Source organism: Crinia signifera, chromosome 5 (assembly GCF_055691185.1).
Source record: "Crinia signifera chromosome 5, ASM5569118v1, whole genome shotgun sequence".
Taxonomy (NCBI): Eukaryota; Metazoa; Chordata; class Amphibia; order Anura; family Myobatrachidae; genus Crinia; species Crinia signifera.
Window position 1 is genome coordinate 26882714 of NC_139221.1, and position 60948 is coordinate 26943661.

The following is a 60948-nucleotide window of genomic DNA, read 5'->3' on the forward strand; positions in this document are numbered from 1 at the left end:
ATTATTTGTTCAGTTCAGCATAGGGATGGACTGGACATCAAATCGTTCACCCTCGATGGGCCATTGGTACTTTATGCCAGCAGCAGGGAACCATTGATGGTAATTCATGAAAAGTTTGAACCATCGGTGGGTGGCCCCAGTAAAGAAGGCTGGAGCTAAGCGGCATGTGACTGGGGTGATAACCATTGCCACATCACCATCGGAACTCAGCCATCGACACCATTGATGCTAAACATCGGTTGTTGGTGTCCATCCCTTGTTGAGCATATGGTAAATTATGCAGTATCCCCTGTCCTGAGTAGGTGGAGTCAACAAATGCTTTAATGACGTGGTTCCCAAACTCTGTCCTCAAGGCACCCTAACAAGCCAGGTTAAGGATATCCATGATTAAGCACAGGTCCCTTAATTAGTACCTTAGTAAGCATGAGTATATGCACAAGCATGGATATCCTTAAAACCTGAACTGCTAATATGCCTTGAGGCAGGGCCGGCGCTACCCACTCAGCAGCTCCTGCAAAGCAGGGAGGCGCCATGCTGAAAAGGCGCTGTCTCCCTCCCTGCACTGCTAACGCTGCCTCAGGCCTCACTGTCACTGCCTCCTGCATGCCGCCCGCAGCGCCTGTCTGTCTGAAAGGGCGCAAAATTTATGGTTTGCAGGAGGGCGCCGGACACCCTAGCACCGGCCCTGCCTTGAGGTCCTGAAGACAAGGTTGCCTACCCTCCCAGAATGGCCGGGAGGCTCCCAAAAATTGGGTTTCCCTCCTGGCCTCCCAAAAAGGTGGGCAACCCTCCTGGATACCAGCATCTCCCCCACAGCAGCGTTAATTTCCCACAATTTGCAGCTTTTCAGGGGAGGGGATGGGCTAAAGATGCAAATCTCGTCATTTAGCGCAGCCCCCTTCTTGTAGACACGCGAATTGCAGGATTTGCGGTACTGGGGGGGCGGGGCTTGATGACATCTACCTCAGGCCCCGCCCCCTGAAGTGCGGCTGATAGTCTCCTCTCCGCGCTTCTCCCGGAGAAGAGACTTTAAAAGTAGGCGACCCTGCTTGTAGATGGTAGTAATGATAATAATAGAGGTGCGTAGTACCCCTATCTGCTTGCACACATAATGGGGCTGATACCTCTTTTCCCCCATAATGAACCGTCATATATCTACCCCACTGTGAATTCGGGGAGGAATTTTACAAAAGAAGAATAAAAAAAAGGAGCTTCTAGAAATAAAAGATAAATCTACTAAATAAATAAAACAGAATTATGCATAGTAAAATAAAACTCTAGTTGGAATTATAGTTCACATCTAGGGCCTGATTCAACTTTGTTAGCACAGCTTAAAAGCACACAACTGGGCAAAACCATGTTGCACTGCAGGTGGGGTAGATGTTACATGTGCAGAGAGTTAGATTTGGGTGCGGTGTGTTCAAACTGACATTCAAATTGTGGTGTAAAAATATGCTGCCAGTATTTACCCTGCACAGAAACAAAATAACTCATGCAAATCTTACGTTCTCTGCACATGTTCCATCTGCCCCATCTGCAGTGCAGCATGGTTTTGCCCAGTTGTGTGCATTTTTTTGCATTTCCAAGTTTATAATACAGGACATTATGACTCACGGTCGGTCGTAGCACAGAACGGAGTCCAGAGTTTGTTCCCCCTCCTTCAGTTCTTTGCCGCCTACTAGATAGATGGTGTTTTCTGACTCTCCGAAACCAAAGAGGCACCTTGCGGATGGGACCGGCGGCATTCCCAACCAGTCAGAGTCCAGGTGGTCAAACTGCAACATCAGAGACCGGGTATAAGAATACTGTCCTATTATCTAATATTGCCGCCATTATTTGCAGTGACGCAAGCTGTCCCCTCACAAGAGCTTACAATCTACAAGATTATACATGCTAGAGATCATGACTGGGGAAAGTTTCAAATTTACAAGTGCATAATATTGAAACATTGACTTGGCTTTTAATCATGGGAGAAGGCTTCAGCTCATTGCTAAGTTAAACAATACAATTAATCAAAGAAATATACATTTATCTATAATAATGTATTATCAGACATTATAAATGTAAGATAAAGTTTGGAAGCTATCACAAACATAGCAAGAAATAGCTTTGGGACACGGGTACAGTCTTTAGGGGGCTACCTGTTGCCCACCACTGGTCTGGATCCATTATATAGACCAGTAATACAGTAATAATGAAAAAACAAAGAGAGGTGATCAGTGCGCTACTATCTGCAGCTTGTACTAGGATTTGTCAGGTCCTCAGAAAATATAGGAAAAAAAGGGGGGATGTGTACCAGCTCTGGCTGAAAGAAATATAAGTATAGGCAAAAATTTGCAGAACGGTATCCTGTACAATATAGAATTTATTATAAAATAGAATTTTGCCTATACTTATATTTCTTTCAGCCAGCGCTGGTACACATCCCCCCTTTTTTTCATACAGTAATAATGTACAGCTACTGAAATAATCATATTGCACAGAGGCTGGTCCAATGCTCCTGTCATTATTTTATATGGCCCACAATCGTTCCGTAGCTCCGTACAAAGATGTAACATGGCATATAAATAGGGTTTTTCCATCGTGGACCCGGGTCAGTGGTGGTGTAAAAGGGTTAGCCTGTGTCCCTTTACACAGGACTTCTACCCAGGTCCTGACCAGGGTAGAACATAGGCAGGACCTGGGCAGTGGGCAGTGTAAACGGGTACACCGGGTGTCCCATTTACAGCAATGGGGGAAGCCCAACCTCCGGACCACAGCGTCCTGCAGTCAGTATGGAGGTTGGGCAGAGGGTGCACACAGCCTCCGCTGCTGTACTGTGCAGACCGCAGCGGGGGCAGGGAGGAGGTGAATTGATGCCTGTGTGCGGCATCCATTCACCTCTGGGGCTGGGGGCATCTTACCTTGGAGCTGGGCTTGCCCCCAAGCGCAGGGCCCGGTGTGGTGGTCGTCTCCAAGCGAGGCCCCTGTTTACACTACTGGTCAGCACCGCAGTGTAAACGGTGCAAATCATGGATCCGACCTGGCTTGGAACCATATTCCAAATACCGAGATGGATCCGGAATTTGGGTGTAAAAGTTAAAAACTTTACAAATACACCTGCAAGTAACTGCATAGCAGTAATCCGCAGAGGGAGGAGGGCCCTGATCACAAGAGCTTACACTCTACAGGCGCTATAGATGGACACATACAGGAAGGTAGAGGAGACAGTTGTTGGTAGTGGAGTAATGTGGGCAGGATGAAGTTCGACCACTAAAGGTCCACAGGGGTTAGGTCAACACCAGCATTCGGTCAACAATGGTAAAGTCGACAGTCAAAAAGTCAACATTTTTTCATGGAGGGAAAATGGAATAGTGTGCCGAGTGCAGCGGTCACCGGTACGGCGTCATCTCTACTTACATCGACATAGACATGGAAAAACGTGAAAAAATTGTGTCTGCCTGACTGTCGGCCTTCCCATTGTTCACCTAATGCTTGTGTCGACCTTAGCCATGTCGACCTTAGCCATGTCGACCTATCTCATGTGTCAACCTAAGCCCTGTCAACCTTTAGTGATTGATCTAATGTATGTCGACCTTTATACTGTCGTCCCTATGACCCATACCTGGCAGGAGGGAGCGTGTGTGGTAATGAGGCTGGAGATGTAGGGAGGGGGGAGGGATTGAGGACTTTGAAGGTAAGTGAGAGGAGATGGCATATGGGAAAAGGGAGTAGAGGTGGAGCCAGTGGTGTGACTAGTAGAGGTGGAGCCAGTGGTGTGACTAGAAGGGGTGGAGCCAGTGGTGTGACTAGAAGGGGTGGAGCCAGTGGTATGACTAGTAGGGGTGGAGCCAGTGGTGTGACTAGTAGAGGTGGAGCCAGTGGTGTGACTAGAAGGGGTGGAGCCAGTGGTATGACTAGTAGGGGTGGAGCCAGTGGTGTGACTAGAAGGGGTGGAGCCAGTGGTGTGACTGGCAGAGGTGGAGCCAGTGGCGTGACTGGTAGAGGTGGAGCCAGTGGTGTGACTAGTAGAGGTGGAGCCAGTGGTGTGACTAGAAGGGGTGGAGCCAGTGGTGTGACTAGTAGGGGTGGAGCCAGTGGTGTGACTAGAAGGGGTGGAGCCAGTGGTGTGACTAGTAGAGGTGGAGCCAGTGGCGTGACTAGTAGAGGTAGAGCCAGTGGTGTGACTAGAAGGGGTGGAGCCAGTGGTGTGAATAAAAGGGGTGGAGCCAGTGGTGTGAATAAAAGGGGTGGAGCCAGTGGTGTGACTAGTAGAGGTGGAGCCAGTGGTGTGACTAGTAGAGGTGGAGCCAGTGGTGTGACTAGTAGGGGTGGAGCCAGTGGTGTGACTAGAAGGGGTGGAGACAGTGGTGTGACTAGTAGGGGTGGAGCCAGTGATGTGACTAGTAGAGGTGGAGCTAGTGGTGTGACTAGTAGAGGTGGAGCCAGTGGTGTGACTAGTAGGGGTGGAGCCAGTGGTGTGACTAGAAGGGGTAAAGACAGTGGTGTGACTAGTAGTGGTGGAGCCAGTGGTGTGACTAGAAGGGGTGGAGCCAGTGGTGTGACTAGTAGGGGTGGAGCCAGTGGTGTGATTAGTAGGGGTGGAGCACTGAAGGGGAAAACTAGGTAGAGAGATTGAGGCGAGGCGCGATGCATAAGATCAGTAGGGTGATGAGAAGTATACTACAGGATTCATGGTATGGGTGTTGATGATGATGATGGTAGCATGATTGGGGGTTTGAGTGTAGAATATTACAGAGATGGGAATGTCAGAATTGGGAGAAGGACTGTGTGTAGGAGAACAGCAGTGGGCAGGGGATCATCAGCCATTAGTGTATGGGTTATATTGGAGGCTGCAGGGGCTGATAAGCTTATTTGTACTGTAGATGAGAAGAAGACCAAAGACAGAGCCTTCTGGGAGGGTTGTGATGGAGGGGGGCTTTGCGGGTGTTGGGGGCGGAGCTATGCTCTGTGTACCGGCATTTTGAAAAAAAAAAGCAAAGCATTGTTTTACTGTTCCATCGATGGAGGGAAACCATCTTGTCCTCCCTCAGTCACAGGTGAAAGAGCAGTGATGCTGTCATTGGGAAAATATTAATTTCCCAGTTCCACAACCTGACAGGTAGATCAGGGTTGCCGACCCTCCCAGAATTTCCGGGAGTCTCCCGAAAATCGGGACCCCCTCCCGGCCCCCCGGAAGGGTGGGCAACCCTCCCGGATTCAGGGGGGACCCCCGCTGTCCCCCGGATCGCGGCATTAAAATGCCGCAATCCTCGGGTCACAGAGGAGGGGGCGGAGCTAAAACGGCACATTTGCGTCATTTTAGCCCCGCCCCCTCCACTGAGATCCGTGAATTCGGTGTTTTACCATCATGGGGCGGGGCTTAGTGATGTCACTCGTAAGCCCCGCCCCCTGAGCGGCTGCTGAAACTCTCCTCTCAGGGCTTCTCCCGGAGAGGAGAATAAAAAAGTCGGCAACCCTGCGGTAGATGCTGAATGAACCCTTTGAATTTTGAAATGTGGTAAAGAGCCTATGACGTGTGAGCACTGTGACCCCCCCCCCCCCCCCCCACACGGACATACCCCTCTCCTGTGTACAGAAGTGATGAGCAGACACATCCTGTGTTTGGGGGACTGATTGCCTTTCCCGCTGGGTCTCCTAGCTAACCCAGCATTTGCCCCTCAATTCCAACAAACCTCCTAACTCTAACATATGACATTTTGGCCATTATTCTGGTTCACTCACAAAGGCAAATTCCTTCTTAAATGGACAAAACAATGCTGCACTGCAGGGTGCAGATGTAACATGTGCAGAGAGATTTAGATTTGGGCAGGGCCGGATTTAGGGGTCAGGCCGCCCCTAGGCACCAAGTTTTTGGCCGCCCCCTGGAGCCGGAGGGAGGACCCCTTTGGGTTTTTTAAAATAGGTCACAGTGGAGGGAGGGAGATCAAGAAGGCTGCTCGATGGATAAGTTACCTACTCTTGTTCAGGCACCGGCAGCCAGGACACCGCGCTCCTCCTCCGCAGCAGTCACGGGCGGGCAGGGACAGGGCTGAGTCTCGACACCCGGGTGGCAGCAGCAGAATCAGCGGCAATAGCGGTGAGAGTTGGAGCCGGATCACGCACCCGTCCCTGACAGGCTGAGGGAGGGAGCTGCAGTCAATAGTGCGCACAGGTGGACACTTGGGGAGCGGATGACAGCGGGAGTGTGCGTGCATGCAGGAGAAGGGTTGCGGCTAGCACACACTCTCGCTGTCATCCGCTCCCCGAGTGTCCACTTGTGCGCACTATGGACTGCAGCTCCCTCCCTCAGCCTGTCAGGGTGCGTGTACAGCAGCCATTGTGCCGCGCATGGTGCCGCCAGCGAGCTCTGACTTGTCCAGCTTCTGCTCCCTGGACATATCAGTCAGGCTGCCGCCAGCTCCTCTCCTGTCTGCAGCAGCCCGGGAACCGGCGCAGCTCTTGGTCCAGGAGCAAGCAGCACCTCAGCCGCTGACACTGAGATGCTGTACCCCGGCAGGATATTGCTGCTGTGGGATGAGCTGTGCGGTGCGGTGCTCCGTGCAGCTGCACAGCTCGTCCCCCCTGTAAAAATGGCAATGCTGGCTGCCGCCCTAAACATGTGCCGCCCCTAGGCCCGTGCCTCACGGGCCTAGTGGCAAATCCGGCCCTGGATTTGGGTGAGTTATTTTGTTTCTGTGCAGGGAAAATACTGACTGCTTTAGTTTTACACTGCAATATACATCTCAGTTTGAAGAAAAAAAAACTCCCAATTCTAACTCTCTCTGCACATGTTACATCTGCCCCACCTGCAGCGCACATGGTTTTGCCCATTTGAGAAGGAATTTGCCTTTGCGAGTGAACCAGAATAAGGGCCATTGTCTGTGTTATTAACGTGTTTCTTCAGCTGTCTTTCCTGGGATTAGATAGTGATGCACAGCGTTCCCCAGAACATACTAGCATGGATTTGCACATAGACACCTATGGATTAGTAACTGAGCTTCGGGCGGGAGGTAGAAAGCACAGGGGATCTGTTATCGTTATTATATAAATATAATAAATTAAATGATTACATAAAAACATTTAAATGCCGCTTCTCACAACCTCTATGCTATCCTCCTGTTTCCCATTGCAGGTATTGAAATCAGGCATGATCGCTGGGCTGCGAATGACCACGCATTCACACTTTACATATATTATACGTTTCTAGTTACGCCACTGCTACCTTGCTATCAGGTCTGAATTAGGCCCAGAGTCTGTACATGGGCCTTTCCTCTCTTGAACCCAGTGGCATAACTAGCTTTTGGGCGCCCCCCCCGCCGTTAAAGAGAGGGCGCCCACCCAGCCCACCCACGCACCCCGCAGCACCAACCCCCGCCTCGCCGCCCATGCAAACCCCCCATCCCCCGCAGTCTTACCTACGCTCAGTACGCGCTGGTCCCGGCTCCCTTCTTCTGCTATGAGGACCACCACAAAATGTCCGCCCCCATGCAGCAGACAGTTTCACAGAACAGTCTGCTAAATGGGGGCGGACATTTTGTTGTGGTCCTCATAGCAGAAGAAGGGAGCCGGGACCAGCGCGTACTGAAGACACTGACAGGTAAAGCATACCTCCCAACTTCTGAGCTGACGAAATAGGGACACTTGTCCGAAAAGGGGGTGGGGCGTATGCAAATGAGGGCACGGCTTATGCTAATTAGCCGCTACCTCATTTTCTTACAGCGTCTATTCTATTAGATTGGGGGGTCTCCCAACTGCCACCCCCCGCAGCGGGACAATGCCTGCCGCGGGTGGGACAGCGGGACAGGACCCGAAAATCGGGACTGTCCCGCTGTAATCGTGACAGTTGGGAGGTATGGGTAAAGACTGCGGGGGATGGCGGCGGGGTGTAACTATAGCACTGCAGCCCCCGGCGCCCGCACATGTACAGCGCCCCCCCGCGGTCGCGGGGGCTGCGGTGCTATAGTTACGCCCCTGCTTGAACCTCCCCTGATAATTGGTTCCATTTAAATTTATCTGCAAGTCTTCAGCCCCATACACATGGAGTGACAGGTGAGCCGATGATGAGCGACTTGCTTAAGCACAGATTGCTCGGCACACATCGCTGGACACCCGCGATGCACCAGCGATGTGTGCTGAGCGATTTTGCTAGTGTACAATGGTGACCAGCTCCCCTAAATACAGGTATTGGGGCCCCAGCTGCTGCACCAACTGCTTCCTATTGGCAGTAACCTTATAGGACAGGCTTAAACAACCTGCAGCAGTCCAGGTGTAAAATCTATAAGCCCCAGCAATTCATGGCAGCTATCAGACATCTGGCAGGGCATGCTGGGACTTTTATTTGCGCTAGACCTGGAGAGCCACAGGTTGTCCGGGCTAGCTGTGGATATCAATGTGGATGTATTATAAAAGGGACATAGATAAATGGGCCAATTCAGACCTGCTCAATGGGATGTGTGTGTGCAGGTCTGAATGGGCCCCATAAGTTCCACCTAACCAGCTCCTAACTGTCATGTTAGTCTCTGTTTGAAAAATGGCAGTTATCAACTAGTTGGTTGCTACGTTATCTCCGTCCGCTTTATCTCCAGCCATGGCTTAGTAAATAGACCACAGAATTAGTGCCTCAATCAATTTGATTTAACAAATTGGTGTTAAACCATGGATATCCTTGAAACATGGACTGTAAGGGATTGTTGTTATGGGCAACCATTCAGATTCTACTTTTTAGCAGCTTCTACAATATAGATAGAATATGATTGGTTGCCGTTAGCAACATCCCATATTCAATAGAACTCCCATTTACTAAATAAATCCCTTAGGTGCCTTGAGGTACGGGGTTGAGAGTACGAAAAAAATTCTTACAGCAGTGGTTCTCCGTTCCAGTCCTCAAGTACCCCCAACAGATCATGTTTTCTGGATTTATTTTATTGTGCACGGGTGAGATAATCTATTGGCTAAGGTAAGTATCCAATATTATGGGTAATTATCCTATCCTTTTTCACAGATATAAATCCTGAAAACATGACCAGTTAAGGGTACTTGCATACTAGAAATGAGGGCCATTGCCTTATAACAGTGGATCCCAACTTGGGGTACTTGTACCCATGGGGGTACGCTGTAGTCCGGATGGAGGTACTTGAAAATAATATTGGTAATGGCGGAAGAAGTCTCCCTCCCGATTGCTGACGATACCCCCGTCGCGGTAACCTGGTGATCGGGTTTTTACTGGTTTAGTTTATCCCGCCCACTGACTATTATACTTGTGTGCCAGATAGATACCTCTGTAAAACATGCACTGTAATGGGTAAATTTACTGATAGGCGTTCTATTGAACATTGGATTTTGCTCATAGCAACCAATCAGATTCTACTTATTTAGAAACTTCTGTAAAATAATAGATAGACTCTGGTTGCTATGGGCAACATCCCATCTTCAATACAATGACATACCTCCCAAATGTCCCAATTTTTACCAGACAGTCCTGTTTTTTGGGGACTGTCCCGCATCCCACCCGTGGCTGGCAGTGTTCCGCAGTGGGGGGGGGGGGGGGGGGGAGGAGAGAGTTGGGAGACCCCACTGACACACGTAACAGAGAAGCAGAGAATAAATGCTGTGCACAAGCACATTGTCTATTCACTGCGAGAGAGGGGCTGGGGGCATGGCCAGCAGCTCACAGAGCGTTCCCCCATCAGTGAAAATGGGGCGTTGCCTTGAGGCAGTGCTGCAAATGTAGGCCATGCCCACTTACAGTAATGCCACACCCCCTATTTTCAGATGCGCGCATGTGTCCCGCCTTGGCTGACTGTAAAGTTGTGAAGTACGGAACTCCCAAATATACCCCTAAGAGTCCCAGAGGACCACCCTTGAGAAACATCATACTGCACCCTTTTTTCACATGTTATAGGAAAAGCTTATCTTGTGGTTACCTGCAGGAAATATGAGCTCAAAGGGTCGTCCTTAATCTCCTCATTGTAGTAAAGTCCACCAGCCACAAAAATCTGGTTTTCCTTAGTTGCCAAGCTGACGTGATTTTTGGGGATCTGCGCTGATAGTGATGCAAAGAAGCACTCATTTCCGATTGGGTCATAGGCCACTGCCCCCGTGTCACTTATCATAAAGATGAGATCTTTCAAGAACATCCCAAACCTCAGCGTGTCATTCAAAATTCCAGGTAGAGCATCTTCCTCATCTTCTTCCACATCCCCATTAACTACTTTCTCCCCATCTTTACCCTCTTCCGCCTGCCCGGAACTTTTCTTTTTAATGATCGGTAGTTTACCCCCATGTGCTTCCTTGACCATATGAAGCTTTTTTAAGAGTTCAGCGTTAGATTTAACCAGCTCGTGTTTCTCCACCTTGCTTTTGATGTAGTCTTGTGGTATAAGGCGGAATCGGATACTTTCAAAGATGACTGGGAGGGCTTCGATGCGTTTCTCCTTGTCCTTTTCTGCCCATTTCATCACCACCTGAAACACCTCCTCTTCCTTCTCGATGTTAAGGGCATCGCTAGAAATGATGGCAATGAGTTCATCAGGAGACAGTTGGTTGAATTCCTCATCTCTGACGATGAGGTTGAAGCGATCGCACAAGAACTCCCGCGCGGAGACCGCCAGGCGAGGACAGTCCAACATGAGGCCCAGTCGGAAAATAGCCAGACAGTTACTTAGACACAACTTCTTCTGGAGGAAAGACACGCACACAGTAAATATGGACGGGATCTGGAACATGTTGGCCACAGCAAATATATCCTGCACGTTTTTCTCTGTAATCTCAATCTCAGAGGTGTATATGTAATGAAGGATCTTCTCCAAGACATCGGGATCCACTTCTTCCAGGTCGATTTCCCTTTTCTTGCTCTCCTCTAAGTCGGACAGGAACATGGCTCGGAAGTAGGGACTGCAAGCAGCCAGCACAAGCCTATGGCACGGGAATTCCTTGTCTTTGATCCTTAGAACGCAGTCTACAAACTTGTCGTGGTCCAACATATCTTTCAGTCCATCTTGAAGTAGGGTTTGCTGGTAGAGTCGTAGCTCTTCGGCCTGTTGCACAGGGAGCGTCATTTTGGAGCACAAATCTTCCTCTTCTCCTTAGCCCACAGACTTAGGGCAAATATGCCTTCCTTGGAAATGTGAACAAGTCTCGGAGTCAGACTTAGTTACTTACAACCGGACACTCGACCCAGCGTTGCTGTTACAGCTGACTTTCCTCGTCAGCTGCTCGCTATATATATAGCAACAACATTACAAAGACTGGATGTAATGTGATCTCTTATTGGTGTGACACATTGGACAACTAGAAGTGACAGCTGTCTCCACAAACCTAGAGCACCAGTCGTAGACCGTCCAAGCATGACTCATCAGTAGGGGGCTCCAGTCTTTACTTGGTTCCTCATTACCAGGAAGGGTTGTGACAACCTTTGATGCTAAAGTGATTCACACAATTATATCTAATTCATGAGTCAAAGGCTGCAAAGGTCTCCACACTCAGCTCTGTAACGGAACCTCGTTCTTCGAGAATTCTCTAGAGCCATCCTTGAAGTTCTGTCTTCTATCAACAATCTACCTTTGCATGTAGCCTTAAGTAGAACAAGAGATTTAAATATAAGATACAACGATATTAAAGGGGCCGATTCAGGATCGTTCGTATTGATCCAAATTCGATCCCAGCCCCGATGGTCAGGGTTTGCGCATGCACATTTCTGTGCATGTGTAAACCCCGACAGCGAACCGCTCCGGCACGTTGCACACTCGCCGGGCGGGGGCGGACACAGGGCCGGACCTGGGGAACACAGACATACCCATAAATACTCTGGGTGTTCCCCTGGGTTATCGAATGATTTCTCATGCTAGTTTGCTCGTACAAATTCCCTCGCATGTTACTGAGGGGATTTGGCGGCTGGGGGGGGTGGTGTTTGGATGGGCGGGGTTTAGCCACTTCCTAAACAGCGAAGGACAGCTGCTTAGTATGCAATACTGAATTCCCCCTAAATCAGAGGTGCCAATTTATGTTTTTTTTTCTGGTGGGTGCTCAATGAGTGAAAAACTGCTGTAGGAAAGGGGGGGGGGGGGGGGTGCAGCCAGGGTCCCGGGATGGTTGTTATGGGAAAGGGGGCTGCTGCCTACCTGTCTTTGCTGCCGTGCTGGTGGTCCATCCCAGCTGTGTGTGTGCCCAATGGGCAGCTGGGGCTGGCTGGCGGGACTGCAGCAGTCCAACCCTGCCTGCCATATCTGCACAGGCTGTTCTCTGTGTGGGGGCAGTCCGCATAGCTGCGTGACATTATGGCACATCGCACGTCGGACCTGCAATACACCTCTAGGAATGAGGCCTCCTGGTGTGAGGGGTAGGGACAGATTTTCTGGGGCCTAGTAATGGTACCCGCTGGTACCATTACATGGACTGTATGATACAAATTTTGGGGCTGAGGTTGAATACTGTGCACCTGATGCGCATTTCTGCAAACACACGCACGTCACAGTGGTGCGCGGTTCTCTTTGGCCGGTAAATGGGGGTTTCTGGATGGCAACTGGACGCCAACAATTGGGTACCCAAGCTCAAGCGTAGAAGCTGGAACTTGGCCCTAATCCTTCTAGTTCCCTAGGCAGCTGCCCGTATGTACTAAAGACGAATAATAAGATTTTTTTTTTTATTACTATATCATATAATAAATACATACAAATAATTCAGTTTACTTACAAGTAGCATGAAACACAGATGTAGGTTACACTATACAGCCTGGGGCTGACATTCTGCTGCAGCTTCACCAGGGGTGTTTCCAGAGAGACTAAATTGCGCATGCGCAGATTGCGGGTAAAATGCAGCCGTGGCCATTTCTCCAGCGATTTCTGCAACACTGGACTCCGGAGGGTAAGTATTTAAAAAATGGGTGCAGTGTGGCCCCCCATGGGACTCAGGGCACCCATCATTGGTATGCCACTGAGCTTCACAGAACATGAAAGTGCGATGGAGTATTTTATTCCTGCTTACAAACAGACCATTCAGCTTCAGACCCTGATCTCACGCCCGAAAACTCGTGTTCACCTAAGCCGCTGCCCCGCTACAGTGATATCCTGCCTTGCAAATGAATGTGCTCGCTGTGCTAAAGGATGTGTACGGCTACAAATCTATTCGCAGCGAATATGTACAACACCCATGGTTAAGGTCCATACACACTGAGCGATTTTTGCCCTTCTGAGTAATGTTCCCGGGGGGTGGCCGACGTTCCCGGGGGTGGCCACCGGCGCATGCGTATGGTAAACAATGCACATGCACGAGGGAAAATAGCACCAGAAAATGCGTTTGCAAAGTAGCCGCAGTTTGACTGAGATGTTCAACAATAACTGCGTCAATCAGGGATATGGCGAGATGGAGAGCAAGCTCTGTATCTGCAGGATGAGGGCAGGAATAGCTGGGTCTTGTTTTCTACAAGTATCAGCTGACCATGACTGCTGGGACCAAATGCATTTTATCTACTGTTAACCCTTTATTACCTTATACTCCCTGCCCTGGTGAAATTGGCATCAGTGGGGAGCATAGAGCACTTCCCTACTTTTACTTTCTCTTCTCCAGGAGAAGCCCAGAGAGGAAATGTATTACATCACATCTGAGGGCGAGGCTGGACTGCCATGTCATCAGGCCACGCCCCTAAGATGAGTCTAAAGCAGAGGTTCCCAACCTGTGCTACGCTGCAGACCGGTTGGGGGTACTTTAAAATGGGTTGAGATCGTTTGGTCTACAGAAAGTTGGTCGACAAGCATTAGGCCGACACTGTTAGGTCGACTTGGGGAAAGGTTGACATAGTTCAAGGTCAACATGGGTCTAGGTCAACATGGGTCAATAGGTCGACACAAGCAACAGGTCAAACGTGTCTAGGTCGACAGTCAAAAGGTCGACATGGGGTTTTACACTGTTTTTTTTTTACCCGAATGTCGACACAGTCGACACGGACACAGTTTCCAATGCACCGCATCCCCTCGTGCCCCTACACTCGTGATGCTTTGGGCACGATGCCTCGCTGTGCTCAGCACACTATTTTATTCTCCCACCACGCCCTAGTGGATGGTAGGGCATGAAATAATGGGTACTTATGTAATATCTGGGCTCCCGTTTTTCTTATGAGACCGCGTCCCCTCGCAGGGCTCGCTGCGCTCGCCACACTATATAAAATCAACTCCATGCGTAGTTGGATAGAAGGGGTATGAAAAAATGGGGTGCATTTAACATGGGAGCCCAGATAATACATAAGTACCAAATAATGCCTGTCGGCTCAAAAAACAGTGAAAAACCCCATGTCGACCTTTTGACTGTCGACCTAATGCTTGTGTTGACCTAATGACCTGTTGACCTAAACCCATGTCGACCTAGAATCATGTCGACCTAGAACCATGTCAATCTAACGCTGGCAACCCAATGCTTGTCAACCAACTTGCTGTAGACCCAATGACCGTATCCCCTTGAAAAAAATATCGGTAACGGCGGAAGAAGAAGTGTCCCGATGGCGGAAGAAGTCTACCATTGCCGTGGAGACGAACCACGTCGCACCATTTCCGATTCCGTCTGCAGCGTCATCAGTGTCTCCTTGTGCTTAGCCTGACTAGCAATCCACTTGGAGCTCCCCACACTGCCCTCAGCGATCATCTACTCCACGCAGACACGGGTGGAGGAATCAGCTGTATTAATCCTGCAGGCGTTAGCTCAGCCAGCGGGCAGACACAGAGGGACCCAATTCCTGACCGCAAACTACTCCTCCACCACTCCCTAATATAAGGACATGCATTAGGGCGGAGTGAATAAGTTGAAAGTGAGATATTCAAAATCGGCTACTGCGGAAAAGTTGTGACTTGACCTGAATAAAAAACGTGCAAAAGCGTTTTGCTTCTGTTCCAGCAAGATACCTAAAGTTTCGCATTTTTAGATGAAAAAAAAAACGTATGAAGAAGCTCCGATCTAGTTAAAATGATGTCAGGACATCTTAGAGTGGTTCATTAGAACTTTAGAATAGTAAAAAACAGTACGAGCTTGTCCTAGTGTAAAGTTACTGACTGGCGGTAGAAAAAAAATCCCTGATAACTGACCAGTTTTCATTGTGAATATTGAGGATTATTCTGGTTCACTCGAAAAGGCAAAATCACTCTCTAACGGACAAAACCATATGCACTGCAGGTGGGGCTAATATAACGTGCAGAGATAGTTAGATTTGGGTTTTTTATTGTTACTGTGCAGGGTAAATACTGGCTACTTTATTTTTACACTGCAATATAGATATCAGTTTGAAGTACACTCCCCACCCAAATCTAACTCTCTCTGCACATGTTTCATCAGCCCCACCTGCAGTGCACATGGGGGGTTATTCTAGTCCATTCTTTCTGACAAAATCCTTCTTAGATGGACAAAACCATGTGCACTGCGGGTGGGGCAGATGTAACATGTGCAGAGAGAATTAGATTTGGGTGGGGTTTTTCTTCAAAGTGAGATTTATATTGAAGTGTAAAATCATGCAGTCAGTATTTTCCCTGCACAGAAACAAAATAACTCACCCAAATCTAATTCTCTCTGCACATGTTACATCTGCCCCACCTGCAGTGCACATGGTTTTGTCCATCTAAGAAGGATTTTGTCAGAAAGAATGAACTAGAATAAACCCCATGGTTTTGTCCATTAAAGAGTGATTGTGCCTTTGCGAGTGAACCAGAATAACTCCCATTGTGTGTTTTCACCTGGAAGTGTTTTTTGTTTTGGAAAAGATGCTCTGTAATACCCCTTTTAGACATATTACCCAAGATTTTGAAGACGGTTAAATCCTTGGTTTTTCAAAATTCCAGGTCAATTGCAGGTGTGCAGGGGCTGGGATTTTAGTTAACAAAAACCGGGTTAGACCCTTTTAGACATACACTAGTCCCAGGATTATGCACGTGAAAAATCCCAGGATTTTTGTGTATGTCTGAAAGGGGTATTATTGAAGTGACAAAGAGAAAAAACTTGGGGCAAAATATTAGGGTAAATCTGTTTTGTTTGCCCTTAATAGAAGAGTGCACCTCTGTGCCTTCTAATGTCCAACTCTTTACTGAATGTTACAGTACGTTCAGTAAACAATGCATTACGCTCTGTTATATAGGTACAGTATTTACATACTTCTGTTTATTGTCTTTAATTGTGGCAGTTTATTTTAAACATGAATTGGTCTGAAAAACTGTTTTGCATCCCCTATGCTGGGAACTTGATTGGGCTGCATTAGAGCATATAATTATGCAAAATATTAGCCAATATATTAACAGTTAAATACGTTTAAGTGCATTATGCTGTAATAAACAAATAAATCTCATGTTAAGAAAAATAAAATCAAGAACATTGATTCAAAAATAACAGGTTTCAAAGATGTTGCACAAACAGTATTGTCTTCTTGTTGTTTTTTTATGTTGTGTTTTGAGTTCGGTTTTATACAAACCACTTGTGATTGATATCAACTATTATTAGACTGTTAAATTGGGTCAGTAAGCACACAAAAAGGAAATAAAGTATTGCTGATCAATCCTGCCTAGGAACTAACACAGTGATTGGCATATACTGTATATACTACTGGACACCACTGATAGAATGAATAAGTCTCAATAGCACTTCCAGTAGACTTTGTTATTATTTTCAATACAGACAATATATCTGATTTTGGAATTCTGGCTGGGCAGTTGCTGTGTCAAATTTTTGCATAGCATGTGGGTGTGGTATGACTTGCCGACATTGACCATGTTGACATTCCGTATGTCTTCATGGATATGTCGACATGATGAACTGTCAACAAACCATCCCTGGTTGAATAGTGGTCTCTTACCATTTCTCATTTGCAACCCAGCTTCTCAGTAGACCTGTAATACCCTTGCATTCCAATGAGTATCTCTCCCCCGGTGCCAAATTGCCCACCTTTCTCTTCTGGCACATGCTTTCAGCATAGGGGATGCAAAACTGTTTTTCAGACAAATTCATGTTTAAAATAAACTGCCACAATGAAGACAATAAAGAGAAGTGTTTAAAATACTGTACCTAAATAACAGAATGTAATGCATTGTTACTGATCTTACTGTAGCAGTCAGTAGAGTTGGACATTAGAAGACACATAGGTGCACTATTCTATTAAGGGCAAACAAAAGCGATTTACCCTGATTTTTTGCCCCAAGTTTTTTTTCTTGGTCACTTCAAATACAGAGCATCCTCTTCCAAAAAAAACAACAACCACTTTCGGGTGAAAACACACAATATTCACAATTATGACCATGAAAATGGGTCAGTTATCAGGGATTTTTTTTCTACCGCCAAACCAAAGTCAGTAACTTTGCACTAAGACAAGCTCAGTACTCTTTTTTTTTACTTTGCTAAAGTATATTAATGAACCACTCTAAGACGTCCTGACATAATTTTAATTAGATCGAAGCTTCTTCTTACGTTTTATTATTTTCGGTACTTGTGTAGTTTCACGGCGCCTGCATGGCGCCGTGCTACTTCCGGGTGTACGCTCGCCACGAAATATGTCCAAAAAAGTAACTTAACTCCATGCCAGCATGGATAGTTCATACCTCCACTATCCATGTTGGCATGGAGTTGATTTTAAATAGTGTGGCAAGCGTAGCGAGCCACCGAGCCCGCAGCGTGGGCGAGCGAAGCGAGCCCCGCAAGGGGACTCAGACGCACGGCGCCATGCTGGCACCGTGAAACTACACAAGTACCTTATTTTCATCTAAAAAGCGAAACTTTAGGTGTCTTGCCGGAACAGAAGATATTAACACAGAGCAAAACGCTTTTGCACGTTTCTTATTCAGGTCAAGTCACAACTTTTTTGCCGATTTTGAATATCTCACTTTCAACTTTTTCACTCCGCCCTTTGCATATCACTCACTTCCATTCCACTCGTTATTACTGTGGATATTTCAAATTCAGAGAAGGGGGTTCTCATAAATAAAACTCTTAATCAACCGGTATGGGAGAGAAAAAAAGGTAGGGATTGCTGGTCCAAAGGATGTTAATCCCCCCCTCCTCCACACTATCTTTTCCTGCCCGCTTTCCTGCTCGGTCCTGCACTGTTGCTCTGTGCCCCTAAGCTGCAGCTTCATTGATAAGCAGCAGTTGTTTCAGGGTTCAGAGGGAGTGGTCCTTGAAAATGTTGCTGCCTTTTTCTAGGAGTGCCAGGGTGTCTTCCCCCACAGATTGAATGCCGTTACTGAATGAACTCGTTACTGATCTCAGGGTTACTGTGATGGTCGATGTTCTCTCAAGTGATCCGGTGCTCAGTCCTTGTAGGCAGCAGCGGATCACACACAGGCATTCAGAAGGAGCGCCTACTTACACAAGCCACCTCCTGAAACATTAGCATATTAACACACAGCAGCTGCGTTCAAAGACCCTGCTCACTGTGCCACCTCCCAATCACCCCAGGTGTGGTATGGCAGCCCAACAGCGGGGATCCCGATAGTCAGTATCCCAACATTGGAATCCTGACTGCCGGTGCTCCGACAGGGAGGCGAGAGCAAGGAAGCCCCTTGTAGGCTTGCTGCGCTCGCCATGCTGTGGTCTCGGTGGCTTGCTTTGCTCGCCACAGATTCTATTCTCCCTCTATGGGGTTCGTGGACCCCCACAAGGGAGAATAGCCCCTGTCAGTCGGGATCCCCCTGTCGGAGCACCGGCAGTCAGGATTCCAATGTCTGGATACTGACCACCGGGATCCACCCTGTAGGGCAGTCATCTGGCACCCATCACCCCCACTGTGTGTCCATGAAGACTTCTTGCCATTTTGGGTCTCGGTGAAAGAGTGGAAAAACCTACGGTGACAGAGGGTCTGCATTATTCCTGCCATGGTGCCTCTGGCCTTTTACATAAGTCTCCCAGCAATTCTGGAAACATTGAGGCCATCTATAATCTTGTTTATAAAAAGCAAGAACTGTACAAGTTATATAACGTTACATAGTGTTCCATTATTTCCTTTCACTTGTCCACAAATGTGCTCTGGTTTGTCCCAATTGTTCCCCAAACTTAATCTCTCCTGACTTTACAGTACCAGCAACTACTCATCGGTGATCTAGTAGCTAAATATACATCTCCCTCAGCCTGGTGGTATGTTCAGCTGTCCTCTATACTTAGACATGAGTCCAGAACTACACATAATGCTCAAGTTACATGTACCAGTCTGACACACCCAGACTCACAATACATTACACACACACACAGACACTGTCACTGGAAGCTGCGGGAAGCCTACGGCGGAGATCCTGTGCATTGTATCTGGTGCCTGGGATACTGATTCATATATACTATACTATTTGGGCAGTACGGATGGTGTAATGGTTAGCAGTGGCGTAAGTTTGTCCCAGCTGCCCGGAGGCGAGACACACACACTCACAAACAACCTTATTTGTTCTGAAATGTATATTTATATCACTATATATATATATCTAGATATAGATATAGAGACAGAGAGGACACGTACATTTCAGAACTCAATCACAGAAACAATATTGATGGCTTTCAATTAGCTGATTTAAACTTACAGGGGAGGAGTGGTGCCCCCTTGGGAGCAGGAGCCCGGCGGCAGATGACTCCATTGCCTCCCAGAGTTCTGCCTCTGATGGTTAGCATTACTTCCTCACAGCACTGAGGTCATGGGTTCCATTCCCAGCATGGCCCTAACTGTGCAGAGTTTGTATATTCTTCCCATGCTTGCGTGGGTTTCCGCCGGGTGCTCTGGTTTCCTCCCACAGTCCAAAAATATACTGGTAGGTTAATTGGCTCCCAACAAAATTAACCCTATAATGTCTGTGTGCGTGTACATGTGGTAGGGAATATAGATTGTAAGCTCCACTGGGGGCAGGGACTGATGTGACTGCAAAATATTCTCTGTACAGCGCTGTGGAATATGTGTGCGCTATATAACAAACTGTTAATAAATAAATAAAATATAATATAGATTCTATAGGGATGCATACTTGCTCAATGGAGCCTGAGCTCACTGTCTCATGGGGCAAAAAGAAATTCATATGACGTATAGTAGTTTCCAAATTCAAATGGATATTTAACCCTTTGAGTCCCAAGCGAATTTGTGAATTAGTGAATTTGTCAAAATAGGTGTGTAAATTGCCCAGCAAACATTTGTATTCATCAGAATGACCTGTAATGTTTACCTTATATAGGAAATATATTTTTTAACACATTTTTTATTTTAATTTATATAACAAATGGGAGAGATGCTAGCTTTTTTCACTTTTTTTTTACGTTAAATAGCAAGTTATCATTTTAGGCAGTAGTAGTTATTTTAGGCAGTAGTAGTTATTTTAGGCAGTAGTAGTTATTTTAGGCAGTATAGTAGTTATTGTTTTTAATTATCCTTAAATTATCTTTTTTAACTGATGATGATGCAGCTAAATGCTCGTGCGCAACCTCTAAGGCGTCTAAGGCGAGGCGGGGTGTGGACTCAGCTATGTGATGTCACACACAGAAGCTGCGACCCAAAAGATGGCAGCCCCGTGACTGGCCTCGCAGCTAGTCTACGCAGCCAGGGGGTTACCCTTAATATGTGAAGTAGCAATGCACAAAACCACCGGCAGTTGTAATTTTGCGAGGATTGAAGATGTCTCTTGTGGATTCTTTCAGTATTCACAAAAGATATCAATTTACAGGGAGTTCAAATCATGAACAACATGGTATCATTTACAATGTCATCTAATGTGTACGTGTACCCTGCTCGTGTACTGTGTTTTGCTTAGTTGTTTGTGTACTCTGTAATTGGTTGCTGCAGATCCCTTTTGACGCTATATAAATAAAGAATAATAATGTAGATCAATAAATATCCCCTACAATTACACAGATCACACTACTTTCCCAATAGCTCTACATTTAAAAGGGGGACTTTATTGTATGGTGGTGATTATTGTTGATGTTCATATGGTAACATTTGTGTTCAGGTGTATATGAAACTTAACCACTTATATTATGAGTGACTCTACCGCTATGTCCTACTATGTACTGTATACTTCTCACAGGCCAGACATTGACAGAATGTTTAGCCCCATCTACTGGTGATAAAAATGAATCTCCGAGAGAACATTTCCACATTCTCACTGTTTCATCAATTGCTTTTTTTTATTTTTTTTTATTCCATTTTTATTAGATTTTTTTTTACTATTACAACATACAAAAAAATTGGGATGTAAATACATAAGCGATACAAACAAATAAAATAATAAATAAAATAAAAAGAAGCGCCCGGTATTCCCATCTTCCATTTTAGCTAATTTCACTATCTAGGTTGGCAAAAAAAAACATTTTTGCCCAGTAAGAATATAGGGTTATATAGGGATCCTTTGTAACCATTTTTAGTATAAGCCAGATCTGCTGTAACCCTATTGAGTATGATAGTAATCTATTATCAACCTTTTACCTATGAAACTATTGTAAAACATATGTTACTTGTTTATTATTCAACAGAAAAATAAATGTATGTCTCTCAGCCTCCCCCTCTTGTGCACTGTCTGTGCCATTCATATTTATTTTAAGCAATTTCCCAGTGACATTAATTTATTTATAATAACCTTGTATACCAAAGCTACCATAGGTCAGTGGCGTAACTATAGTCCCGCAGCCCCCACGGTGGCGGGGAGGCGCTGAGAAGGTGTGGGCGCCGGGGGGGTCTGCGGGGCTATAGTTACCCGCTGCCGTCTGCCCCTGCCGCTGGCCGGTACCTCCTGCCGCCGGCGCAGCGCTTCTGCCGGGTCCCGGCTCCTGCAGCTAATAAAAAGTGACAATCAGAAAATGTCTGCCCCCATACTGCAGACCGTTTTTAAGATTGCTAGTGGAGGCCACCGCCAACTCTAGCATCCACAAAAACTGTCTGCATTATGGGGGGCAGCCATTTTCTGAGTGTCACTTTTTATATGCTGCAGGAGCTGGGAGAGCCGGGACGTGACAGAAGCGCCGGCGGCAGGAGGTACCGGCTGCACGGGGAGGGGGTGTTAACCCTAGGGGTTGGAGGCAGGGCCGGTGCAAGGCACCGGAGCGCCCCAGGCGAGTCGGGGTGGGGGCGCCCCGGTGCCGGGGGGAGGGAGGGGGGGGGTAGTACCTGTGTAAAAAAATTGCTGCCCGGCGTCCCTGCAGTGCTGGGGCGGTCAGGGGTGTCCGTGCCGTAGGGGTACCTGCCGCGCCGTCATGTGTATAAAGCTGGCTGCGGCCGGCGGGGTCCCTGTAGTGAATAGCAAATAACTAGCGCTTCCCGCGCCGCCGCGCGCATAGCACTAGTTATTTGCTATTCACTAAAGGGACCCCGCCAGCCGCAGCCAGCTTTATACACATGACGGCGCCGCAGGTACCCCTACGGCACGGACACCCCTGACCGCCCCAGCACTGCAGGGACGCCGGGGCAGCAATTTTTTTACACAGTTCGCTGGGGGTGAGGGGCGAACTGCTGCCCTCCAGGTGCCGGCGCCCTAGGCAAATGCCTAGAGCTTCCTAGTGGTGGCGCCGGCCCTGGTTGGAGGGGGGTTTGTTAACCCTCAAGGGGGGGGCCACAAATTTAACAGCGGCAGGGGGGCATCTTACAGTGTTTAGTGTTATATAAATATTATCATTTAATTTGTAATATGTGAAAAAAATATTTTTTTCCATCTATTCCACACTTTATTAAATTGCATTAATGTATTTCTACATCTATGAATAATCGTGTATTCAATTAGTGCTATCCACCCAGCAAAATCTGGGCCTATATTATCCATCCATGTTCTGGCTATCATCATTACTTGGGCAAAAAGCACATATTTATTATATATTCTTTTTCCTCGCTAGTCATATTCCTGTTCCTCATCATGTTCAAGAGGCAACAATAGATGTCAATATCTCCAGCGGCGTAACTATAGCACCGCAGCCCCCGCCACCGCAGGGGGGGGCGCTGTGCATGTGGGGGCGCCGGGGGATGCGGTGCTATAGTTAAACCCCCCCTCAATCCCCCGCAGACTTACCTATCGCGCTGGTCCCGGCGGCTCCGTTCTTCTGCTGAGGACCACCACAAAATGGCCGCCCCCATATAGCACACAGTTCTCTGAAACTGTCTGCTGTATGGGGGCGGACATTTTCTGGTGGTCCTCAGCAGAAGAACGGTGCCGCCGGGACCAGCGTGATAGGTAAGGCTGTGGGGGATTGAGGGGGGGTTTGCATGGGCGGCGGGGCGGTGGGGTAGGGGTGCTTGGCGGGGGGGCGCCCAAAACGTAGCTATGCCACTGAATATCTCCCTATTTATTTCCATGTCGACAAGAGTTTGTTTAACTTTAACCCAGAATTCTTGAACCATTTGGGATTCCCAGGCCAGGTGGAAAAAAGTTCCAGGTCATTATTGCAATTTGGGCATGTATCCGAAAGTCTTCCTCCAAATTTCATCATTCTCAGTGACGTAATGTATGATCTGAGCAACATATACAGTTGGATTCTCTGTGTTCTGATTGAGTTTGTGGCCTTTGGTATTGATACTAAAGCCCTATCCTCGAAAACCCTTTGACCTTACTGTCTGTTTTTAACCATTTCTTAATTGGGCATACCCCGAACTTTGGTGCTTCTCCATTAAATTGTGATTCTAGTGCATTTCTCAATCGCAGATATAAACAAAAAATATGTTGATGGAAGAGAAAATTCAACCTGTAATTAATTCAATGATTTTATTCTATTGTTTAGATATAGCTGATTCAGTGCAATGATACCATATGGAGCCCATATCTTGGCTACTTGGGGATTTTTTATTTCTTTAAAATTTTGTGAATCATTTAATGGATGGTCTACGTCTGACTCATGAAATTGCATATGTTTATTCACTTTTCTCCAAATTCTGATTGCTTTAGCTGTCAGAGGGAGATCCTTCCTAGTAATCCCACCTTTCAATCATTTCTGTAGTGGTGTATTCCCAATTTCACTATATGTTACCAACTCCTTCGCCCCCTCACAATTATTGGCTCTACTCACCCAATCCGCTAGCAGTATATTAATTGGTTGCGAAATAATATAATCTCAGATTGGGGGCCATCCCACCATCTCCTCTCTCTCTCTCTCTCATCAAACCTTGAAGTTGAATTGTAGGATGCGCATTGTTCCATATATATGAGGAGAACGTGCTGTTAATCTTCCTAAAAAAAGGTGTCTGGTACATAGCATGGAGCTTGATGTAACACATATAAAAACTTAGGGAGGATCAATTGCTTTTTAAGGGTAAATTTAAAGCTTCTAAAAATGAATAGAGGGGATGTTTCCCATAACAGCCAATCAGATTATGTCTATCATTTTGTACGATGCAAAAGAGAAATGGTAGACAGAATCTGATTGGTTGCTATGGGCAACATCACCGCTTTTCTTTTTAGTAAACGTACCCCTTATAGTTAGAGACATGGTGACAAGTTCATCTTATTTACTAATATATTGTGAAAGTGAATTTTAGTCACTTATAATAAACAGTCTGAAAATATACTTAATTGGTCAAGGGTTAGTTATTTAATGAAAGGTGCCTTATTGGTTACATTATGTATGTATTTATGTAAATAACCCCCAGTGGGGAGGATTTTTAGAATACATTAAAGGTGCACCACATATTGGCCCTTATTCTGGTTGGTGCGGTAATATCCGCGTGCGTTCGTGCCGCCGATGTTTTGTGTCTGCGCATGTGCAGAGGCGTCTCTGCGCATGTGCGAGCGGGGCGTACGACCAAATTCCGCATGAAATGTGTACACTACGAACAGGGGGTGGAGAGGGGTGTGAAGGGCTGTTTGGGCTCATTACCATATGTTTACACCCCGCGTTTCATGGGCGTTCCCATGCAAACGTTGGGCGTACGTATGGTAATGCGGCCATGACGCACGTGTAGGGGGCGGACATATGACATTGCCGGATGTCAGCTGCCCGCCCAGATCCCTGCTTTTGCACTGAGAAATGCCCGTGTGGTCTGAGGTTGCGGGAGCTGGTGGAGCATTCGGTCCTGCATTCGATGGTCTGCGACCATCGAATGATGGGGGAGGTTCCCTGAGATAGAGGAGGTGTATTCATGAGAAATACACGTGCGGTCCGTTCGGACAGCTTCTTATCGCATTCGGACGGAGTTGGCGATCCGTATGGAAGGCGGTGTTTAGGACGCATGGTGCTGGCCGCATATTCGGATCCGGCCGCACCGATCAGAATAAGGGCCATTATGACATACATCCCCTAATTGGGGTAAAAGTCCTCATAAGCATGGTGTGGCCCGCCCCCTAATCCTGTAGTGTCATGAGATGGGCGTGTCTGCAGTTGTTCTGCTCACTGCTGAGTGCCGTTCCAAGCCACATGCAAGTGTCCACATGCACACCGCCTAGTTACGGCCCTGTACATTTTCTCTGAGAACAGGCTTCTAGGTAATGCATCTGATTGGCTGTTGAATCATGCTGCTGGTTATTACATGGAGACTTTGAAAATAATATACCAACAAATGTCTAATGGAGTAAAGCTACTGTAAATACACACTCTTACAATCAGTGGCGGTTTTTAACTATGGGCTGCAGGACTGCAGCCGTCCCCAGGTAAAATCCATCACTGTGTGAAGCCAGATGCAGGGCGAGATGCACTAAACAAAAAATGTGTCAAAGCCCCCGTTTTCAGGTTTTTTACAGCATTTTCATATGCAGTAAAGCCCAACCGCCAGGGCTTCGCTATGGGCTTCCCTTTGCACCCCCTGCCGCTCCACACGCCCCCCCGCCGATCCACGCCGCCCCACTCCCCCCTATATCTGTCCGGGCAGCCTCCTGCTGTGCTGCCCGGACCAGTGACCTCCTCCTCCCTGCACCTCTTCTGGGTGCAGGGAGAAGGAGGGGGTGCCCGGCAGCTCATGCAGACATCTGAGCAGGGAGCTGCCGGGCAGGAGGAGGGAGAGCCGCCGGTGACCACACACACATCGTCAGGCACATTGCAAAGGACAGCTCTTAACGCAAGTGCTGTCCTTTGCGTTAATAATCACATAGGTTAGTGCATGTGAATGCCGGCAATGTGTGGCGGAGGATGTTAGTGCATCCCGCCCAAAGTCAGTGAGACTGCACTGGCTTCATGGGACTGGCAGTGGCTTCTTACTGGAAGTCCGACCTGTCAGTCACCCAAGGCAGGCCCATTGGGAGGTATTTATTTGTTTATTAACTGCAGGCTCGACTTATTTATTATTTTTGAGAGGATATATATATATATAAATGCATTGATCAATTCATGAACCAAATCTCCACTATTTATCATCAGTTAATTTAGTGTGTGCAGAGCCCCTACAATGTCTGTTTAAACAATGTGGTCACAAGCCATAGGGCACCCCAAAACTAGGAAAGGTGAGTGCCGATGTTAAGTGTATATATTGATTATTAGATTAATTTTTTTAATTAGTCTTATTGTGGTCACATTCTCTCATGCACCCTGTTTTTAACTAAGATTTCATAGCTTATGTTAACCATTTCCCTAGATGATTAGTGACAGGTGTGTTAGTAGCTGCTCACCTATAAAAGCAAAGTGTGCTGTGAGCTTCAGACCAGATAGCATGCCTGGAATCAAACATTGATGTGATAGCAATGTGTATTGTAGCCATTTTCAGCGATAGTGTTAGGACCTGCAGAAAAGTGGGGTCTCTTGAAGGGGGCTACAGGCTTAAATGCATTGATCAATTCATGAACCAAATCTCCACTATTTATTATCAGTTAATTTAGTGTGTGCAGAGCCCCTACAATGTCTGTTTAAACAATGTGGTCACAAGCCATAGGGCACCCCAAAACTAGGAAAGGTGAGTGCCGATGTTAAGTGTATATATTATATATATATATATATATATATATATATATATATATATATATATATATTTATAATCATGTAAACAAATGCAGAAAACCAAAAGTCCAAAGCACCTGAACAGACCAGCACATCCAATATTTCAAACGATGAAACAAGAAAAGAATTTAATGAAGGGTCATGATACTCATCACATAGGCGGACAGCAGCTATCTTATATCCACATATCCAAAGTGGTAGCAGCACAGAAATGTCCACGAGTAGCTCCCTGACGGGCCGTTTCGGCGATCCAACGCCTTTTTCAAAGGGTAACCACTGAATGTGAGTTAACCAAACCCTTATAACACAGTGGAGTGTACACAGCCGCGTCATTGCCCCTCATTCCGGAACCAAAAAACCGGAAGTGGAACAAAAGACGCTGGCCGCAGATCCGGGGAGCTGCATTAGCGGGCGTACAGCCAGGAAACATGCAGGACGCTTCCCCGTTGCCATGGCAGCGCGGCACTTCCATACTAATTCAAAAAATTATTTTCTTTTTGATAATAGTTTTTATTTGCAGCTTAAGGGGACTGCGATGGGGTCCAACATGGCCCCATCGTATGCGAACCTTTTTATGTATGATTTCGAGCAAAAATTTATTATGTCTGATGTTAATTTTTCCAAATTTATTTCGATGTATGTTCGATATATCGATGATTTATTTTTTGTTTGGACCGGTGGAGTGGAACTTTTGGAGAGGTTTGTCATGCAGCTTAACAACCTCCCTGGTTCGATCAGGTTCACCCACGTAGCCAGCCATGATTCAATTGATTTCCTAGACGTTGCTGTGTCAATAGTCGAAGGGAGATTTGTTACCAAGCTTTTTAAAAAGCCCACGGATAGAAAAAGTTTGTTATTGGCATCCAGTTTTCATCCTCAGCCCCTCAAAGCGGGACTGCCGTATGCTCAACTACTGAGGGCGGTGAGGATTACATCTAAACCAGAAGATCTTGAGAAAACCCTCAAAGAGATGGGTATGTGTTTTACACAAAGGGGATATGATGCCAAGGAGATTGAAAGTGCAAAACAGAGATGTCGAGCACTTAACCGTGATGATCTTTTGAGTATGACCGCACAGAATAGTTCCAAGGAAGAGAGGATGATGTTTTCAAACACCTACTCCATTATGTCTGGTAAACTTAAAGCAGTGATGATGAAACACTGGCATATCCTACAGACGGATCCTCTGATAGGAGGGATGTGCAAATTACCTCCTATGTTTTGCTATAAGAGGAGTCAGAGCATCAGACAACGCATAATCTACTCAGATATTAGCCCGAGAGTAGACAGACCAAGCACATGGCTGAGTACGAGAAAGGGCTCGTTCAGATGCTCAGGCTGTGTTAATTGTGGACACATCATCACGGGCAGCAGCTGGCAGCATGCACAGACGGGCCAGAAATTTGAAATAAGGCACCGTATGGACTGTGACACCAAATTCGTGGTGTATATGGTGACCTGTCCATGCCACAAGATATACGTGGGCAAAACAGTCCGCTCTCTTAAAGAGAGAATAGCAGCCCACCGCTCATCTGTTAAAAAAGCATTGCTTAAGGTGGACAACACCACCCCGCCAGTCGCCAGACATTTTGCCTACTGTGGTCATAAGATTAACGACTTCAAGTTCATGCCTATCGACCATATACCCCCATTAAGAAGAGGGGGAGACAGACACAAACGCCTACTCCAGCGTGAGAGCCAGTGGATCTACAATCTCCAATCATTGGCTCCGCAGGGACTTAATGAGGAGATCAATATGTCAATCTTCATTTAGTATGGCTATGTGGGGTGTCCCTGATCGGACATGCATGGTCAATATCTGACCATGGACCTTTTTGATTCATTATCTCTTTAGCTTGCTATTTACTATTTTCTTAGATGTGCTTATGTATTTTTTCATATTTTTTCCATGTTTTTTCTTGATTATTACCTCCTTTGATATGATGTGAGGCTTGTGAGGTGGCTGATAATGTATGTAAATTACGTTCTTTATGAATTAGCATCTTGCACACCATTTTTAATGGTGGTGCGAGGCTATTAGTAATATTACTCTATATTCATTAAATTTGCTGATCGGTCGCCCCCATGCCCCCCCTCATTCATACTTGTTATATTTTTTGTAAATTATATTTTCATTTATATGCTCTATTCTGTATAGGCTTTGATGTTTATCATCTGGCCTACACAGCATTTTTGCGAATATGTACATACTTTTCATGTTTCTATACGGCTGTTAGCATTTTTCACAGGTTAACTATCTGAATTAGTATGGAAGTGCTGCGCTGCCATGGCAACGGGGAAGCGTCCTGCATGTTTCCTGGCTGTACGCCCGCTAATGCAGCTCCCCGGATCTGCGGCCAGCGTCTTTTGTTCCACTTCCGGTTTTTTGGTTCCGGAATGAGGGGCAATGACGCGGCTGTGAGATACGGCGCTGACATGGCGGGAACGCGGCGGGAGAATGCGGTGTGATCGCCCTATGCCTAGGTAAGTAGTGGTACACTCCACTGTGTTATAAGGGTTTGGTTAACTCACATTCAGTGGTTACCCTTTGAAAAAGGCGTTGGATCGCCGAAACGGCCCGTCAGGGAGCTACTCGTGGACATTTCTGTGCTGCTACCACTTTGGATATGTGGATATAAGATAGCTGCTGTCCGCCTATGTGATGAGTATCATGACCCTTCATTAAATTCTTTTCTTGTTTCATCGTTTGAAATATTGGATGTGCTGGTCTGTTCAGGTGCTTTGGACTTTTGGTTTTCTGCATTTGTTTACATGATTATACATAACTCTGACCTGGCACTCAGATTTGACTAAGGAATGGTGTGCGTTCCCTACAAGCAACCTATGTACATATTTCCATTTGGATACCTGGATATGCACCTGCCTGCCCATTGTATATACCTTTGTTTAGTTCTTTTTTGCTTTTTACAAGTTTTTATTGTTCCACTGTATAATACCACCATACACAGTGGCTACAATATGGAAGATATTACGGGCACTAAGAGATTTACAGACAAGGACATTTCTAAAATCCTGTTCAATGATACCGCTGCACTAGCCTTTGATCAGGACACCCCTGGAGAAATATATGCTGATCTTCTTAAATTACGGAAAAGGTTGATTGAACTGGAACTACATGGACTTACGTTGTCCCAGTATCACAAGGACAATCTGATACCCCGTGGGTTCCGGGTGAGGAATCAGCCAACATTAGGCCGGTCCAATAAAGAATTCTGCACCCAATGGTGTCAGATTCTTAATCAGTGCAGTAAGGATTTAATGATACTTGTCATACAACAAGTTAATAAAGATATCATTTCGGTACAACAGGAGATTGACCAATGTGAGAGCACTGGCATCACCTGTTTAAATGATGATGCTGGGGGTGAGTGGCTTGTCAAGCTGGAAGATGCAGTATCTAAATTTAAATCAGAACTACTTATCTTCAAAAAAAGCAAATATAGGAAGGTTAAAGAAGATTATAGGGATGCCAAGGTTTATCCCTGGCTCTCAGGTCAACCAATTCGTAGAAACTGGAGAGGTGGGTTTGGTAATAGGAGGAGAGATGATGCTGAGTTCACAGATGTTGATTCTTCCCAAAGTGAAACAGAACAAGCACCTAAGGGTGCTAAGGCATCTTTTTTAGGAGAGGGCACATCGACACGCACCAGGCCAAGAGGAAAAAACGTTGCAGAAGGGGTGGCTCAAAACACAGAAAAAAACAAAAGCAGAAAGGGGAGGGGGAAATAATGGTCTTTAACCTGTCCACTTATCAGCTTACGGGACCGGAGATGGAGGTATTGAATAAAGGCCTCACCTTCGTCCCTACATACAGACAGAAAATCTTTGATTGTGAGACTGAGCTATATCGCTTTCACCGTCAACTCAGGTTGAAGGACCATTTTGCCAGACATAAGTCCAACATGTCTGACAACATTGTCAGTCCCTTTAGAGTACGTTCCACTTTTGATCCCCCCTGTAACAATGCGTCCATAGACACATTTATGCGCCTTGTACGCAATGAAGCACTGCCTGAGTTCAAGAAAGCTAGGATCCAGAGATCCAACCTCTCACGTGAACAAATGTTGGCCTTGGGATCACTACGTGATAACAAGGCCATCATTATCCGCCCCGCCGACAAAGGCGGGGGGATAGTGGTGTTGGACCGCGATAAATATATCGAAGAGGTCCAAAGGCAGCTCATGGATGCTACATGTTATAAAAAGCTGTGTTTTGACCCAACCTCTAAATATAAGATGGAAATTGATTCCATTATTGGCATGGGACTTACCAATGGGTGGATAGATGAGGGGATTTCCGAGTTCCTAATACAGGAATATCCACGGATTCCCCTCATCTATATATTACCCAAGATTCATAAATCTATGATTTCGCCACCCGGGAGACCCATCATCTCCTCCATAGGGTCCTTATGCCAGCCCATCTCGCAGTACGTGGACTACCATCTCCAGTCGGTGGTTCAAAATACCCCATATTGGTTGCGTGACACCACTCATTTTCTTAAAAAACTTATGGAGCTTGACGGGCCACCACCCAACAGCATGCTGGTGACCATGGATGTCACCAGCCTTTACACGAATATAGGTCATGAGGAGGGAGTGGCTGCCATTAGACGAACTATCTCCTCTAGTATCCACTACACCGGTCCTGCTACGGAATTTTTGATTTTGTTAATCGAGGTCATTTTGCATAAAAATTATTTTCTTTTTGATAATAGTTTTTATTTGCAGCTTAAGGGGACTGCGATGGGGTCCAACATGGCCCCATCGTATGCGAACCTTTTTATGTATGATTTCGAGCAAAAATTTATTATGTCTGATGTTAATTTTTCCAAATTTATTTCGATGTATGTTCGATATATCGATGATTTATTTTTTGTTTGGACCGGTGGAGTGGAACTTTTGGAGAGGTTTGTCATGCAGCTTAACAACCTCCCTGGTTCGATCAGGTTCACCCACGTAGCCAGCCATGATTCAATTGATTTCCTAGACGTTGCTGTGTCAATAGTCGAAGGGAGATTTGTTACCAAGCTTTTTAAAAAGCCCACGGATAGAAACAGTTTGTTATTGGCATCCAGTTTTCATCCTCAGCCCCTCAAAGCGGGACTGCCGTATGCTCAACTACTGAGGGCGGTGAGGATTACATCTAAACCAGAAGATCTTGAGAAAACCCTCAAAGAGATGGGTATGTGTTTTACACAAAGGGGATATGATGCCAAGGAGATTGAAAGTGCAAAACAGAGATGTCGAGCACTTAACCGTGATGATCTTTTGAGTATGACCGCACAGAATAGTTCCAAGGAAGAGAGGATGATGTTTTCAAACACCTACTCCATTATGTCTGGTAAACTTAAAGCAGTGATGATGAAACACTGGCATATCCTACAGACGGATCCTCTGATAGGAGGGATGTGCAAATTACCTCCTATGTTTTGCTATAAGAGGAGTCAGAGCATCAGACAACGCATAATCTACTCAGATATTAGCCCGAGAGTAGACAGACCAAGCACATGGCTGAGTACGAGAAAGGGCTCGTTCAGATGCTCAGGCTGTGTTAATTGTGGACACATCATCACGGGCAGCAGCTGGCAGCATGCACAGACGGGCCAGAAATTTGAAATAAGGCACCGTATGGACTGTGACACCAAATTCGTGGTGTATATGGTGACCTGTCCATGCCACAAGATATACGTGGGCAAAACAGTCCGCTCTCTTAAAGAGAGAATAGCAGCCCACCGCTCATCTGTTAAAAAAGCATTGCTTAAGGTGGACAACACCACCCCGCCAGTCGCCAGACATTTTGCCTACTGTGGTCATAAGATTAACGACTTCAAGTTCATGCCTATCGACCATATACCCCCATTAAGAAGAGGGGGAGACAGACACAAACGCCTACTCCAGCGTGAGAGCCAGTGGATCTACAATCTCCAATCATTGGCTCCGCAGGGACTTAATGAGGAGATCAATATGTCAATCTTCATTTAGTATGGCTATGTGGGGTGTCCCTGATCGGACATGCATGGTCAATATCTGACCATGGACCTTTTTGATTCATTATCTCTTTAGCTTGCTATTTACTATTTTCTTAGATGTGCTTATGTATTTTTTCCATGTTTTTTCTTGATTATTACCTCCTTTGATATGATGTGAGGCTTGTGAGGTGGCTGATAATGTATGTAAATTACGTTCTTTATGAATTAGCATCTTGCACACCATTTTTAATGGTGGTGCGAGGCTATTAGTAATATTACTCTATATTCATTAAATTTGCTGATCGGTCGCCCCCATGCCCCCCCTCATTCATACTTGTTATATTTTTTGTAAATTATATTTTCATTTATATGCTCTATTCTGTATAGGCTTTGATGTTTATCATCTGGCCTACACAGCATTTTTGCGAATATGTACATACTTTTCATGTTTCTATACGGCTGTTAGCATTTTTCACAGGTTAACTATCTGAATTAGTATGGAAGTGCCGCGCTGCCATGGCAACGGGGAAGCGTCCTGCATGTTTCCTGGCTGTACGCCCGCTAATGCAGCTCCCCGGATCTGCGGCCAGCGTCTTTTGTTCCACTTCCGGTTTTTTGGTTCCGGAATGAGGGGCAATGACGCGGCTGTGAGATACGGCGCTGACATGGCGGGAACGCGGCGGGAGAATGCGGTGTGATCGCCCTATGCCTAGGTAAGTAGTGGTACACTCCACTGTGTTATAAGGGTTTGGTTAACTCACATTCAGTGGTTACCCTTTGAAAAAGGCGTTGGATCGCCGAAACGGCCCGTCAGGGAGCTACTCGTGGACATTTCTGTGCTGCTACCACTTTGGATATGTGGATATAAGATAGCTGCTGTCCGCCTATGTGATGAGTATCATGACCCTTCATTAAATTCTTTTCTTGTTTCATCGTTTGAAATATTGGATGTGCTGGTCTGTTCAGGTGCTTTGGACTTTTGGTTTTCTGCATTTGTTTACATGATTATACATAACTCTGACCTGGCACTCAGATTTGACTAAGGAATGGTGTGCGTTCCCTACAAGCAACCTATATATATATTTATATATATACTCAGGCAGGTGTGCAGTAATTAACAGATTATGGTAGGTGCAGTAATGCACGATATGTTATTTACCTTCATGGTTCATATCGGAAACGTACATTTTGCAGGTTAGTGGTCCTTTTATTCATTATTTATAGATAAAATGATGCCAAGATTCCTTATAGAAAATATTTATTAAATCTACATTGTTGTGCACATTGATGTGTATTGTACATTGTCTGGCTTGTAGCCATGGTCTATGGGTAATTATGATCTCCTCTAACGATATGCGGCCAATTGCTTCGGCTCAGTTAGAATGGCCCTGTTCTCAGGCAGCTTTCAGCTTGTCTCTTTTCTCCTCCTCGATTGCGTGAATCCGCTCTCTCTCCTTTATCAGTTGCACCCCGCAGTACGTCACAAACCAGATGGACGCTGTGCTCGCTGGGAAACCTGTCATAGGACAGAAGGAGAATCGTGCATCAACAGTGCAGTTAGAAGGTGACATTTTACTATAAATAGTGTGTTAATGCCTGGGGTGAGGTGCACCATGCGTGTATGTGTGTGTGTGTGTGTGTGTGTGTGTGGGGGGGGGGTGACAGGTGCAAGTGTACCTGGGCCTCTGCATGTCTGGGGGGGACCAACCGGGGACTTATGTCAGCTTGAGAAGTGGAGCAACACCCCTGCTTGGTGCTCCAATTAATTATATGCTGAGTGACCTAGCCTCCTCTCTAGTACCGCCCCCACCCCACTCCCCCTATTGTCTCGACAGCCCTGCAGGGCCTTACATTGGGGGTACAACCTGAGGCAGGACCGGTGCAAGGTTTTTCAGCACCAGAGGCAAAACTTCAGCTTACTGCTCCCACCCCTACCGACACACCAATACTCCACATCAGAACCAGCAAGAATGCCTCTCTCTCAGCGCACCCTCAGATCGCTACCTAAAGCTGCTCAATGGCAAAGTCATCCCTGCCCTGAGGTGGGCAACAATGCAACTGCAGTGAGTGCATGTTCTGCATGTGTAGCCTCAAGTTAAAATGTGGTACTGAGAGGTCTCTGACCCTGATAGTAATGACTAGAGATGTGCGGTTCGGTTCTCTAGACCAGTGGTTCTCAACCTAGGTCCTCAAGTACCCCCAACAGTGCATGTTTTGAAGGTCACAGGTGGAGCTAATTATTTCACCTGAAATTCTCTGTGGAGATTTGAAAAACGTGAACTGTTGGCGGTCCTTGAGGACCGAGGTCGAGATCTACTGCTCTAGAGATCCACCCGAAGTTTTCCGAAATTTTTATCAAAATTTTTACTCAGGCCTGGTTCTGATGGAGGGGCCTTGGGCCCGATACCCCTCTCCCCCTTTCCAGAGAGCCAGGCAGTGGAAGAGAGAGGACCGACTGCCCTTGTTTTATTGGGGCCTGGCAGAGCTGTTGGCACCCCTGTACATATGATTGGTAACAACTGAGCTATTGGGCTCCATTTAAATGCAGTTGCCAGGGCCTGATAATGGTATCCAGCAACCACCCCCCAATCCCACATTATAGTATCTTTCCCTGCTCCTCTTGCTAAAGAACATTCAGCCCTTGAAGACAATTGTGAAGGTCTGTGCATGGTCTTCCATGCGTGGTCATTAGAGGATTCCTATGATCCAAGAGTTGTAGGGACCTGGTGCCACCTCATACCCAGCCAGTGGTGGAACTTGTGAGTGGTCGGCCCAGGTGCAAAAATATAATATAGGCCTACCACCTCCAGTCCAACCCAAGTCCACAATATGCCACACAGCAGGGGTTGTCAACAGTGGGCCCCTTAGTCCTTATGGGCCCCGGTGCAATGCACCTGCTGCACCAATGGTAGTTCTGCCTCTGTACCCAGCGTGTTAGGATGCAGAATAGTTAAATGAATGGTAAAGTAGACACTGGCAGTTGTGTTTTGTAACTTTGCATGTTGCACATAACCTGCATCTATATTATTACATTAATCTTGAACTTGTACTGGAAAAGTTTGATCAGCAATGGCGGGCTTCACGTGCGACCCCAACTAGGTGCAGAACGGGAGTGCATATGTCATTTAACCAACTAAATGCCGTGTTAATAGACATATCTTGTGTGCATCCATAAATCTGGTCAAGACTAAATGTTGATAATGATTGGTCCCAGGCCCTAGGTCCTGACAAATCAATGAGCTTTATTTTTGGTTAACCCTTCCAGTTTTATCTCTATTACTTTGATTAGGACATATCATTACCATAACCTATGTTGAGCAGTAATGGCAGGGGCTTATTAAGAGGGGCCCATGTACATTCTCTACCTGGGCCCCATGTACAGTCTCTACCTGGGCCCCCTCCTCTGTAGCAGGCAGCAACAGTGACTGAGAACTACAGTAGGTGGTGTGCATGTCTCCTAGAAAATGGCACAGTGGCCATTTTGCCCGTGATTAATCCTACTGTGTTTGGGCAGAATTCCAGGAAAGTGGCCACAAAGCCATTCTCCTGGAGACATATGCTTCTTCTAGATTTCAGAGTCACTGTCGCAGGTCAAAATGAGCACAGCCAGTGCATTGTGGGTCCCTCTACACACCCATTAGCTCATGTGCACCCATTATGGATATGCCAGTGGGTAATACCTCTAGCCATTTTTATAAAGCTACATGGACTGTACCTGTTATAAGAATCCTCTTAGCGACCAGCAGAGCGAACTCCAGGCTGTTGAGGGCTAAAATATTGTATAAAATAATTGCCCAGAAATTAGCTGCACCAAAAAAACCCCGGATTCTCCTGGACATTGATTCTGGCAGCTTGGCCTACCGGGAAAAAATGCAGAACAGTTATCTCTTTATGCTAAAATATAACGGGTTTAGTTCACAGTAGTATTAAAGTCACTGTGACCTTTGTGATGTCCAATTTACCAATTCATTATTGTCATCTCACAAACTTGCGGCTGTGTGACAAGCAGGCTGCGGCAACAGGAGGGGAAAATATAACAAGTTGGGAGGGTGCGGGGAAGAGAGGAGGTGGGAACAGTAGCCGCTGTAGAGGGGGGTGACTGAGGTGACCCGGCAGATGCTGGATCCCTTTATTTACTAGGGCATATATATATATTCATGCAGAAACATCGTTGGATTGTAAACCTGCGAGCAGGGCCCTCTAACCTCTATGTTTGAAGTTCTTCCCAAATGGGAAACGATCATTAGGTCGACACTATTAAGGTCTTCATACATTGGATTGACCACTGAAGGTCGACAGGTCTTAGGTCGACTCAGACAATAGGTCAACATGCCTAAGGTCGACAGGGTCAAAAGGTTGACATTGGGAAGGTCAATAGTCAAAAGATCAACATGGGTTTTTCACGTTTTTTTTTCAGCCGACATGTGCCGACAGGCAAATATTTCATGGCCTACCATCAGTGGCAGTTTTTACCTATGGGCTGCAGAGCTGCAGCCCCCCTCCCAGACAAAATCCGCCACTGTAGTGAAGCCAGATGCAGTCTGTGAGTCTGCACTGGCTTCACTGTGACCGGCAGTGACTCCCTATTGGAAGCCCGACCTGCCAGTCACCAAGGCAGTCCCATTGGGAGGTGTTCCCTCCCTCCGGAATACCAGTCAGAGCAAGCCGCAACCCCCCCCCCCCCCATCTTTGCACCAGTTGCGGATTATTCACTGGAGTGGAATTACTTACATTTCAAAAATATCAGGAATTGTTGGGGTATTCTATAACTTTGGTTTGATAATGTATGCTATCACAATACAGATCAAGGTTAATAATAATTGTCCAATGCAATGAAATGGTTATAGTAAAACAGAAAAGTTAAGTCAAAGGTCACAAATATGGGAAACCTGTTGGGTCATATTGACCATTTTACTCTATGTGCCCTAAAAAGTGGCTAATCTACACCAACCATAATATATAAGGACATGGTTTTGTGGTGGAGAACTGGTACATCGGCGGTGACCCAGACTGACCTCCAGTTTGGCGAATTGCTCCAGCTCAAAGAATTTTTGAACCCACAGCTCAAAGTTCAGACCAAAGCAGTTGAAAATAGACCAGATATAGACGATATCACAGGGGCCGAGCCACAAGGTGGTGACCAGGAACGTGGAGATAGTGGCCACCAATTCCTTCTTAATGTTAGTATGACCCTCCCCGAGGTAATCATACACGTATCTGTGAAAGAGGAAAGACACAGTGTCAGAGGCGCATATGTGTAGCGTGTGGTTTATGTGTATTGCATGCTTTAGAGTTATGCACATATATTACAGTTCTCCACCTTCATACGACTTTAATCTATTGGCGAGTGCAAGCCCTCCTGCAACTCTAACTAAATACTGTTAATATCTTTCCAGATTTTATCTGGGGATATCAGCCATGTATTTGCACTATCAGGCAGAGTTGTGTTTTGTAAATGGGTGGTCTTGTGTCGCTCTGCGCACCCCCTCGCTGCTATGGTCACACTCCCTGGTGTCTCCCGAACACCAAAATGGAAATTTGAGAAGAAAGATTGAAGCTGACCTCTTAGCGCATAGGGTGTTTACTGAGAAAAATGTATCCTTATAATAAAAATTTCATTTATTCCACATAAAATGACAAAAAATGACAATGACAATAAAATGACAGTGAATTCTTTCTCACCCAACTATAGTGGTGGAGCCAGGATGGTAAAGACAGAGTGTTCCGAATAAGGGTTCACCCTGTCGGCTCCACAGGTAAGGGTTGAGTGGAAGTCCTCCTGGATGTACAGCAATCCTTTTGGGGGCCAACGCGTTTCGAGTCTTGCTGACTCTTTTTCAAGGCTACTGAATTGTTCCTAGGTTGCTGTATTTATGGGCAAAAAGGGCGGTAAAAGTGGGGGGTGTGTCATCAAGTTGTGTCACTCGGAAAGGCCTCCTCGGAAACGGATGTCCGTTTCCTTCACAGGTACGTCCGGCCCCGATAACCGGAAGTGCAAAAGTTCCAGCATCCTGTGTGGACGCATCTGTATGAGCCGGCGTTTACCGCTACTTCCGGTTGCGGCAGTCGGAAGTGCGCGGTCCGGCTTGTGGTGTGTTCACTTCAAACCGTTCAAACCAAGATGGCCACCGTTTGAAGCCGCTTGCCCTTTCCAACATTAAAGATGGAGTCTGAATCAAGATGGCCACCGGTGATGCCTTCTGCCCATAACCACATTAAAGATGGAGCCCAGCTGTACAGCTACGGAGCACAGGATGGATAGTCCTCGTCTCCAGCAGAACACACCACAAGCCGGACCGCGCACTTCCGACTGCCGCAACCGGAAGTAGCGGTAAACGCCGGCTCATACAGATGCGTCCACACAGGATGCTGGAACTTTCGCACTTCCGGTTATCGGGGCCGGACGTACCTGTGAAGGAAACGGACATCCGTTTCCGAGGAGGCCTTTCCGAGTGACACAACTTGATGACACACCCCCCACTTTTACCGCCCTTTTTGCCCATAAATACAGCAACCTAGGAACAATTCAGTAGCCTTGAAAAAGAGTCAGCAAGACTCGAAACGCGTTGGACCCCAAAAGGATTGCTGTACATCCAGGAGGACTTCCACTCAACCCTTACCTGTGGAGCCGACAGGGTGAACCCTTATTCGGAACACTCTGTCTTTACCATCCTGGCTCCACCACTATAGTTGGGTGAGAAAGAATTCACTGTCATTTTATTGTCATTGTCATTTTTTGTCATTTTATGTGGAATAAATGAAATTTTTATTATAAGGATACATTTTTCTCAGTAAACACCCTATGCGCTAAGAGGTCAGCTTCAATCTTTCTTCTCAGAGTTGTGTTTTGTTGCAACCAAATGTATATGACACAGAAGTGGTCTCTGGATACCATTGTATGTAGGGCAACTCCTGTGTCATATGCCAGGACAGCAAAACTATGTAAGCCTGCCTTATGATTTTAAAACTCCTTATGTATGATAAATGGCGATCCAGCAAATCAGCTTCTTATTGTCATATGATTGTCTATATCGCCATTAATCGAATGTATGATGAAGCTCATTGATAAATCAGCCTCTTAGTTACAAAATGTTATCGCAAATTTCGAATGATAATGGTACTCCAGTCAATACACCCTAACTCATTTTTCAAATTCATGGCAGTTAGGAGCGGATTGGCTGTAGCACCATTCGTCCTTTCTAACATGTGATAACAAGAATATAACTTATTTTTAAATCTGCCTCACTGTGTTTTGTATTAACTGGGAAACTGTTAGCGCAAGGCTACCTGAAGCTGGATAACTGCCATTATGCACTGCCGTAACTACAGTAGGTGTGGGCAAGTGCTCCGCTTCAATGAGTGCAGAGGTTCTGTGTTCACACCATTGTCTGCCCCATTGCCCATGCTTCTGGCTTGCAGGGTGCATGAAACGGCACCCTGCAGCCAATAGCACAGCAGTAGTGCCCCTACAGTGGCATGGACTACCGAGACCGCTGTCATTTCTAGGTGCTAGCAACTCTGTTCCCTGTGTGAGGTCATGTGTAAAGGGGGCCGAGCAAGCACAGGGCGCCATAATGTATTATATACAACATAAATATACTTATGAAATACTGGAATTTTCATTACAACCACATTAGTGTGTTACAGCTTCTGTCTGCACATCTTTCTCTGATGATGAGCATAAATAACTATAATAACAGATTGCATAACCCTTCCTGTGGTGCCTTTATATATATATATATATTATTATTATAATTTTATTTAGTGTTTCACAGCGCCGTACAAAGGAACAGTACAGGGAGACAAAACTTAGCATTACAGTAAATAAATAACAAAAATAGAATACAGGTAAAAAGAGCGCCACAATTCAATACACATTACAGATTAGATGTAAGTAGTGAGGACTTGATCAACATACTACTAGACGCATGCCTGGCCAACCTGTGGCTCTCCAGATGTTGTCAAACTACAAATCCCATCATGCCTTGCCACAGTTTTGCTATAAGGGAGTCTTAAAACTGTGGCAAGGCATGCTGGGATTTGTAGTTTCACAACATCTGGAGAGCGACAGGTTGGCCTGTCCTGTACTAGAGGCTTGTGGCCAATGATGGAGATGAGAATGCGGACAAAGATGGTTACTGAGTGTTTGAGTATAGGAGAGCTGTGAGTGATATATGAAGAGAAGAGGGCTTTGACAAAAGGAGGGAAGAGGGCCCTGCTCTGAGGAGCTTACAATCTAGTAGGAAGGGGGAGACAGACAAATTACATGAGGTGCAAGCAAGATATAATGTGGTAACTTACTTGCAGAGCCAGTCATTGATTCCTCTGTCAAAATGCCTGTAACAGGAGGGGAAAGGACCATTAGAAATGTGTTACGTCCTTGCGCCATTCACCATGAAGTGGTGTGTAATACAACTCTCTGTCCACCAGATGTTAGGATAACTAAGCTGTACTTTGCATGCATTAAATAGCCAACAAGCTTCTTTAGCGCCACCCTCTAATTGGTTGACAGAACCGGTCTTTCATTACGCTATACTCACGAATATAAAATATAAACATATTTTAATGAAAGTTAATGAAATTGTTCATATTCATCTCTGTCTGCCAAGATTACCAGATAATTCTACAATCCAAATGGAGGTTTTAGAAATGAATCACCAGAGCCCCATCGGAATTCACTCTTGTGCATGCTCAGTATGGTAAAACCCACCGTTTGAAGCACTGTGTCTGACTCAGAATCGGGTTCACGGTGTGTAAATTATAATGAAAATTATTAGGGGGTATGAATACATACAGACAGCTCATCACTGTCTTTACCTTTAATATTTATAGAAGCTGATACAAAGCAGCCAAACAAAAGTATTTTCATCAGATAATGTTTCTTTGGATCTGAATGTGTCTGTCTACCCAAAAAAGGCACCACCTCATCAAACATAGGCATGGCCAGACTGGCCATCTGGCACTTCTGGCAAAAGCCAGAGAGGCCGATGGCCTGTTGGGTGGTCCAACCACACAGAGAGATGGGATGGATACACGTTGCACAGCCTTCTGGATTTTTATTTGCCACCTGCCCAATATGCCGGTCTGCAAAAAAGATGGGATCATGCTGGGAGACCATGCCCCCCTGACTTGTGTCACACCTGCATGAGCAGTGGCCACACCCCCCTAACATGCACACACATGCTTTTATTGTGCAAACACAAAAAATGCCGAGGCTGGAAAGTAGCCCTAGTCTGTCCCTGGACATATTTGTTTCAGAAAACTATTGTTCTGTTTATGGAAACTCAGAAATGTGACCTAATATCACTTTAAAATTTTGAGTTTGATCATGTTTCATGTGAACGGTACCTTGATTGAAAATATTACCTGCAGAATCAGATAGAGGTGAGGTATCAATGACTAATTCACAGAGCTGGTGCTGCGCTGACTTATGTTTCAGCAAAGACATAGAGCATAGCTGCGCCAATGTACTGTATGTTATTTTTGCAAAGACACAGAGCATATCTGCACCAACGTACGTTTCGGCAAAGACACAGAGCATAGCTGCGCCAACATGTTTCGACAAAGACACAGAGCATAGCTACACCAACGTACGTTTCGGCAAAGACACAAAGCATAGCTGCGCTGACTTTTGTTTCAGCAAAGACTTAGAGGATAGATGCACCGATTAACATTTCGGCAAAGATGTACCTGCTTACATTGGAAACGACATAGATCATATGTAGCTGCCTGAACTTACGTTTCTGCAAAGACGTAGAGCATAGTGATACATTTTGGGGTTGTGGTGGATCCATGTGATCCAGTCTGGAGATCGTGTTCATGCTTTTATTGTGCAAACACAAACAATGCCGAGGCTGGAAAGTAGCCTCAGTCTGTCCCTGGACATATTTGTTTCAGAACACTATTGTTCTGTTTTTGGAAACTCAGGAATGTGACCTAATATCACTTTAAAATTTTGAGTTTGATCATGTTTCATGTGAACGGTACCTTGATTGAAATTATTACCTGCAGAATCAGATAGAGGTGAGGTAATAATGACTAATTCACAAAGCTGGTGCTGCGCTGACTTATGTTTCAGCAAAGACATAGAACATAGCTGAGCCAATGTATGTTATTTTTGCAAAGAAACAGAGCATATCTGCACCAACATACGTTTCGGCAAAGACACAGAGCATAGCTTCACCAACCTATGTTTCGGCAAAGACAAAGTGCATAGCTGCACCAACGTACATTTTTGCAAAGTCACAGTGCATAGCTGTGCCAACGTACATTTCAGCAAAAACACAGAGCATAGCTGCGCTGACTTTTGTTTCAGCAAAGACTTAGAGGATAGATGCACCGACTAACATTTCAGCAAAGATGTACCTGCTTATATTGGAAAAGACGTAGAGCATATGTAGCTGCCTGAACTTACGTTTCTGCAAAGACGTAGAGCATAGTGATACATTTTGGGGGTTGTGGTGGATCCATGTGATCCAGTCTGGAGATCGTGTTTATAACTCCGAACATCACTGCTGCTTTCACCCAATCATACACCAAGTTAGAGTATGCTAGTCCCGCTGCCAGGAGATATAGAAACTGGTGTTACATACCTAATACTGTAATTTATCTTAAAAAGCAAAAGAAGCCTATCAATTTGTCTATATTACAGTCTGTGTATAATAGTACTAAATACCATACATTCAATTTCACAAGAGTAGACCAGTATGCAGCCCTTTGCTAAAATGTAACACATTTAATAAAGCTTATGGGGGGGGGGGGGGTGGTGGAACTTTTTTGACTGTGAGTCATTAATCTGGGGTTGGAGTAAAGTCTGCAAGATGCAGGGATGGGTGCGATTTCAACCTGGTTTTGTTTTTTTGGGTATGTTTTTGAGGAAGTAAGCAGAATACTGTGCTTTAATGTTTGAGCCTTTTAAAACATATAAAACACTTGCCAAAGACTGTCTGTGTTGTAAAAACTACACTGTGTATTAATTGTATTTCTGGATTTATTGCACACATTTATAAGCATATCTTAAGAACTCAATTATTCTGTATTGTTGTAATTAAATTAAATAAACTGACAAATAACAAATTGTTTAGTGGCTGGTTTAAGATAACAGAATCACAGTAGGAGACAGGTCACTGCCTCTCACAACACCAGCTCCTGACATACTCTGTGCTGCTGCAAACATTCTGATGATGTTATTAGTTAATTAGCTGGGGACATTAAGGACAAGCTGGGAAGGTGCTGATTTCCTTTAAAATAGCACAAACAAGTTTGTTTACTGAGTTTAAAGATTCTATAGGCAGATTACAAACATAAGAATTTCCAGTCATGGATGACTTCAGCTGTGAACCTGCATCAGATGAAATATAAGCCAGAACTGAGTACGCCAAAAGTAGGTGCATGCAACCACCTAGGCGACATGTGGCGTTGAACCATCCCTGACATAGAGAACCTATTCCTATGAGAGAGAAGAGCGGTGAATGTAGAAATGTTACAAACCCAATTCCCAGTCGGAAAGCTTATTCACAAACTTCAGGTCGGACGGGATGGTGAGGATATAGAGGAAGTGGAAGAACACGTCCACAAGAAGTATCACCAGCAGGTTGGTCGCAGCCTGGACACGTATGTTCCACATCTCGTTGTCCTTGCGTGTCAGGGCCTTTGTGTGCACCTGGGAATGATATTAATGCAAAACATCAGTATTATTCCCCAGGTTCTCTTCTTGGGTTATATTTAGCTCACAAATGACAAAGTACTAAGGTCCCTACAGCCCCCGTACAGACTGCAATGTGCCTGTAGAGCGGCCTAAGGTTGCTCCTGGAGGATCTGCTGCAACTGATCTACGCTGCAGGGCACCGGTTCAGGACCCTGCCGGTCATTGCAGGTGCTTTTAGGCAGCCATGATGCCAGTATGTAGTCCCTGCTCCCCATGAGCTATGCCATCACCCGCACACCCTTAGTTGCAGCCTTGTCTGTGGCTCACCTGTTGGTAAAACTGGTCAAAAGTCATAATTGGGCCAAAGAAGAAGAACGGGAGGTAGAAGTTGTACTTGAGGAGATCAATAGGAGAATAAAATCCCTCTTTTCGGTCACAGGTCTCCAGGGCGAAGCTCATGCATCGCAGTATGGTGAATCCGCTGCCCCCGTAGAACAGGATGTCTTGTAGATTGAAAGACCCTGTGACAAAACCATTCTGGAGCCAAGAAACACAGGAGCACAATCAGTCACCCAATGAGGACATTTCCCAACCTCATAATATCAACAGCGTAACAGGATTATTTGTTGTGTCTTGAATAGACCTAAATCAGTACCAGGGTCTCCTACATACAAAGCAGGGTAAATGCCCTTGCGGGACAGGAACTGAATATTGGCCTTCTTCCCTGGCCTCTATTGAGTGTATGACGCCAGTTTACCTGCCATCAAGGGCATAACTGCCATAGGTGCATGTGATTGTTCACCATTGGGTGGTACATAAGAGATTTTATAAACAATTGCTATGGGGGCCCACAAATATCTAGTAAGGCCCCTGTATGGCAATTCCCTTAATATGCACCATGCATTATATGGATATTGTAAACATAATTCTGTCATCTCACCACATATAGCCCCAAAAAACATACTTGCCAGGAGATGAAAGGCTCCAACTTGAAGGTCACCAGACTGCACAGGCCGGCAGCAAAACAGAGCCACTTCGATTTTACCAGCGAGATGGTGTAGAGGATGAAGCAGTGCGACAAGATGAGCATCAAGTAGTTACTTCCCATGATTACAAATACAGTCAGGAGTCCGTACAACATGTAGATCCAGGACCTGTACTGTGTGGAGACAAGTCCATCACTCATTCACTCATGATGGAAGTTGGAATTTTTCCAAAAAATTATAAAAAATTTCAAACAACTTTTTGAAAAAAATAATTTCATGGTTAAAAAAAAAAAAATTTTTAGTAAATGGTAACATTCTCTATAAAACAAAGACATGTGGGAGATTTCAAATAGGTATGCCAGAAATGTATTTGGGACTTGAGAGGTGTAACTGGTTGTAATTTAGGCAATGTTCCGTGGAGGTGTAGCAACATCAACTACAATGTTCATAGAGTTTGACATAAGTGTAGATACCTGTATGTCTGTATTTAGATGTAGCTTTTACACCAAATTAGGCCGGTGCAAGTGCTCACTGATGATGATGGTGACAAGTACCAAACCAGTACAGATAGTAGGTGGTTGGATCGATAAGATGCATACAATTCTAAATTCACATTTACAGTATTTACAAATGAATGCAATAGGCCCAAAACACCTGTTACCTGTGTACATGAATTCAGTATTTATTTTTCTTCTATTTTATCTGCACCAAGAATGTTTCTGCTGATTATTAACTCCTTGTTATCAAAGATGAATTTGCTTTATATGTGATTTTATTCTTGCTCTCTGTGAATTGTTGTGACTTTTATATTATTATATTTATGTTAATATTATGTTGTTTAGTGGTTATTAATTAAAATGTGTTTTTTTTTTTTAACCTGCAGTGTTTACTCTCAAACACAAAATTTATTTGTACAATTTATGAATCAATTTTCTTGACATTTGGAATAATAAAATCTTAGATTTTAATGAAAATGACATCACAAAGGTTATTTTTAAAAGTATACATGACGGTTCTAAAGTCATAATATTTTCTTCCATATTTTTATATACTAGTTTATCCAACCGTTTTCCTGAAATTTATAGAAAATGACAGAAGAATTCTATAACCTTAATAGTGACTCATTTATTTTTATATTTTTAATGTAATTTCCTGAAAGAAAATTATATAATTATTGATAGTAAATAAATGCAGGGTTTTTTGTTTTTGTTTACATAAACATTTCATATGCCTGTCTGTGAAATCCAATGGCTGTATTTAATAATTATATCTTCTGACTAATAATTCATAATATGAAATAAATTGTCGGAATTTTTTCTAACATTACAACATCTGACTTTTTGGAAGCCATTATAAAAACTGGTCAATAAATTGTATTTTATATAAATTGACAACAATTTCTTTTAAAACTAAACAAATATATTTAGCAGAATTAAAAATAAAAAGTCTAAACATTTTTGTCTTTACTTTTTAAGAATGACAATTCAAAAACTGTTCTATATGTTCTGTTTGGCTTTCTTTGGACAATAAAAAAACTTTTGAAAGTGATTATAAACCCCAATATTTTTTTTTTCTACATAGATCAACCGTATCCAGTAGAAGGAAAGGGACGGTACTTGTGAATTATCCGGGCTGCCGATTTTGTCCTTAAGTTTAGTTAACTTAAGGACACCCGACCGACGCGATGCCCGCGATTTACCCCCAAAGCGAGGGGCGGCGGTACGCGTCCTCCGACCTTTTCATACCCCTACTATCCACGTCGGCGTGGAGTTGAGAATAGAAAGTGTGGCGAGCCCGAAGCGTGGCGAGCGCAGCGTGCCCCGCGAGGGGCCACGAATACCTTCACAGGTATCCGCGTCTCCTCGCGGGCTTCACAGGTGTCCGCGTCCCCTCGCGGGGCTCGCTGCGCTCGCCACGCTTCGGGCTCGGTGGCTCACTGCGCTCGCCACACTTTCTGTTCTCAACTCCACGCCGACGTGGATAGTAGGGGTATGAAAAGGTCGGAGGACGCGTACCGCCGCCCCTCGCGGGCTCGCTGCGCTCGCCACGCTTCGGGTTGGCGTCAATAGCGGGGTGGCGTTAACGGGGCCATGAAACATTTTTTTTTTTAAAACATATCCAATGTGAAATGGCCATATTGGCCCATTTCACATTGTCATTTTATTTTGCACATCATTTAACATTACGGTAATAATTTTAACATTGCTGTCTATGGGAAATCGGGTCCATCGCGTCTTTTAACATTACTGTCTATGGGAAATCGCGGGCATCACGTCGGTCGCGGCCCCTTATAAAGGCCGCGGCCGACGCGATGCCCGCGATTTTTCGGGCACGATGAAAAAATCGGCAGCCCGGATAACTCACAAGTACCAAAGGGACAATTATTCTATAGAAGGTGACATTTTTTAGGCTGTTACATGCCATGTACAAGCACACAACATTTTTGTTGATAGACGGATGAGTGAAATATATTGTACATTTGTTATATTGGCCCTCATTCTGGTCTGATCGCTCCCCTGCGCGTTCGCACAGGGGAGCGATGTTTTGCGTCTGCACATGTGCATAAACATTTCTGCAGCTGCACTGTGCGATCAGCCGCGGCGAATTGATTATTCGTTGGCCACTCACACACAGCAGTGCAGGTGGGGGGCCGTGGTCGTGCCTATGGGAAAGCCCAGCGCCCACCGGCTTCCCGTACAGGGAGCCACAGATCTAAGACACCAGAGAGGTGTCTTAGGTCTGTGAGCACTGGCAAAATCATTTGATGGTCTGCGACCATCGAATGATTTTGCCCTTGCACGGAAGGCTGCAAATGGATGTTTACGCTAATCATCCATTCGCATGTGTTTGGGGAAATCGACATGCAAGGGTGAGCATTTGTGCAACCGCTGGGCGACGTTTAAAGGACACGTAAAACTGCGAATTTCAACCGGAATCACCCCCATTATGTGTTAGATATCTGTACTGAAAATATCAAAATGTTGCTCAGTCCCCCAAGTGCTGGCAAATGATAGGTGACCTCACTATTGTGCTTCATTATTTTTGCCTATGTCTGACTTACCTGAGGAACCAGGAGAGAGAAGATCTTGGCAAAAATAACATGACCGGAGAGGGCGAAGATGATATAATTCCGGAATGTCGTGAACCACATCACCCATTCAAAGTCTGCAATGTCCTGAAAATATAATGAGTTGTGATTTTATCAATCACGAATGCACCAAGATAACATAGAATGTAAGATATAACGAGCAGGGCCCTCTCTCCTCCTATATCGCTGCCTCTGTTATAGTTGCGTCAGTGTCCGCTGCTGCAACTGTCACAATGTGAGCTGAAGGTTTTGAAGGCCATACAATTGACATCATTCATTTACAGGAACATATACCAGCCTTTCCTGTGAATTAGAACTCATCAATAATTTGTCTGAGCCCAACCACTAGGTGGCACTGTTGCTATTGCTGTCTAGGTCAAGCTTCCTATTGTCTCACCATTTTCCTTCCAAAGTAATGCCACCCCGACTTGACATTTTCTCGAAACGCCTTCCGGTTCATGTTATCTGCACGACAGAAAATGGGTCATAAAGTATTTTGAAACAAGCCACTGGTGACTGACTAATCAACATTAGCCCTAATTCCAAACTGCAGGCAGCCATTCCCAATCAGATAACACTTAGGGGTATATTTACTGAGATGGGAGTTATATTGAAAATGGGAAGTTGCCCGTGGCAACAATCAGATTCTAACTATTAGAAGGTGCTAAATAAATAATTGAGATATATTAAACCAGTACCTCGAGATGCTTCGAATATCCCACTCAAGGAGTAGACCAGAGCGCAGGTCACGACGAGGGCGTAGAATCCCAGCTCATAGTGCGGTAATGCTGTTTTTATCCCCATGGTGGCAGCAGATCAACAGGTAAATATGTTATGTATAACTATGGACAACATTGAGAATATTGTTATTCAGGTACATATCCAAGGGCAGCATAGTACCCTCTACCCCCTTTACCCTCCTACATCACCAGCCTGAAACCTTCTACCTCACACCCACACCACCTGCCTGCCACCCTATGCCCTAATACACCCACATCACCAGCCTGCCACCCTATGTCTCCTAATACACCCACATCACCAGCCTGCCACCCTATGTCTCCTAATACACCCACACCACCAGCCTGCCACCCTATGCCTCCTAACACACCCACACCACCAGCCTGCCACCCTATGCCCTAATACACCCACATCACTAGCCTGCCACCCTATGCCTCCTAATACATCCACACCACCAGCCTGCCACCCTATTCCCTAATACACCCACATCACCAGCCTGCCACCCTATGCCCTAATTCACCCACATCACCAGCCTGCCACCCTATGCCCTAATTCACCCACATCACCAGTCTGCCACCCTATGCCCTAATACACCCACATCACCAGCCTGCCACCCTATGCCTCCTAACACACCCACACCACCAGCCTGCCACCCTATGCCCTAATACACCCACATCACCAGCCTGCCACCCTATGCCTCCTAATACACCCACACCACCAGCCTGCCACCCTATGCCTCCTAATACACCCACACCACCAGCCTGCCACCCTATTCCCTAATACACCCACATCACCTGCCTGCCACTCTATGCCTCCTAATACACCCACATCACCAGCCTGCCACCCTATTCCCTAATACACCCACATCACCAGCCTGCCAGATACTCCGCACACGTGACGGGGTGCCTGCATTCATTCGGCTTAATATAGCGGTGTGATGATCACCTTGTAGCACGTTGTCATGGTGATAGCGTCCTGCGCTCGCCCACATAGCGGGTTTGGTATCTGCTCACGTAAAATCCATCTTTGCCTGTTTTGCAGGGTTCTGCAGTGCATACTTGCCTACTTTTGAAAACTAGTTTCAGAGAGATTATAGTTGGTAGCAGAATTTTGCACAGTGCCCCATTGAGAGGGAGTGTCATGCTTCACCCAAAGGGCGTGGCTAGTTCCATATATGGAGAGATTGAGAAAAGAGATTGTGAACGTGGCACCTAGAAGCGTGGGTGTGCATACCTCCCAACAGTCCCGATTTTAGAGGGACAGTCCCGATTGTCAGGGCCTGTCCCGCTGTCCCACCCGCGGGCGGCAGTGTCCCGCGGTGTGGGGGGGCTGTTGGGAGTCCCCCCTGTCAGCTGCTAAGCAGCGGGGAATAAACGCTGTGCGCATGCGCACACCGTCTATTCCCGCAGCCAGGGGGCTGGGGGCATGGCTAGAGGCTCACAGAGCCTCTGGGTCATGCCCCCATAGCGGCAAAATGGGGGCGTGGCCTCGCGGGGAGCCGCGAGTATAGGTCACGCCCCCAAATTAGGCGCGCCTCCTAATACACCCACATCACCAGCCTGCCACCCTATTCCCTAATACACCCACATCACCAGCCTGCCACCCTATGCCTCCTAACACACCCACACCACCAGCCTGCCACCCTATGCCCTAATACACCCACATCACCAGTCTGCCATCCTATACCTCCTAACACACCCACATCACCAGCCTGCCACCCTATGCCCTAACACACCCACACCACCAGCCTGCCACCCTATGCCCTAATACACCCACACCGCTAGTCTGCCACCTTCTGCCTCCTAATACACCCACATTACCAGCCTGCCACCCTATGCCCTAACACACCCACACCACCAGCCTGCCACCCTATGCCTCCTAATACATCCACACCGCTAGCCTGCCACCCTATGCCCTAACACACCCACATCACCAGCCTGCCACCCTATGCCCTAATACACCCACATCACTAGCCTGCCACCTTCTGCCTCCTAATATACCCACATCACCAGCCTGCCACCCTATGCCCTAACACACCCACACCGCCAGCCTGCCACCCTATGCCCTAATACACCCACACCGCTAGCCTGCCATCTTCTGCCTCCTAACACACCCACACCGCCAGCCTGCCACCCTATGCCCTAATACACCCACACCGCTAGCCTGCCACCTTCTCCCTCCTAATACACCCACATCACCAGCCTGCCACCCTATGCCCTAACACACCCACACCACCAGCCTGCCACCCTATGCCTCCTAATACATCCACACCGCTAGCCTGCCACCCTATGCCCTAACACACCCACATCTCCAGCCTGCCACCCTATGCCCTAATACACCCACATCACTAGCCTGCCACCTTCTGCCTCCTAATATACCCACATCACCAGCCTGCCACCCTATGCCCTAACACACCCACACCGCCAGCCTGCCACCTTCTGCCTCCTAATACACCCACACCACCAGCCTGCCACCTTCTGCCTCCTAACACACCCACACCACCAGCCTGCCACCCTATGCCCTAACACACCCACATCACCAGCCTGCCACCCTATGCCCTAATACACCCACATCACCAGCCTGCCACTCTATGCCTCCTAACACACCCACACCACCAGCCTGCCAGCCTCTACCCCCTAACACACCCACACCACCAGCCTGCCACCTTCTGCCTCCTAATACACCCAAACCACCAGTCTGCCACCCTATGCCTCCTAATACACCCTCACCACCAGTCTGCCACCCTATGCCTCCTAATACACCCACACCATTAGCCTACCACCCTATGCCCTAACACACCCACACCACTAGCCTGCCACCCTATGCCTTCTAATACACCCCCACATCACCAGCCTGCCACCCTATGCCTCCTAACACACCCTCACCACCAGCCTGCCAACCTATGCCCTAACACACCCACACCGCCAGTCTGCCACCTTCTGCCTCAGTGATGGTTGGTGCTAGGCAGGGGCAAGTAATAAAGCAGGGGGCTGCTTGTCCCCATGGCGATTCTTGTTTACAGTAGGGTCGAACTGTAACAGCCCAAGACAAGGAGAGCCGTTTCCTTTACTTCTTCAGTTAGTAGACTGTACGGTACTTGTGTATTATCAGGGCACCCACTAAGCAAATAGCTTAGTGCCCTATTCTGCATAATGAGATTGCATCGCATGCAATTTTGCATGCGATGCGATGGTACTAGTTAATTTTCACTGCACCCCTGGCCGCGGTTGCATCGCAAGCAATCACCCACCATTTATTACAGAAGCCAGGGGGTCCCTGACTTGCTCCCTGTACATACATGCCCACATTTTTGATAAAACACACGTGGGCAATGCTCCCCTAACATGGGGTGCCAGAGTGTGGAGGTCCATACACACTGGGCGATTATGCCCTGCATGTATGGACAGCGATGATCGTTGTCATCGTTGGAGGGAAAGCCGCTCAGTGCATACACGGCTTTCTCCCTGCCCGGCGCTGTCAGAGGGGGGAGGACGGCTTTCTATAGTGCAGCGCTATGCAAAGCCGTACTCAGAGCGCTGATCTGCTGGTAATACCAACAGATGAACGGCTTTCCCGGCGATGATGCGGGAGCGCGCATCACCGCTCACCGCCGGGCCATACACACTGGGCGGCTTTGAGCTGAAAGCTGCTCAAACTTGCTAGTTTGATCGACTTTAAGCTCAAAGTCGCCCAGTGTGTATGGGCCTTTAGTATTAGGCATGTTATGTACTGTCCCCTCTCAGATGTTCTCAGACAGCCGAACGCCTGCTATAAAGGGCAGTGGAAAGTCTATGGCACCTTGCTGGCTGTTAGTCCCTGGCAGTCTTGCTGGGGGTTATCTGGCTTAGCTGTTCCTTCTGACGTAAAATGAAATAAGTGACCTTCATATAAGACTTTCATCTATGGTATAATGGGGGACTCAGATACTCCGCACACGTGACGGGGTTCCTGCATTCATTCGGCTTAATATAGCGGTGTGATGATCACCTTGTAGCACTTTGTCATGGTGATAGCGTCCTGCGCTCGCCCACATAGCGGGTTTGGTATCTGCTCACGTAAAATCCATCTTTGCCTGTTTGGCAGGGTTCTGCAGTGCATACTTGCCTACTTTTGAAAACTAGTTTCAGAGAGATTATAGTTGGTAGCAGAATTTTGCACAGTGCCCCATTGAGAGGGCGTGTCATGCTCCACCCAAAGGGTCGGTCTAGTTTCATATATGGAGAGATTATGAAAAGAGATTGTGAACGTGGCACCTAGAAGCGTGGGTGTGTACTGCTACATCTGAGACGAACCTTTTCTAATAACTTATATCCAAATGTAGATGACCCCAAAGCAGTTAGTAAGAGCTACTATACTTGGTAAAGAGAAGTCACTGATACGTGTCAGGGATTGTTCATCTGTTGTGTTTTACACGTAGTTCCATATAAATGGTCACAACACATGCATGTAGCCATAATGTGTTCTAGGTGACATGAGGGAGATTGGTAGACTAATCAGGGAGAGGGGGGTTTGCTGCTATTTCAGGGAGAATGCAGGAGGGTAGGCAACTATGCTGTAGTGTTAGATGCTGGCCCCTCAGGATCGCCCGTCCACTGATGATCATTGTGTTGTTCTTCTCTTAAAATGCTGCATGGCAGGGATGGATTAAGGAAGGGAGGGTCAGTACCCCTGGGCCCCCTGTGGTCAGCATCAGTGGCCTCATCATGGGAGGGTTTTTAATCAGAGGCAGTGCTGAGCCTGTGAGGTATCCTGCAGAGTAATGTACAGAGGGACAAATGCAGACTTTTCATGTGGTATATATACCTGTGTAAAAAACTTGCATCCCGGGCGTCCCTGCAGTGCTGGTGCGTGCAGGGGTGTCCGTGCCGCCGGGGGAACCTGCGGCGCTGTTATTGTGTATAAGCTTGCCGCGGCCGGCGGGGTCCCTACAGTGAATAGAAAATAACTAGCGCTATGCACGCGGCGGCGCGGGAAGCGCTAGTTATTTTCTATTCACTGTAAGGACCCCGCCGGCCGCGGCCAGCTTGTAACCTGCGGCGGCACGGACCTGCGGCGGCACAGACACCCCTGCACGCACCAGCACTCAGCAGGGACGCCGGGGACGCAAGTTTTTTACACAGGTACTACCCCCCCCCTGTATATATATATATATATATATATATATATATATATGTCCATCGATAGTGTAAAACTATGCAATGGATGACCATCAGTAGTTTTACTATCTGTTACATCTGTCGCTTTCCTGTGTTAGAAAGTTTCCTAACATTGATCAAAGTGAAGTTAGATAAAGGTTCTGCCCTGTGTGAAGATGAAAATATACTCTACAGAGGGGTGATCGACATGGTTCTGGATTAAAGGGTTTACAGTACAGGTCGTCATTTTCATGTGTCAACCTTTTCCACATGTCAACCTTCTGTCTATGTAAAGCTTTTGTTAATGTTGATCCAGAGCATGTCGTCCTTTTGGTGTTGACTTATTAACTATTAACCTAGACACTGTTATTGCACGAATTATTACATTTGGGTGCATGATTACACCCCGGCCGGCTGTACTCCTTCCATCAGGACATGCTATGTTTCCGTGCCCCCGCCTGAAGCCGCTGCTGGCTGCATACGCATCATACGACTGAGAATGTGCCGCTCCTCTTTGTGATTGGCTTTGGCATAGTCAGTTTGTAAGCATCAGAGCGGACGGCGGCGTTCATGGGGATCGCCCATCACGGGAACACCAGCGTCTTATGGGCATCCTCATGTAAACGCTGGGCGTTCCCATGGTTACCTGTGCGGATGCTCGTGAATAAAAGACAGTTTCCACTGACTTCTATTTGCGAAGGCTGGAGAAATCATTCGATGGTCGGCAACATCGAATGATTTCTCCTGCAGCGGAGGCGTGTGAGGGGACGTTTTTTCGTTACATATTCCCTCACATGTTAGCAAGAGGAATCATCGCTGGCGGTGGGGGGGGGGCGTCATCTCAGGCACTTGGTTGAGATCTTTGCAGTTTGCCAACCTGAATTGGCCCCACGATGTTGAGCTATGCGAGGGGTCGCAGTGCATCAATATGGTGTCCATGTCGACTGTGTTGACATTTTGGACCAAAAAACCCCCGGAAAACCCATGTTGACCTTTTGACGGTCGACCTTGGCCCATGTCGACCAAATGATTGTGTCGGCCCAATGACCCTGTCGATCTAAGTGCATGTCGACCTTTTCAGGTGTTGACCTGAGGCCATGTGGACCTTCAGTGGTTGACCCAATGCATATGGATCTGACTGTGGTGGACCCTATGGCCTACCCCCCAGCAGATCTCCTGGGATTATTATTACATAGATCACTGAGCATCACAGCACTGTGTGGGTTGTTTCAGCTGTTTGGTCCGTCTATCAGTAGATGACATCCCCTCCGCCCTGGGTGCCTGTGTCCCAGGAGATAAGGAGAACATGGAGCTGGCATGACACTCAGCTTCATATTTCGGGTGAAATTTACTAAGATGTGAAATACACTTCACAGGTCATGTTGCTATGGGCCAATATAAGGAACTGTCAAACACCCTTTTTACTGATAGAAAGGAATCTAGGACACGAGGGCACACGTTTAGATTAGAAGAAAAAAGATTTTGTTAATCTAGATGAAAAAAATGTCTTTACAGTCAGAACAGTCAAACTGTGGAACTCTCTTCCTGGACAAGTGGTGTCGGCAGACAATATAAATATGTTTAAAATAAGGTTGGATAAACATTTATTGGTTAAAAACATCCACGGGTACGAATAAGTAACAACCTGTCTGTAATATATCAGAACATACTATATAACAAGGGATTAGCTACTATAAACATAGGTTGTACTAGATGGACGCAAGTCTTTATTCAGCCTCACCTACTATGTTACTATGTGACCCTCACCCCCACCACCGATGCTGATCTGCCACCAGGCCGGGAGCAGCGACTGGGGCACAGGGGAGCATGGAGCAGGGGACTGGGGGAGCAGGGACTGGTGTTCCGGGAGCAGAGGAAGCCAGGGGACGGGGGATAGGGGGAAGGAGAGCCAGGACACAGGAAGTAGGGATGGCGGAGGCCGGGAGCAGGGACACAGGGAGTAGGGATGGGGGAGCTGAGGCACAGGGAGGCTGGGAACAGGGACTGGGGCATATGGGAGCCGGGAAGAGGGAGCCATGACAGTAACGGGAGAGCCGTGGCACAGGTCACAGGGAGCCAGGACATGGAGACACGGAAACCGGACATAGGGACGTGGGAGTACAGATGACAGGGGTGAGCCAGATAAAAGCAGCTCTTCTAGAAGCTTAATTTACAGGGGCTGCTGTGATTGGACAGCTGCTGGATCTTCTGTCCAATCATAGCAACCCCAGTCAATGAAGCACTTCTAAAAGTGCTGCTTTTACTATTTTCTTTTTTAATAGGCTTTTTTAGCCATCGATGTCAAGCTTAAACGAATAGTTTAATTTAGCTTTTTTTTTCCCCAAGGGGCCCACAGGCCAATCAGTCAAAGAAAATGGATGACCATCGATATTTAAGAACATTGATGGTCATCCATTGCATTGCATCATCAATGGCAAAGGCAACAATGGCCATCCCTACCTCATTCTTGTTAGTGGGAGGCACCGCTTATCGGTGCCTCCCAAACTAATTTAAATGAATAAAATAATATAAAGAAAATACTTATGACACAGGGGATACGGTCATTTGGTCTACAGTATGTTGGTCGGCAAGCATTGGGTCGACACCATTAGGTCGACATGGTTCTAGGTCGACATGGTTCTAGGTCGACATGGGTTAATGTCAACATGGGTCTACTTCGACATGGGTTTAGGTCATTAGGTTGACACAAGCATTAGGTCAACAGTGTCTAGGTCGACATTGAAAAGGTTGACATGGGGTTTTTCACAGTTTTTTTGAGCCGACATGTGCCGACTGGTGGTATTTCATGCCCTACCATCCACTAGGGCATGGTGGGAGAATAAAATAGTGTGCCGAGCGCAGCGAGGCACCACGCCCGAAGCATTCGAGCGAAGCGGTGCACTTCAAACTGTGTCCATGTCGACCGTGTCGACATTTGGGTCAAAAACAGTGAAAACCCCCATGTCGACCTTTTGACTGTCGACCTAGACACTGTCAACCTAATGCTTGTGTCGATCTAATGTCCTGTCAACCTAAACCCATGTCGACCTAGACCCATGTTGACCTTGACCCATGTTGACCTAGAACCATTTCAACCTTTCCCCATGTCGACCTAATGGTGTCGACCTTATGCTTGTCGACCAACATACTGTAGCCCAAACAATCCCAACCCTGACAGAATATGTGTCATAGGTATATTCTTTGAATTGTTTTAAAGAAAATTACAGGGGAAGCACTGCCTCTGCTGCCTCCCCTGCCTGCACGTCCCTACTGAGGCCAGAGCTGACGTCACACACCCTAACTCTGGGCACGCCTGCGGTTTTCCCTACACTTAGTAAATAGTCTGTTTACCACCCGCAAAACGCCAGCTTCCCGTCTGTCAAATTGCTGGGGGATTCCAATTACCGTAGATATTTTTGTCGCTAATTGGCTCGCACATGCGCCCAATAATCCATATGCATGCGCAGTCATTTCATAACCGATAAGATTGCGAATTCGCACAACCGCGATCATCTCTGAATAACCCCCATCGTTGTGAGTCAGGTAGTGTGCAGTGTCTCAGGGGTGTCGGACATCAGATATAGGGGCAGATTTATTAAGCTCAGTGAAGTGATAAAGTGTCTGTTTTTTTTTATCACCGGCCAATCAGCCCCTGACTGTGAAGTTACAGGCTTGGTTTGAAAAATGACAGGTAAGAGCTGATTGGCCGGTGATAAAAAACAGACACTTTATCACTTCACCGAGCTTAATATATCTACCCCATAGGCTGAGCGATGGGCCAGCTAGGTGACTTTGTCTATGGAAGAAGCATGTGTGTAAATACAGTGGGTGTCTCACGTTACTTCCAGAAGGTGCAATGCCAGCAATGCGGGTGGGTAAAGCTAATTCAGCTGCTTTCACCATCTTGTTCCATTAATAGCTCAGCTAACGCAGCGATCACAGCTACTGAGAGATGACTGCAGCGCTGTGTACTGTCTGTGTGTATGCAGCAATTCCTGTGCAGGTCCCAGCACATGTACAATGTAGTATAATAATACAGAGCTTTATCATGTGCCACTTTACCAGCAGCCATGTATGCAGCCTGGCCCAACACTGCGAGCAGCCCAACCGCTTCCTTAATTAATCATTATAATAACACATTATTTTTTTAAAGATATTAAGTTCTGCATTGATAAAAATATACGACTGATAGAATGTCAGATACTATTTGTAAATGTACTTCAGATATCCATTGAAATGTTTATATACATCTGGAATTAAGCGACGTTCCTCGATTATAGTAACTAGGTAAAATGAATGCAGGCAATTGGTGACAAGTATCTGCAGTACAGCAATCAGTATTCTCTCCCAGTACACTATGGAGCAGTATGTGAGCGACATAGAATCCCCTCTGTTCCCAGGTTCCAAGCAACGCAAACAATGCTTCATTATATTGGATTTGTGGATCAGTTCAGTCCCCTGTATCACTGACCTTGAGGCAGAATAGGAGTTGAGCACAGAAGTCAGTTTCCAGCAGCAGGAGCAGTGCAGGGTGCAGGCAGGCGTGAGGAACCCATCAGTCCAGGGAGTGAAGTGTTGGGACACTCACTCAGGTTCTCTGAAGTAAGTTGAGATGAATTAGCTCTGTAGGAGGCTGGCATTCAGCACTGCAGAGATGGGACTCTGTGGAGGCTGGTTATCAGTGCAGCCTGACAGGAGACAGGCGAGCTGCAGCAGTGCCGTGTCTTAGGTATTAGGATGAGGGACCTGTTCAGGTGCATACAGCAATGAGATGTAACTGTAATGTAGGGCACACACCAGATTGATTGTGAGCAGATCTGTTTGGAGCAAACGATCTGCATATGATCTGATCACAATCCGATCAGGATCTGTACCCAGTTGAAGGGATTGTTTTCAAATCCTGACTGCAGCAGGTAGGATCTGCCAAACGACCAAACGACCAATGGGGACGCGCATCGGACCAGAATCGGATCTAAAATATGCCAAAACATGCCCAATTTACATACAATCGGTCGAGATTGTATTGAAATTGGGGGAATTTAGGCCAGATCTTACTGGTGTGTAACCCGCAAAAGGATACGGTCATTGGGTCACCAGCAAGTTGTTAAACAGTCATTAGGTTGACACACACCATTAGGTCGACATGCATTTAGGTCGACATGTGTCTAGGTCAACATGCAGGAAAGTTGACATGCATGAAGGTCGACATGAGTCTAGGTCAACATGGGCTAGGTCGACAGGGTCATTAGGTCGAAAATGGTCAAAAGGTTGACAGTCAAAAGGTCGACATGGGGTATTTCACAGTTTTTCGAGCAGACGTGTGCCGACAGGCGGTATTTCATGTCCTACCATCAACTAGGGCGTGGTGGGAGAATAAAATAGTGTGCCGAGCATAGCGAGCCATGCGAGGGGATGTGGTGCACATTAACCTGTGTCCATGTCGACTGTGTCAACATTCGTGTAAAAAACAATGAAAAACCCCATGTTGACCTTTTGACTGTTGACCTAACCCATGTCAATCTAATAGCCCTGTCGAACTTATGGCCCTGTTCACCTAACCCATGTGGACCTAGACTCATGTCGACCTTCCTGGATGTCAACCTAGACACACGTCAACGTAAATGCATGTCGACCTAATGGTGTCGACCTAATGACTGTATAACAACTTGCTGATGACGAAGTGATCCACACCCCCAGCATACACTGGGTCTGGTTCTGAATTGCACGCAAGTCCAAAAGCAGATGCACCATATAGCAAACTGCGCGAGCGATGCTTACACACCTTGCACGCACATGGCCTGTTTTTTTTCCTGTCAGAAAATGGGAAATTGGGTACTTGTTTCCTAGCACGGCGCCACTGATTTTGATTGTATGCATCGGGTCGGAAAAATCGCGTTGATCGCATCGCATGCCAACCAATCCGCATGCGATGCGATCGACTTGATCGACCCGATTTTCACATTTAAAATGGTCCCTGAGACCAGATTTTGCATTGATTTTAATGTAAAATGCCCCAAAACACCCCATTTTCATAGAAAACCCCCCTGATGTTTCAAATGCCCCCCATTGTTAACGCCACCCCGGTATTGACGCCAACCCGAAGCGTGGCGAGCACAGCGAGCCCGCAAGGGGCGGCGGTACGCATCGTCCGACCTTTTCATACCCCTACTATCCACGTCGGCGTGGAGTTGAGAATAGATCACGTTGGTCGAATCGCGGACCCTTATTAGGGGACGAGATGGATGCGATCAACGCGAGTTTCACTTTTACCGGCAATTAAGCTTGTTAAAAGTCAGAAAATCGGGTCCATCGCATGCCTTAAGTACCTTAACTTAAGGCATGCGATCAACCCCGATGGGCGCCGTGCTAGGAAACAAGTACCGGAAATTGTTTTGGCGAAAACTGGGCGGCTAACGTGTGAACTTTCGCTAGTGTTGTGGGCGTGTAGCTAGTGTTCTGTGTTAGTGTTAGTTGTGTGCATGGTGTTTCTCATGGATCTTTATCACCCAGCGTAGTTGTAAGGGCCAATACCAGTTATGGCGGTTTCGCCTGTGAAC

The 60948-nt window shown here is 46.3% G+C and overlaps 2 protein-coding genes across 4 annotated transcripts in view; both read right to left on the reverse strand.

Annotated features, from left to right (window-relative positions):
* Positions 1-11039, reverse strand: part of KLHL40 (kelch like family member 40) — a 19936-nt gene extending 8897 nt beyond the window's left edge. The window contains exons 1-2 of the mRNA XM_083186193.1: positions 9906-11039; positions 1615-1775 (exon numbers count right to left, since the gene is read on the reverse strand). Coding sequence (XP_083042319.1) covers positions 1615-1775; positions 9906-11039 — 1295 coding nt within the window. The remainder of the gene's footprint in view (positions 1-1614; positions 1776-9905) is intronic.
* Positions 11040-34073: 23034 nt separating this feature from the next.
* Positions 34074-59196, reverse strand: HHATL (hedgehog acyltransferase like). Of its 3 annotated transcripts, none has more exons than XM_083186196.1 (12): positions 58863-59196; positions 49217-49306; positions 48916-48983; positions 48492-48605; positions 45409-45603; positions 44772-44981; positions 44288-44459; positions 43212-43356; positions 41099-41134; positions 37813-38014; positions 36513-36654; positions 34074-34313 (listed from the first exon to the last, which is right to left on the reverse strand). In XM_083186196.1, exons 3-12 carry the CDS (start codon positions 48976-48978, stop codon positions 34192-34194), a joined length of 1401 nt encoding a protein of 466 aa, XP_083042322.1. In that variant the 5' UTR covers positions 48979-48983; positions 49217-49306; positions 58863-59196; the 3' UTR covers positions 34074-34191. The 3 variants fall into 3 exon arrangements, with proteins under 3 accessions (XP_083042322.1, XP_083042320.1, XP_083042323.1); XM_083186194.1 differs by having other exon boundaries at positions 49217-49360; positions 58863-59195; XM_083186197.1 differs by lacking the exons at positions 49217-49306; positions 58863-59196 and having other exon boundaries at positions 45409-45598; positions 48916-48979.
* Between the last annotated feature and the right edge of the window lie 1752 nt (positions 59197-60948).

Coding starts and splice junctions, on each gene's coding strand:
- HHATL (XM_083186194.1), bottom strand. CDS start 49,322: ATGGGGATAAAAACAGCATTACCGCACTATGAGCTGGGATTCTACGCC. Junction 48,606..48,915: donor ATTACTTTGGAAGGAAAATG/GTGAGACAATAG, acceptor TTATATTTTCAG/GACATTGCAGACTTTGAATG. Junction 45,604..48,491: donor TCTCTCTCCTGGTTCCTCAG/GTAAGTCAGACA, acceptor GTCTCCACACAG/TACAGGTCCTGGATCTACAT.